Here is a 72,089-nt window from a genome sequence, read left to right on the forward strand (position 1 = left end):
AATTTAAATTGCAATTTGCGGATCACCGAATCGATCGTGGAAACTATGAAATCGGAATTCGGTAACAATTTGGACGAAGGATGATAGATAGGAAAAGAGCTTGGACGAGAAAATTGTAAGCGGAATTTTCCCGAGAAAATAAGACCATGGTTTGAAGAAAGGGTTGATCGAGGAGCGAGGAAGATGGATGAGAGAGAGAGGAAAGAATCGAAGAGAGGAATTTTGAAATTGAAATTGGAATCCCTAACCCTAGATTGATTTTGGTTGAATCAGAAAAATCGCAAGTTTCGCTCAACAAACTCTGATAATGGATTAGATCGCACACAAAAAAATGAAAAAGAGGAGAGGCAAGTTTAAGTGACCCGATTGTGACACATAGGGTATGTGAAAGTCGCGGAGGGAATGACACGTGCCACTTCTTGCCGACTGGCCAAAGGTTTTTTCTTTTTTTCTTTTTTTTTGGTTACGCCCAAAGGTTTGTTTGATTTGCAAAATTGTAACACTTCTTTTTCCTTTTCCATTTTTTATTTTTTACAATTCTTGTGTTATCGAACCCAAAAGATTAAGGACATGATTAATTTTTTTTTAACAAGGACATGATTAATTTTGAGAGTTTATTATTATTGTTTAAGTGAATCAATGTCCAGGACTAGATGGTGTGGAGTGCTGACTCCTTTGGCATGTACCATGCAAGCTCTGGTTATCATTGGTTGCTCCATGCGCGGCGTGATCAGGAGACAACGGTTGCACCTCCTTCTTCCACCCCTGATTGGAAGTGGGTGTGGCGGCTCAAGGGCCCTTTTAAAATTGTCTTCCTGATTTGGTTGAGTTGCCATAGTGCTCTACCCGTGAACCACTTGAGGTTTACCCGTCAAATGGATGCCTCTCCGGTGTGTTCGAGATGCAATATGTACCCCGAGACCGTGTTGCATTTTTTACGCGACTGCTGGCTTGCTCGCCAAGTTTGGATTCACTTGGGATTCTCGCTAAACCATGCCACTTATAACTCAATGGAGCCCCGGGTTTGGTTTCAGCATGTGCTTGGTTAGGACGAAGCATCAGCGTTGTCTGCGATTTGGTTCATCTGGGCAGCGCGCAACAGTGTTGTGTTTGAGCTGGTTGCCATGCCCGAGGACCAACTTCTGTAGGTTATTCGCGACCACAAGACGCTTTTGCTTCATGCTTCGCCCCATCAGCCGCGCACGTCTCAGCCGCATTTGGTGTCCTGGATTGCACCCGGAGTGGGTGAAGTGGCGATTAATTGTGATGGTAGTTCTCTCGGCAGTCCAGTGCGTTCTGGGTTCGGAGGTTGTTTGCGGGATGGTCGCGGGAATTGGATTTCCGGGTTTCTGGGATATGGAGAGCAGAAATCAGTGCTGCGCATGAAGCTTCTTGCAATCTTCCATGGTCTAGAGCTTGGATGGAATCTTGGTTACAGGCAGGTTGCGTGATTTTCAGACTCCCTCCTGGCTATTTCGCTGGTGCAGGACCCTCCGTTCCGCCACCATGCTTTTGCTGTGTTGATCTCTAAAATTTGCGAGCTTCTGCAGCGTGAGTGAACGGTGAGACTCAAGCATCTCTTGCGTGAGGGAAACTCGTGTGTTGACTTTGTTGCCAAAGCCGGGGCTTGTCAAAGCCAAAGCTTTCTCCTCCTTCTGGATCCTCTGCCTGGCATGGAGGAGTTGCTTCTCGCTGACTCCATGGGAACTGTGGTAGTTAGGCAGTAGAGGGTGTTTGTTTGTTTTTCTGTTTTCTGGTTTTCTCTTTGTTATTAAGCATCAAAAAGAATATCGATTAGTTGATTGTGAGATAAACAATTATGCTCTAGTAGTCTATGCTTTTGCACCTCAATGATTTCCAATTCTAAAATCTCTTAGGACTTCATTGTTTGTCTCTTATTTTTAGGTCGAGACATGTGAATTTTTTAGAAGTCTCTCTAAAGTACCCTTATAAGACCTTCATTTTGGGCTCTGTTTAGTGGGTAGCGAGATTCAACAAGACCACAAAAACAATCGAACAACTTCCTAATAAGCACAATCTAGGATGTCGCCTCAGGACAATCGAACAACTTCCTAATATAACAAGCATTTGAAAAAGAAACGTTTACTAGTCTAACATACCTTCCAACTAAAATCACTAAGTTAAACATTTAAAACTTGCATGGTTGTGTTCCTGCCAACTATCGAAGCCTCAAGCCCGGGAATTTAAGTCCACTTAGTTAAATGCTTAGGACTTGGAGAAGTGTGTACTTGCCGACTCAAGAACCTCAGAGAACACAAGGAGTCTTTACAAGGGAGCTCACTCCAACACAACAAGCGTCTTCACTCATACAGATTTTGGGATATAAAACTATGCACTTTCTATGTCTAGTCAAACTCTTATAATTTAGAGAGAACAAAATGAAATGCTCCAATGTAAAGAGGCAGTGGACAAGTGTTATGTAGTGACATTTCACAAGGCACTATTGAGTTAAGAATTTGTGTTTATCTCTCATAATATATATATATATATGTACACACACGTATGTATATATATGGATTGGGCGAGTCCCTAGATATTGGTGGGTTTCACTCAAGAAGCAACTTGATCCATAAGGATACTACAAAGAGCGGACGCGGGGTGTGACTGGTGACCACTCTTGGTGACTGGTAGATGACAAGCTAGCCCCGAGGGGGCGAATCGAGACAACTCAGTTTGAAGACACATCGCGCCTTCATGTTTCAGGTTCGGTGTCTTGTGGACTGGGCGAACCCCTTCGTCATAATAGGGGACCCGCCCAGGAAGCAATTTGATCCCTAAAGACACTATGAGGAGCGGAGGCGAGGCATAACTGACAATCATTACCTTGCGAGTGACCTCCTACTTGGTGTGTGACCCTGTCACCTGGCGAGCGAGTCCCTCTCCGGCGAGTCATCTCATGTATGGCAAGTCATCACGATTCCTTCATCTTATGGCTGCCCCACACCATTTATGTATTTCTCACGCCATGTTGTTGTTCATGTATTGTTTACGTCATGTTAGCCATCTATGCACTTTATAAGCTTAAGCGACCCGCCCCTTTTTGCGCCGGTTATGTTTGTATGGGCCTTTTTAGCATAAGGCTAAAATTCATGTATTTAGGTTTATAGTCCAACATGTACAAAAGGGAGAGAGACATTTTGTAATCTTCATGTTCATCTATATACCAGAGCAGTAAGAGTCTCCCTATTTTCGTTAGGGTCTGATCTAGTTTGCGTTTTATTATTTCTATACCGAAACAATATATGAGTGTTACATAACTGAAATTCTACACAAATTTATGAAAAAAAGACATAAACCTAAATTTTAATCCCCTGACATGTGACTGATGTGAGGATCTACCAAAAGGGGTTATTTCAATGGCATTTGTCTTTATCCGCTCATTTTGATGCATCAAATTAGTAGTGGCGGTGGGGTGGTGTTAATTGCATATGCACAACCTTCCGTTACTTCAGAGCAAAGAACAGTGAAGGGGTAATTTCTAAAGTAAGAAGGAATATCATACAACAGGGCAAGCATTTGATAAAAGTGCCATGTGCAATGTCTTGCTGACATATATCAAGCCGTTTCTCGTCAATTTAGTTTCACAGATATGGACCACACAGTACGCAATAGTTACTATATTAGACTAATGCTAACTTTGTTCCCATTAGAAGCATGATAAAGAAAAGGAATATATGTAAGCAAAGTAAGGTAGCAATATATGCCTGATGTAACACACTTCCTCACAAGAAATTAAAAATTTGAGTTGAAGTAAGGCTAGATGCCTACATCTGCTCTTTATCTAAGATCAACCCACCTTAATTAGTATTAGATTACAACCGCAACTCAAACTTCAGTTCTGTTTTCATATAGTTATATGTGAATATATACTTTTTCGTCGACATTCAATTAACATACACATTAACGGTAGTTTTTAACTGCCGCACGCTAAAGTATATGTTAATTGAATGTTGTCATAAAATGTATATCTATCACTCATTTCCAATGTTCATAATACCATGCCGATGGAGCGGGGAAAATGACAATTGTTTTATATTGTTCTTGCCGCTTTAATATGTATTAGTATAACATGTCGAGGATTATTTATCCACTATTGTTCTAACTTCTAAGCACACTGTATATCAATACAACTTTAACCTTTTCCACCTTAAATATGGATTGAGAAATAATCTCTAAGAGGAAGTCCAAATTGTACAGCTTAACAAGTAATGGGTAAGAGAGGAAGAGAGGAAGAGCATATAACTATGACTTACTGTTCTCTGTTTTCAATATAAATTTTTTCCTTTCTTCTCTCAAAATTTTGTAGCAATATGTTTCACTTAATATTCTGTAGAGTTTTCTTCATTCTGCGGTAAAAAGCATCCAACTCAAGCTCACATATATTCGCAGAATTACAAAATATTCAAACGCAGATGGGTAGGAATCAGATTCATTTCCCACAAGTGTTCCTCTTGCACTCCTCTTATTACATAATCAGATTCACCTTCATAGAAAAGAAAAAGAAAAAGCAAGAAAACGAAGGAATTAGCTCACATATCATTATTTTAATTACCAATATTTCGTTCATCCTTCGTAGCTAAGCAATTTATCTGTTTTGCTACTCCTTTCTCGCAACTATGTATGTGTCTATTTGTATACCATTTGAATGCAATATGAATAAATTTTCATCACTGTCCATAAAAGAAATTTTCATAACATCTATTTGTGCCGTGTCAATAGATATTAAAACGTAACCTTCTTTAATATTAAAGGTTGAAGAACCCCTCATGCTTTCTTTAATTCAATTTTCGGCTTGTGAACACAAAAATTAAAACGTAACCTATATTGTCCTTATCCTTTCCTACTATAAACACAAGAAAGTCACAACCTTAAAGTTTGTTCTGCTATGTATATATCTAGAGGCTGGGCTACAGAGGGTTCCTGGGTCGTAACATTCATTATAAACTCAATCTATTATTTAGTATTTCTCATGTCAAATATCTGTCTCTGGTGGGGTGGTGGTGCGCGGTCTTGGAAGATTTCTTTGGCACCGCGAAGCAGCGTTGATATGACGGGGAGTACTTATCAAATATACTCTGACGCTCAAGTGAGAGCAAAGAGATAATCTCAGAGTCTAAGAAATACTCAAAATTTGCATAATGAGTAAAGAGCATTGCTTGTTGTTACGATAGATGTTTGACAAGAAACACAAAAATTATGTGTTGCACCAATTAAAATTTGTCTCACGAAAAACACGGAGGTTAGCCGTAATATCAAACAATCACAATAAGTCATTTAGTTTCATTAAGGTTTAAATATGATGGAGGTCCCTCAAATTGTAAAGGAAATCAAAATCATTCCTTGGGAATTTTTTTCATGAAATGTTATCCCTGAATTTTTTTTAATCAAATTGGGTCCCTACCCGTGTTTTAGGTTTATGTGGCTCAATTTTTACACAATCATAATTTCCACGTGTATTTGTTCTTTTTCTTTTATTCCAAGTGTGTTAATGATTTATAATTAACAACTAAAACTTAAAATTAATCTCTAACTCTATCAATTCAAATCAGAAGGAACCCTAAACCTAAATTCGACAGAGGGAGAAAGAACGAAGAAGAGAAGAGAAGAAGAGTGACGAAGAACAGAGAGAGAGAGCCATCAAAGGGAAGAATGTTGTTCATCGACGGAGGTTGAAGCTACTCCATTGAAGGGTTTCGTCGAAGGGGAGAGAAAGTTATTCCATCAAAAGCATTTGCTGCAGCCAAGGAAGCATCTTCACAAAGATCTGTTGCAGCAAGATCAATTGCAACTACTAAATCTGGCAAAGGAGGAAGAAAGAGAGTTCGAGACAATGAGGTTGGCCACTGGGTTCTGAATGGTGGACAAGATGCTGGAACTGGATCTGCAAGTGGAGAGGAAAAGCCAAAGTTGTTGGCAGTCAAGTACAGGGCCTCCATCGCCTCCTTCACCTTCATCACTCGGACCACCGTCCACGTCGCCGCCTTTTGTCCACTCAACCTTCACCTCTGTCACCACCGAACATTCTTCTTCCTTCACCGCACCTCTACTTCTTCTTCTCCTTTTTCGACATTCCTCTTCTCCTTTCCCTCTTATCCTCAATATGATATTTGTTAATTAAAATAAAGAAATTGGTTTATTTAATAATTAACACACTTGGAATAAAAGAAAAAAAAGAAATACACGTGGAAATGATGATTGTGTAAAAATTGAGCCACATAAGCCTGAAACACGGGTAGGGACCCAATTTGATTAAAAAAACAATTCTTGGGATAGCATTTCATGAAAAAAAATTCTAGAGACTGATTTGGATTCCCTATACAATTTCAGGAACCTCCAGCATATTTAAACCTTTCATTAATTACCTTTTCACAACATTGAGCATTTTCCAATTAGTGATGCGTAAATAAATGAACGACCAAATCTAAATTTATAAGCTTGGTAACCGCCATATTTGTGACTTGGGGTTCTTTAGGAACCCTTGTCGAAGGTCTGCCGAGATCTTGGCTACCCTTTGGTAACCTTGCGATATGTCATTAAATGCGTCGAAGTTGATTCACTCAGCTTTAACTGAGACGAGATGTTCCTTAACTAAGTCATATCTATAGTATTTGCTTGGTTGTAAGACCTTTTGGGTCGGCTAAAATGTTATTGGACCTTGTGGTCTTTTAGGTCAGCCGGACCCGGAAAAGAAAATGAAATTGATATAATTATAATAAACATGATCTGCAATATCCTATCTGATCTGTCATTCCTCAACTTCTTTGTTCCCTGTCACAAAAAGAAAGATTACTCAAAATATAGAAAAGGAATTGTGCTAGTTATAAAAGTGGTCGACCATTCTAAGTCACCATTTCTGAATCATCTAGCTTTGACATGAAATAAGGACCTAGAAGGCCTAGAACTTTATTGCTCATCACATACATGGGTCAAGATCGCTTAGAATAAATCTCCAATGTGTACATGATTAGACAAAACACTAACTGAGACCAGATTATTCCACCTCCTTTTTCAATTTGAACAACAAGTGTGTTTGTAAAAATCTTTTGCATCCACATTGGTACTTCACTGCGTAACCTTTAAGAGAATCTAACAGAAAATAGGATTTGAAGTATTAGAAAAATGTAGATGATAAAAAAGCATTCCCCTCCACGTTCGAATTTGCCTTTTTCTTCTGTCACATAGTAAATTAAACAACCTCCATCCAAATACAGTTGAAAAGGGGAATCGTGACTAATTCCAACGCTAACCATTTGCACCTTGCATTTTTTTTTCTCATGCTCTTCAATTTTCATCCATATTAATTTGGCAACTATTACTTGATGTTGCTTCTAGCCAGTTCAATTCGATGCGCATGGACCATCTGCATATGTTCCTCTAACTCAGCTTGGAGCCGTGGACTCAGCTCCTTCTCTGTCCCACTAATCAAATTTACATAGAAAAGAACATCAAATGGGGACAGAAGATCTTCATCAACAAACTTGCATATCTAATTTTTAATTGACATTACAAAATCTTATTGGTGAGACGGAGAAATGAAAAACTGGTTTAGGGACTTTTTAACTGTCACCTGAACACCAGTAACTGGCGTAGATCACAAGCTGTCATTTTCCTTTCACACACTACATGTTTAGTTTTATTCGATCAACCTGTAGCACAATTATGGGGAAAAAAGTAGTGATTGATAACCAATTACAAGGCATTTGAGTTGAGAATATAGGTCATCAATGTCTCAACTTTCCACTGTTTCCTTCAAGAAGAGTCTTGAATGAATATAATCTCATTTTAGCTTAGGTGGGTGTGGGTTAATACTTAATAGGATTGCTTATAAAAAATTCAAGCAAGAAGTGTGCACAATTCATAATCTACTTATCTTTACATTGTCAATCTACATAAGGTGAAGTTATTTAACCTTGTAGGGTAAATTAGATAGTCATGCTTACAAATGAAATGTAAAAAAATATTGAACAGATATCTAACTCTGAAGACTATTACTGTTAGCAAGTATTAGTAGCTTCTTGAACATTACTGCAAGCTGTGGATCACTGAACATGTTTAAATTAACACCAGCAAAAGCATCTTATGGCCGAAAGTCCAAAAGCAATTGCAAGAGAGAGAGAGAGAGAGAGAGAGAAAGAAAGAAAGGGTGAAAAGGTAACAACAAGAAGAAATGGAATAAAGGCAAAGGCTACACTTGACATTTTGTCTTCACAGTGTAAGCCAAACAAATGTAAAAAGCTTCAAATTTGCTTCCCATGTCCTTCTTCCCTCTTTGTGCTTTTCCTTAACCTCACATTCCCACAAACATTCTCTGTCTCGTCCCTTATACCCTTTTCTCTGTTCTTCAACAATGGCAGATTCAATCTCCAGCACCAAACCCCCAAAATCAACTTCTGAACAGAACAAAGAAGATCCAAATAAGTTCTACCACCATTTCCTATACAAAGCCGCCATAGTTCTCATTTTCTTCGTTATTCTTCCACTGTTCCCCTCACAAGCTCCTGAGTTCATCAACCAATCTCTTTTCGCCAGAAACTGGGAATTCCTCCACCTTCTCTTCGTCGGTATCGCCATCTCTTACGGCCTCTTCAGCCGTCGCAACAACGAAACTGAGAAAGAGAACAACTCAAAATTTGATAGTGCACAATCACTTGTTTCCAAGTTCCTTCAGGTTTCTTCGTTTTTCGAGGATGATGCTGAAAGTGAAAACCCCTCTGAGTCTGATGAAACCACAAAAATTTATACTTGGAGCAATCAGCACCATAGAAACGAACCTGTGATTGTTGTGGCCAAACAGAGAAATGAAAAGCCTTTGCTTTTACCAGTTAGGAGCTTGAAGTCTCGTTTAGTTGATGACCCTGAAGCTGCTGAATCATGCACTGAACCTTTCTCTGTTAGCAGATCAAACTCTAGAACAGGGTCGAAAAGATTTTCAAGCAATTTGAACAGAGCTAGAAATGCAGAAGTTGAAGGTCCTGGTAGTACAAAAGTGGAGGATAAGGTGAAAGAGAAGGAGAACGTTGTGCTTCCTTCTCCAATTCCATGGAGATCAAGGTCAGGAAAAATGGAACCTAAACAAGAAGTTTTTGATGCCCCTGCCCCTTCCTCTGCATTTGCAGAACTTGCTTCAAAGCCTTCCATGGAGGAATCTGAAATCAACAAGGTGGAATCTCGTTCAGTGAAGTCTCAAACTCAAAATTCACGTTCATTCAGAGCAAGTTCTGTGTCTCCTTCAACAAAGTTCACTCCTATGGCTTCTTCTTCATCAGAATCACTTGCTAAGAATACAGAGGATTTGTTGAGGAAGAAGGGGTTTTACAAGTCTTGTCCTCCTCCACCCCCACCTCCCCCACCAATGGTTTTTCAGAAATCAGTCTCCTTCAAACCAAGGAATGGAAATTCATTTAATGAAGAAGCTTCTTCCATTGATAAGGAGTTGAAGAGAAGCTTCACAAGTGAGAGAAATCGCATGAACCAGAGCAGAGTTGAATCAGGAATACAAGTGAAACCAATAGGGTATGTAAAGAAAGAAGGAATGAATGCAAAGCTGAAGGCAAGTCAAGAAGAGGAAGGAGATGAAGAAGATGAAGAAGAAGAAGATTCCAAGCAAGAGTCAACAAGAAAGAACATGGGATTCAGAAATGACAAATTCATGGGGCATTCAAGTGTCCCTCTTGTGTCAGAGCCAGCTTCAATGGAATTTGCAGAGGAAGGGATCAATGAAAGCTTTCTTGGCAAGTTAATTGAGGAATATGATGATGAAGACACAGAATCTGAGGAAGAAGAAGAAGTTAATGGAGAAGGAAGATTAATCATTCAGAAAGAGAGTGGAGAAGAAAGTTCACAAGCAGAGGGAGCTTCTTTTGGGACCATAGTGGGTGATGAAGGACCTGATGTAGATAAGAAGGCTGATGAGTTCATCGCCAAATTTAGAGAGCAAATCAGGCTTCAGAGAATTGAATCTATCAAGAGAAGTACACGGGTTGCAAGGAACTCTTCAAGGTAATCTTGAAGAATGAAGATCCCTCTGTATTAAAGTGGATGTTTTCTTTTCCACTGTATTTAAGGTTGTAGTTGGATTTGTGCTTTAGCTATTTCCCCCATAAGATTACTGTATAGACATATGGCAAGTTAAGGATTTAAGAGGGAAAATTATTGAATGAGAAATAATTTTTTTTAAAGTTTTAAATGTCATCTTTTTTTCTTAAGTGGCTTCTTATGGAGTAGCTTAGCAAAACCTTGGACATTGACTCATTTTACCTGCAATATGCTACAACTTCAATTTGTTGTTCATGTGCTTAAAAGTTTTTGTGGTTGTTCTGGATGGGAAATTGTGAATCTATTCAAGGACTTTGGTCATGAACAGATTAAAGAGTGGAAGATGAAGTACAACGGCAGATCTCATAATCCCAAAAATACAAACTTTGCAATGCCAACAAACGAAAAAAGAGAGAAGGAGAGGGAGGGATCTTAAGAAATGGCATTCTTAATTTCAGCCCATTTGAGGACGGAGTTGTGGCCGTTGATGCACTCATCTTCCTCGATGGGGTATACCGTGCAGCACACTATTTACTAACACATGCTAGACGCCGCCTCACAATGATAGGACATCCGATCTACAAGATTAAATTATCAGGTTGCTGACCAAAAACAAAAATTATCAGGCAGTGATTAATTCACTAAACTGTTTCTTCAGCTCATTGAATTATCAGGTTAATGCAGCATACAAATACTGCTTGAAAACTGTTTCACATCTAGGGAAATTCAACATATGTATTCACCCAGATTCAGGACATGACCAAATAAAGCCATTGCCATGCTTATCACAAAATATCTACTTTATTCATAGTTACAGAGATAGAAACAATGCATATGATACCCAAAATCATAGCTACCAAAGTACATACTACCCCTTACTCAATTCGAAAGAATGTGTGACAGTTGTGGTGGACATCAACAAATAACAACAAAAACTGCAACTTACACCAGCCATATTGTTTCTGATAACAGCGCAACATTCTCAAAGACCCCTGCTATAGTGCAATAGAATATATCAGTACAAATAGAAGCAAAATACAGGAGAAAACATTTGGGCAAAGGTAATGCAGGAAGCACAAAATCCACAGGATGTCATGATATACAATGAATCCAGAACATGAACAATTATATTCTAACTCTACTTAAGCATTGAAACTTGAAAGAATAAAAACATAGCCAGCCTCCATGAAAGTGGGAACAAGAAGAAACGGTTCCTAGGTAACAAGTTCATATCAAAATAAAGTTATCAAGTACCCAATGTTGTGATAACACCGCAGAATCGATAGTAGTTACATTTTGGATGATGGCACCAACTTGCAACCTCTATTACCAAATGATCTGGAGTTCGATTCCTATTGCCTCTTATTCTAATAAAAAAGTTGAATTTCAGCACAAGATTAGTGGGTCAATGCATTGTCTACACTTCAAACCCAATGAGCTCTTATCTAAAGAGGTGTGTTATGAATATACAATAAAACCATTCATTTATCTTCACCTAACAGCTTAAACTTTTGTAATCATTGGTTCATGAATCATGACACCTTCAATTCAATCCCTAATTATTTTAGTAACCAATGTCATGTCAAGTCAAAAGAGTTATTTCCACAGTTTCCAAAGTTGTTTCCATAGTTTCCAAGATGATGCATCTTCCTGGTAACAAGGTATCATACAGGATAACAATGCTTCCAAAGTTAGAACTGACTAGTGAACAAATCAAAAGACCCAAAAATAATATCTTCTAGGCCCGACATTGCAGGCTAAATGCATAACTAAGACAAGAATTTTCACTTCAGCTAAACATTCATTTTTCACTATGGTCAGAAATTGCAGGGTATAGTAATATCCCAAGCAAAATTATTTCACTTCAGTCTTCAGCTACAAATTCACATTCCACTATGTTCAGAAATTGTAGGCTAGATAGATAGAGAAAATGAACCTACAATGCAAGCACATTTTTGTTTTCTTCATCCTGTTTTCTCCCTCAGAAATTCCTAAAAGACCAAGATATATTTTCTCAAATAACCGAGGCAAAAGGAGAAAATCCTGACACTTACATGGAGTTTTAATTTCAATAACTATAGCAAGGGGAATATTGTTTGCAGTTACAAAGTAATTTTGTCACTTAAAAATATTCACACCACTGCAGGACATTTTTAAAAATTCTGCTAACATCATGTATTTACAAAAGCGATGCAGAATGAAGGAGCATATTTTACAACAATATAAGGGATAAAATTGGTCTTCGATATACAGATATAGGGGCTAATTACCTTACTTTCTTGATTGTAATTGCCTTAAGTTTCTTAACGAAGTGCATATTTTTCTATGTTCAAAGGAAGATATTGGTCTTTGATATAGGCGCTAATTACCTGACTTTCTTGATCATGATAGCCTTAGGCTTCCGGGCAAGGTCCTCGGATCGAAGCCTCCGCTCCAAGTTCTTGCGAGCTAAAACACGCTTTTCAGAGTTTTTGATATGGAATCTCTGTTCACGCTTTATCATCCTCTCGATCCCGCTTGATGTCATCTTACGCTGCATCAGTGCCAATGCTGATTCCAAGTTCCCATTGAAGACCCGCACTCGTATGCCTCTTCATTGCTACAGTTGATGACGCCCACTATTCAAGGGTTCAGCAGTGCAAGCTGACTGCCCAAATAAGGTTGATAAACGCCTTGCAATTGAGTTCATTCCTGAGAACAAGTAAAATAGTGAAAAATGAAAAGCTAGAATTTTAAAAACAGAAGCAATATATCATAAAGGGTGATATTATCTCTTCGAATCTCCATTTGTGAAAGGACTAATTAAGTGCCACTGATTAATTTAATGCTATAATATATCTATATATTCCTTTGGGCTTAAGGAAGGAATTTATTGATGACAATATATCCACTATTTGAGGTTCTGGCAACAAGGCCGAGCAGGAACGGGTAGCATTCCCCCGCCACCCACCCCGTGGGTAGAAATCCGTACTCGTGCGCGCCATGTACTCGCACGGGTATCCTCAGTATCTGCACCAATCAGCAAGTAGTAGCAACTAGCAAGCACTCTCATCATCAACTTCACTTATTCACCCTCCTCTTCTCACACTCAAACCACAAAAACAAAATACACACAACAATACCACCTACAGCAAATAAAACAGGCATTCAGGCTGAGATGGAGAAGGGAAAGAGAAAAAATCACTTGGAAGTTTACAGCCCCAACATAGATTACTACTAAGCACAGTAATTAAAGGATGAACCAACCTAATCCCTCAACCTGAACATCAAGCCATAATCCAAGGGTTTTTCTCTTGTTCAAACACGTCCCAACAATAGCAAGATGTTGATTTCACAAATTGTACAGACAACAAGGAACAAAAAATTTCACAATAAAACCATGTCAGCAGGCTTTGCGAAAGAAATTACCCCGTCAAGAAAGAGGAGGAGGTGGGCAACTAGGGTTGGAAATAGGTCAGGAGAGGTCATGCTTTGCGTGGCCCAAGCCTTGTCTGCATTCTAATTTTGCATCCCAAGCCTGGCCTGTGCCTGTAGTAAGCCAAATTTTAAGGTCTGACCTGACTTTTTAGACGGCTTGGCCTAACCTACTAGCATGTTTACATGCCTATTTAACATACCACTAAATTATGCTTCGGACTGGCATTTCCATTTGAACATAGAGTAAAACACAAATACAAAGTTAGAGTAAAACACAAATACAAAGTTAGAGTAAACACAACTACTGGATTGTCAACCACCTCATTGTTACATATTCTAAGTTGATGATTAAGTTAAAACATGTAACTAGTTGATAATGATAAATTCTGCTCAAGGTATTGTCAAATCGGCAAAGAATGTCCAAAACAAAATAATGTTTTAATTGCCTTCATGGTCTTTCACTTGCCTTTCAATCATAGAACAATGAAAAAAATGCGGAATGCAACCAGAAGACCCAATATTAAAAAAGCAATCTTTTTAACATAAAACTAGCTAACTCCTTCCATTTTCTTGCAATCACATAATGAACATCTCAGAGACAAACAAACCCAACTTAAAAATTCTAGGAAAACACAATCAAAGATATAATACAGAGTTCCAGGAAACCCCACATATAATACAGAAATCCAATACATTTTGGTGATGTTTCAGAGGGAAAAAGGAACCTGCAAAGCGACGTCGATGATGGTGCAAGTGAAGCAGAACGCCAATACTCTCTTCCTTCTCTCACTATCAACTTTATTTTTTAAAATTCGTAGCATATATATAACTTTACAATGAGACTTTTTATTTTTGGCTTAAATAAGTTTTTCGTCCCTAACCTTTTCATAATACCTGGTTTTCGTCCCTCGCCGGAGCAAAGGTGGGGTTTAGTCCCTAACCTTTGCCAAAACGTTTGGATTTAGTCCCTCCGGAGCTCTGGGTCAACGCCGGAGCTCCTGTGGCCCATGTGGCATGGCCACGTCAGTTTAATGAGGCCAGGTGGAAAAAAAAAATTATTTTAAATTCTAAAAAAAATGAACTATTTCTTAACACCATAATTAAATCATCATCTTCAACCATTTCTTAACAGCATAGGCACAAAGCTTTCATTTAAACCCAGAAAAATGAAAATGAAAAGGACTCACGTTGAAAGGAAGGAAAATTAGCAATCCTTCATTCAAGATCTTTGTTAAAGGAGAAACAAAAAAAAAATTAGCAAACTAAATATTTCCAGAAACAAGTAAATTAATACAACCATCTCCAGAATCCAAATTAAAAAATAACCCAAATCTAGGTTTTAACTCACTATCACCAGCCTATATTCTGCAACAATATACATTCCAGCAAACACACCAAAACCCAATCTCACTCCATTGTGTCAGGACTTTCATCACCAACTCTACCAATTCGAGTATACTTTCATATGCTTAAGGACACCAAATCCATGATACAATAGCCACCACAGAACACGCATAAACACATCCACCACCAAGAGCTACCCTTTTCCACAATAACTCTGCTACACAACTTCTATACAGTTCAAATCAATTGAAATATCTCGTCTCCAACAAGCAATCTACACAAGCATGAGGATCCTCGAATCTATCTTCAACAGCGGCATGGTGATCGCACTAGATCTTGCCGCCGCGAGCGCCAGATTCAGAAGAACGACAAGGAGAAGAGGAAACGTAGACCCAGAAACCGAAGACCACTCTCCTTCGAGGCCTTCATCTCCTACCTCATCTGGACCTCAAACAATACCCATAAATTAGGGTTTCAAGACACAACAGAGAAGATCCTTCTCACCTCAAACAATACCCAGAAATTAGGGTTCCAATCTGCTATGTTCAAGTCTCCTTCTCCCTCTGCTCGCGGTCTCTCTCTTTCTCTCTTACTCGATGCTCAGATCCGTGGTGCCATTTTGGGTTGCAATTTCGGATATTCTTCTCTCTTGAATGTTTCCCCCTTTTTTTTCTTTGGGTGTTCATGTGGTGGTGAGGAGTGGTGGCTTGATGCGTGCTGTCTGTGTGGAATGGGAAGGGGCTTGGGGTGTACAACAGATTTGGTTCTGGTCAAGTACAAAACTGAAGATGATAACTCAGTTGAAGAAGAAGATATTGATTAGAATGAAGAGTTTTAATTATGGTGTTAAGAAATAGTTAATTTTTTTTAGAATTTAAAAGAAAAAAAATAACACATGGCCTCATTAATCCACGTGGCCATGCCACATGGGCCACCGGAGCTCCGGCGTTGACCCAGAGCTCCGGAGGGACTAAAACCAAACGTTTTGGCAAAGGTTAGGGACTAAACCCCACCTTTGCTCCGGCGAGGGACGAAAACCAGGTATTATGGAAAGGTTAGGGGCGAAAAACTTATTTAAGCCTTTATTTTTTAAACTAACGGTGTCGTTAAAATGGTGATTTTTATTTTTTCTTTTTTTTGATTATGTTCGGGGCATACACCCAAAGCTAAGCAAGTCTAGGGACCGAAGTCCCCATTACATCATAAGTCAACTTACTGACAAGGAAATGGGGAATATTCCCACTATCAAAATAAAAGTCATGGGAGTTGTGGCCAAATTTTGCCAGGGCATCAGCACAGAAATTCGTCTCACGAAAGATGAGATTGAAAGAAATATTCCGGCTTAAGGAAGAGAGATTGAAAATCTCTTGGATCATAAAACTGCAGGGGTTTTGTCGAGGGCAGTGAATTGTGATGAGCTCAAAAGCTTCCTTAGAGTCCAGCTCCACTTCCACTTCTTTAAGGCCCATGTCAAAAGCAATCTTCAAGCCTTTGATCACTCCCCAAAATTCAGCTCAGAGAGGGGAGCCATGACCAAGTTTGCTAGCGAAGCCACATAGCACCATACCTTTGTTGTCTCTAATCAGACCACCACAGGCTGAGAGGAAGTTGTGGATATGGGAGGAGCCATCTGTATTCAGTTTCCAAATGTCATGTTTTGGTTTCTCCCAAGCTATCTTACGTTCCTGGAAATGGAGGTTAGCAATCTTCTTGGGGTAGGAGAGATTCCTAGAAATCTCATGAGAGTAGAGGGAGATGGCAATGACCAGGTTATTGGGCAAGGTGATATCATTATTGAAAACCAGGTCACAGCGATCTCTCCAGATATACCAAGTAGTGACCCCAAAGAGAATTGCCCAGTTAAAACCAAAATGACTCACCACATTCTTCCGGAGGTTCCAAAGCAACCAAGCATCAATGCCAAGGTCATAGAAGCGACTCCAATCTTTCTCAGGAATGATGAGGTTCCAAACCTCTTGAATAAGAGGACAATCTCTCAGGGCATGCATGACAGTTTCCTCAGAGTCTTGGCATCGGGAGCAGGTTGCAATAGAGGTCATGTGTCTCTTACATCTTTCACGGTTTGTGAGAAGCCGGTTGTGAGAGACCTTCCACAGGAAGTGTTGGATTCTGGGAGGTCCCTTGTGCTTCCAGATCAGATCAAAGGTTTTGCTTTGAGGGGCAGAAACGCTATCAAGGAGAGAATAAACAGTATTTAATTTGAAAGCTCCATCTGGAGTGAGTCTCCACATGAGAGTGTCATTTCCATTGGCCAAAGAGGGGGGAGGGATTTGGGCAATTTTATGCACAATATCAGTAGGGAAGTTCTGATTTATGAATTCTCAGTTCCAATCACCATTAGTAACATAAGCAGAGACATGACAATCTATGGTCCAGTCAGGGACATTATCAGGGAGAAAATCAAGAAGATTCTCATTTGGGGAAATCCAGTTATCACGCCAAAAGAGGACAGTATTTCCATCTTTCAAAGACCATCAGGATCCTTTATCAGCCATGTGCCAATTATCACAAATGCCTTTCCACGTCATAGAGCTTGAGGGTTTAGCATAGGGAGGTTTCCTCAAGTGAGGTTTGAAGCCATATTTGGCTCTAAAGAGAGATGTCCAGAGGCAGGTTTCTTCTCTAGTTACAATCCATGCCAGTTTGATCATATAGGCTTGGTTGATTGCTTGCAAACTTTTGAAGCCTAGACCACCAGCATGCTTGGGTGAGCAGATAGTCTTCCAACCTATCATATGACATTTTCGTTTCTCAGCCGAGGATCCCTAGATAAAATTCTTACATAAACTTTCAATTTCCATGCATATTCTAGCAGGGATAGGAGTGGTTTGCATAATGTAAGTTGGGAGGCTCAGAAGATAAGATTGAGCAAGGGCCACTCTTCTTGCAAAGGAGAGGGAATCAGCTTTCCATCCAGAAAGTTTCTTCTTCACTCTATCAATAAGAAATTGGAAGTTAACTTTAGTCATCGGAGTGTGTAGGAGGCGAACTCCCAAGTACAAACCCAGATCAGAAGTTCTAGCTATGTCTAGTTCAGAGGAGAGATAGTTTGCAATATGATCCTTGGTATTCTTCGAAAAGAACACTCTAGATTTACCAAGACTAACTTTTTTGCCAGAAGCTATGCAGAATTTGTCTAAAGTCTGGTAGATCAGTTGTGCTTGGTCTAGAGAAGCTTCTGCAAGAAGAACAACGTCATCAGCAAATAGGAGGTGTGAAAGTGGGGGACTAGACCTTCCAAAAGTGAAAGGTTTCCATCTTCCATCTTCACAAGCATCCTGAATTAGGTGAGAGAGTCTCTCAATGCATAGAACAAAAAGATAAGGAGAAATGGGATCTCCTTGTCTAATGCCCCTTGTGGGTTTGAAGGAATCTAGGTATTCTCCTCTCCAAGCAATAGCCATAGAGGCAGTAGAGGTGCAGCATTCCACTAGTCGGATGAAAGACTCTCCAAAGCCAAAGAAATTTAGAGTGTTAGAGATGAAAGGCCACTGGATTCTATCATAAGCTTTCTCTAGGTCCAGTTTGATTTCCATGAAGCTCTTTTTACCCTTCAAGGACCTTAGAGAGTGGATAGTTTCCTGGAAGATGAGGATATTATTCATTGTGCTCCTTCCCTTAACAAAACTAGCTTGATGGTGGGAGATAAGCTTAGGTAAAATCTCACTTAACCTTGTAGCAAGGATCTTTGTGATGACCTTGTAGCTAGTATTGCATAGAGCAATTGGCCGAAAGTGTGCAGCTGTTTCTGGCGGGTTGATCTTAGGAATGAGAGTTAAAGCTGTGTTGTTAATTCCTGCTATCAACTGTGGATTTGAGAAAATCTGTCTGACAAAAAGGTAGAGAGAGTCCTTAATCAGGTCCCAATTCCATTTAAAGAAAACAGCATGGTAACCATCAGGCCCTAGAGATTTTAAGTTACCAATGCTGAAAGGGGCTTTTTTAATTTCCTCTTGGGTTACTGGCATATCCAGCAGATCACGGTCTACATGATTCAGAGTTGGAAAATTCATGAAGGTAAGAAGGCCCGCACCTAGGAAACCTTCTGAGGAGTAGAGGGATTGATAGAATGAGGATAGGATTTGTTTTAGTCCCTGATTGTCGAAGGTCCAAACTCCATCCTCATTCAGCAAAGCTTGCACTCTATTTTGTTGTTGCCTGCAAACCGTGTTTCGATGGAAGAAATTAGTATTTCTGTCTCCCAAGTTCAACCAGTTTGCTTTTGCCTGCTGAGCCCAATAACATTCCTCTCTTCTCAAGATAGTGTCATAGTCCCGCCAAAGGGTATTCCTAAGGCTACAGAGGTAAGGATTGAGGTTTTGGGTGAGTCTCTTCTCAATACCCTCCAACCTGGCAAGGATCCTTTTCTTTTCGTTGAAGATATTTCCAAACACAACTTTGTTCCAGTTCTTTAGCTGATCAGTGCATCTGTCTACATTACCCGGCCAAGAATCAGAGGGGCGCCAAGTATTAGAGAGCAAAGAGTTGAACTCAGGGTGTTCTAGCCAAGCAGCTAGGAACTTGAAGGGTTTAGGGCTTCGAAGGTTGGGGAGAAGCCTAATCCATAAAGCACAGTGGTCAGAGAAGGGGAGGGGCAGATTAGTAACTGAGGCTCCTGGGAAAGAAGTTCTCCATGAGGGGTTACTGACAGCTCTGTCCAGCCTTTCCCAAAAATCCCCTCTCTTCCAAGTAAAAGGGCAGCTGTGAGCTCCAAGATCATCAAGGCTGCAAGAGTTTAAGCAGTCCTGAAAACGAGTAGAGGCAGCAACATTGATTGGCCCACCACCTGCTTTCTCAGAATCAAAGATAATGGAGTTGAAATCTCCAGCCACGCACCAAGGTCCCTGAAAAGAAGCACTAGCCAGAGTTAGCTCTTCCCACAAGGTATGTCTCATTCTCTCTTGAGGATGAGCATAAACAATAGTGAAGAACCACCCTCCCTGAATTTGAGGGTTAATGTGAAGGTGAATGCATTGGGGCTTAATATCCAGCACAGTGATTGATACAAAAGCAGAATTCCAGCAGCACCAAATGCCCCCAGAGTAGCCAACAGCTTCAGATCTAACCATGCCATCAAAGCCAAATTTAGAGATAACATTTTTAGCTCTGATTCCACTGATTCGTGGTTCCAGAACAGCTAAAAAGTCCAAACGGTAGAGTTTTTTGCAATCAGTTATGAGTCTAGCAAAGTTACGCTTGCCAGCACCCCTACAATTCCAGATCAAGCTATCCATAAAAAATTAGGGATATGGAAACAGAAACAGAGAGCAACCCTATACAGGGGTTTTCATAGAAGCTTCCCCCATGGGGGTATCCTCCAAAATATAATCACATATGGTTTTAAGAGCATTGTAATCCTTAACACCTTTCTTTTGGAGCAAAAGATGGATAAGTCGTTGTTCCTCTTCTGAAGGAACATAGGGCTCTCCATCATTAACACACTTGTTGGTTTCCTCCTCTTTGAATTTATCCCAAAGATTGGCTTGGGTTTGCTTAAGGTTCTCCACCCAGGTCTTTTCCTCCTCTACTGTTCTCTCCTTGTTGTTGACTATAGTTTCGGTGCTAGTAGCTGCTGGTGCAGGAACTAGTGGTACATTCTCTTTGCTTGGCTTACTTGTTGTGTTACCTTTCAAGACTGGGCCTGATTGCTTCATCTTCAAGTACCATGAAACGGGATCTAGGATCATGTGAGCTATTTCCTCCTTTTGAGTTCTTGGCTGGTTTTTTCCTAGATGATTTCTTGGCCATCATCCATGGCCCAAAGCGAGTAGGATTTTCAACTTCAGCATTCATTGGGGCTTCATTTTCAGTGGGTAGTTCTGGTTGTTCATCTTGTACCATAGGTACATGGGTGCTAGGTTGGGGAGGAGGTGGTGGTGCATGGCCAAAGCTTGGGTCAGAGCAGAACTCACTCTTATGGTCGTATCTGCCACATTTGAAGCATATGGAATGGAGTCCTTCATACTCTAGGTTGAATTCTTGGTCAAGTGCAGTGAAGTAAGGAACCAGCTGTTGGCTAAGATCAATTTCCATGCAAATACGAGCAAACTTTCCCCTTGAGTGGATGGAGGTATGGGTGTCTATCTTGAGCATGATTCCCAGTAAAGAACCTAAACGCCACAAAAAGTTTTCAGTATAGAGTTCAACCGGAAGTTTTGGCAGCCTAATCCACACAGAAATTTTCCTAACAGTATTGTCATCGGCGCAGAACATTGGCCTCCATCTCTGGACCAGAAGGTAATGGTCTGCGATCATCCACGGTCCCCCAAAAAGATCCAGGAGATAATCCTTTTTCTGCAGCAAACTGAACCAAGTAATATTCATCAGTCAGATCGATGACCTTGACATCACCCTCTTTAGCCCACATACGATGTATCCTCTGATTCATCCAGCGAAAGCCAATGTTCTTACCCAGCAATTTGACAACTAGCGTGTATTTCCATGGCCGGCACCATTCATCATACTCTTCCAGTGAGATTGGGACCACAGGGTTAGGGTTGAAAGGCTCTGGGTTCGCCTTTGGGAGGGAAGAATCCGAGAAGCCCACTATGAGCTCTTCTCTAACCAGGTTGATGATTTCTTGGGGGGAGAAAGATGAGTCAGACATCTCTCCAGCAATGAGCTTTTCCTTATAAGACATTTTGGGTGAGTGGGGAGAAACCCCACCAAAGCCAATTTCGATTGTGTCTGAAACGTCTTCAGTTTGATGATCCATCTCTGCATCAGGGTCATCAGCGTCAGCAGAGGTCTTCACCTTCTTGGTGATGCAGTTGTGTGTGTCCGGTTCAGCGGAAGGCGCAGCAAGAGGCCCCCCTCCACTCATAGCAAGGAGGAAAGGGAAGTTCACGGCGGCGTAGAGGCAGCAAAAGGGCAAAGCAGCAGAAAAACTAAAGAGAAGGGAGAGGTTCTCTCACTAACTTATCCATTTTTTGCAAATCTTGTGAATTTTCTTAATTTCTTGTGGGTTTGATAATTTGATGATGTCCTTTAATGGTGTTTGGTTGTAGGGTAGATCATATGAAGATAGATTCTGAGAAGAGAGAAGAAAATAAGAGGAGAGGAAGTGGTGAGGAAAAAAATAGAATTTGAGGTTTTTTTTAACGTGAATTTAAGGTTATTTGTCGTGAGATAAAATGTAGAGAAATAAAGCGGTAATTAATTTCTTCTCCAAAAATATTATCATTTAATACTAAATATATTTTAAATAAATATATTTTTTTCTTCATCGGAAAGGTTTTTAAATAAATATATTAAATGTATATATTATATTTTTTCAAACCAACGATCATCTAGAAATTGAAAAATATATATTTTATATAATATAAGTTAATATTTTATCCATGGACACGAAGCACGTTTCATGGCGAGCCATCAACCGTTAAGGTGTCATTTGACCTAGTTTTTTCTGTCTTAAAAGCTACTTATAAGTTAAAGCTCAAAATACTTTGAGAAAAAAGTAAAAGTTGTTTGAATTATTATTTTTGATAACTCAAATGCTACTTTTAGTTTAAAATTTATTTCTTAGTTTGTAAATTCATGATAGTGGGTGGTCGCACGATGGTGAAGGGGTCAGGTAGCAGAGTTGGTAGAGGTTGAAATATCTAATGACGATGACAGAGGTAGGTGGCAATGGTTACCTAATGGCAAGGGTGGCAGTTGTAATGGTGGAGGTGGTGGCAACGACAATGGTGGTATGCTGCTTGAGGTGGTTGTTCTCCTGTGGCGATGGTGGTTGTGGCAGACTGGCAGCGACGACGACATAGGTGGTAGTGGAAGGTGATGGTGGCGGTGATGGTAAAGATAGTAGAGGGTGGAGGTAACAATGGAAGCGACAATGACGACACTGACAATGGCTGTGGGGGTGGTGGGATGAGGGGTGGAAGGTGGAGGCAGTGTTGGTGGAGGTGGTCGTGACGACAATGGCAGTTGTGGTGGTGGAAGTGGCGATGATGATGACGACGGTGGAGGGTGATGTTGGTGGTGGAGTTCACGGTGGTGGTGGAGATTAATTAGTGTTACATGGTGGCGATAGTGGTTGTGGTTGGCAGCGATGATGTTGATGATGGAGAGCGATGGTTGCAAGTGATGGTAGAAGCAGTGGAGGGTGGTGATGACAATAATGGTGGAGGGTGGTGGTGGTGAAGGCGGTGGTGGTGGTGGCGGCAATGGAAGTGATGAAAGAGAGACCGCATTAATGAAACACGACATTGTAGTCTTCATAAGAAAATAAAAATAAGTTACTTATTTTATAAAGAGTTTTTCATAAATTGTGTTTGACTCAGCTTCTCCTTTCAAGGAGAAGAAAAGTGAAATAAAAAACTTGGCTCAAACGGTAGCGTTGTAAGAGAATTAGTCACGGTTGTTGGTGGTGGATATCAAACAATTTCTAAAAATGATTTCTCTCATTAAGGGGTTGTCTAAATGACCCATGAGAAAGTTTGGGTTAAATAACATATCATCTAATCACATTTGAGATAAGTGAGTTGGAAATAAATTAATAAATAAAATATAAAAATTTCAACTCACGTATTTTCAATGTGATTAAATGATGGGTTATTTAACCCAAACTTTTTCATGGGTCATTTAGACAACCTCTCTCATTGAATACAAATCTTCTTAAAAAACTTTCTCTAAGTCATGTATGCTTTTTCCTTTTCTTCTTTTCACAAAAGTCATTTCTAAGTAAGTGGAAGTTTTAGATTTGTAATTTTTTTTTGTCAAAGCTGGTAAATTTTTGGACTTAATAAAAACACCATTACAACCCATCCTGACCTGGGCCTATAGAAACCCAAGATTATTGAAAATTGACAACTTATTCTTTTTTGTTTTGGTGAAATTGAAAACTTGTTTGATCACATAGATATTGTCATATAAGAACCCACTCTTGATCTTTACAAAAACGAAGAGTAGGGGAGACAAAAATATGTAAACCCACTACCGTAGACAAGGCGTCATTGCCTCCTAATAATGGGGAACACGTTCAAAACCCGCTTCCCTTCCCTCAGCCCCCGGGTACCCAAAAATTTTATATCTTTAAATTATTTTCCATCTCTTATTTTTTTATTTGGTCTAGAGAAGGAATATAGAAGAAGGGTAGATAGAAGAGCTCAATAAGTGAGAAATAGAGTAAATTTATGAGTTGTTTTATATTAGGGGTGTACAAGGGACGAGTTGGGACGGGTTTTAGTTAATCCTAACCTGACCCTAAATATTGACCGAGCCAATTCATAGACTCTAACTCGTCCCTAGACCCGAAGCAACCCGACATTATGCGAGTCCAATTTAGGACGGGTCTATGTAGGACGGGACCGGGTTGGCTCGAGATACATAAGTCTAAAGACTATTTGATACTAATTGTAAAATTTAAAGATAATAACATACTAAAAGAGTTATAAGTTGGAACTATTTTTTAGAAGAAAGAACTCGAAAGGATCCAATTCTTTCATAATCTATTGCACTTGAGAGATTTACATTTTGTTTGATCTATATACACGTGTCACTCATTTTGTTTGATCATTCTTCACTTGTCTCACATGTGCATAACGCACACACATGATTTTCTCTTGTTAGAGCATGAAAATGTCCATAGTTTGACCAACGTTTATTTAATTCATAAGGTAGATGTTAAGCATCCACATGGTAAGATAAAATTGAGCATCATATATAACATTTTAATCATTATAACAAATTAAATTTTATAAAATATATATGTGGGACAGGCCGGGTGACCCGAGTGTCAACCCGAACCCGACCCTAAACGAAGTCGGGTAACTCAACGATCAACCCGAACCCGGTCTCTTTTAATGGTCGGACTGGGTTCAACTCGGCCCTAAAGACTTGGGCCGGGACGGGTTGGCGGGTAGGGTCGGGTCTTGTACAACCCTATTTAATATGATATTTAGAGAAAATCACATTTTTGAAAGAAAAATAATAATTTGTTCAATTTTCTGTAAAAAAAATAACTTACTAACAGTCTTAAATACAGTTTCTGGTTGTTTAAAGGCCGCTAGAATCAGGGTCAGCGGTGAGATAAAGTTATACCCCACCCTTTATTCTCAATTTGGGGAAACCTTCTTAAATGAGGTGGGGTTCGCTTCCGTCCTCCCTTACCAAACAAAGGTGACTCTTTTCTCTCTTCTCTATCTCTTTCCTGCCAAACAATGTCTTATTGCCTATGTTTGGAATGGATTAATAGGGCTGCTCAAAAAAACCGAACCGGACCGGACCTGGTTCAACCGAGCCAAATCTCATGCAACCGGGCGGTCCAAAGCGGGTCCACGGGTCAGCAGGTCTGGTTTTCGGTTCCATATGGGTTAGGACGGGCGGGTTCGGATTTGGAAAACTTAATCCATCGAAACCCAAACCCGCCCAAGAGATACTATAATTTTTTTAATTTAAAACCTACAGCTGTCTCACTCTCACATTAGTACACTGTCACAACTTGCAGCAGCATTGATGACACACGTAAATAGCAGCTTTCCAAAGTCCAAGAGTGCCTCTTCGCAGCATTGTCTTTTCAGATGTCAAATTGACTCTTTTTAAATGATAAAGAAAATTAAAAGTCCCCTATTAATAATTAATATTGTAGCCCAAGCTAAAATCCACCTATTAAGAAACCAAAACCCACTTTGATGCATAGAGTGGCGGTGGCTTTTGTCAGTGGGAGCCAAAAGTTGAATACCCATGAGTTGAAACAAGGAAGACGATGGGGTGTTGTGAGAGAAGTTGAGGTAGATCAAGTGATATTGAAGACCAAGCAGAGGATTGATCATGGAGATGGAATGTTACAACGGAGATTGAGTGTTAGATCTGTGTTGTTGAACTGTTGAAGCTTACCGGAGGTAAACCATAGCATCGTCTAATCTGCCAATAAATTTGAAGCTTACAGGGGTTGAAACATCATGAACCTTGCATCTCAACACCATGGCATCGTCCAATCTGCCATCATCTCCTTCTTCTTTTTTCTTTTTAATTAAAATTTTTCTGGGTAAAGGTCTGAGAAACTTATCTCCTTCCTCCAGATTCGATCGCACCCACCTGACTGACCCATTTATCCGCTTAACCCGAGACCCGCGCGGACCGAAGCTGTGTTTGGGCGGAATCGGTCCACAGTATCATGCACTCGGTTTCGGTCGGTTGGGAGATTTTGAGCCCGAATCCGGCCGTAACCGACCGGTGCTCACCCCTATGGATTAAGATCCTCTCATGTGATCATGTGGAGTTTATGCGTTTATATCTCTTCAAAAAAATTAAATATGTGAGATCCTTTAAATATTTATGAAGGGAGAGATAGACACCATATTTCACTTAACATTATGATCACATTAGAGAATCCAAAATCCTTGGAAATACCACATTCCAAATTCAAAATCAAGCAGCGATTCTTTTGGCATTCTATTGATACTTTATTTTGCAATCAATAATTTCACATCTATTAGGGCTAGAGTCTAGGTTTGATTTAATCGGCACATACTTAAAGAAGTATTGACGACCTAGGTTATCACTAACTTTCGGGCAGTCCAGCCTAGATCATCGTTAACGCACTGAGGACGGTTTCTGTCAGTACGCTACTTACGACTTTAGAAAAAGCCTTCAAAAATAGTTATCGATGAAGTATTATTTACCGATGGTACCAGGTATTGGTAACAAGTTTTTCTATAGTCAACTTTATTTTCCTTTCAAACAAACATAATTTTATGCTTTAATTGGTAGAGGTAAAGTTTGTGAAGGGAGAAAGATGTGGAGAGAGAGTTAGAGAAGAGAAAGAAGAAGGACCCAAGAAGAAGTAACATTGTTTAGGGGAGAAAATAGGGAAGAAATAAAGGTTGTAGGTGGGTCCCACCACACTTTTATGGTCTTCCCAAAACAAAGAAATATGAGAGAGGGTTCCTTTGTCTTAATTGCCATTTTGTAGCGGACTAGCGGTTATTAACTCTTAGAAAAAGTGTTTTTGACGGCCAAAAAATTTAAGAATTTAATGAATATACACTGCCAGTGTAAAATAGTTTTACACTGACATCCAATTGAATTCCGCCAAATTAGTAAATATGTTTTTATTTTAATAAAAATTAAAAATAAATGTAACTCTCTCTTATGTGTAAAACCTTGATTGGATGTCAGTGTAAAACTATTTTACACTGACTGAGTGCATATCCATTAAACTCAAAATTTAAACACGAAAATTTTATTTTTTTTATCTTATATATCTACCTCTTTATTTCTCTTTTATTTATACCATACCACACAATCTATCAATTCACTTTATTTTTCACTTATTTCTCACATATCTCTATTTATCTTCTTTCTTTCTTTTTTCTCTCTTCAGCCAAACAAAGTGTAAATAATGTCTAAACTAGCCTATTGATTTGATATATGTAATTTTTCATCTATCACCATTTATAAGGTATGGTTTAACACAAATTTTTATCTTATGATAAGCTATTTGACTAATAAGCTCAATTTTTTATATAGACTAAACATATTTAAATCTTTTGACTCAATACAAAGTATATAATTTTAAGATATTTTTATAGGAAATTTTAAGATATTAATATTGAAGATAATATAAAATTAATAAAATTATTGTTATACTATTAACATTTATATAAATAGATTAGCTTCTTATGTCTAAAAGACTATTGAATATCAATAAGTTGTTGATCTTTGACTCATTCTGTCAAAATTTTCTTATTTTTCTTTTGTTAATTTTTTTTGTTTATTTCTCTTTTTAATATATGTAATATTAATTATTTATAGGTGTGGCCTTAAAATATTTGTGAATCGAAAAGTAAAAAAAAATATTAACATGAGAAACTGTGAGAACAATTTGATATGCGAGGGTCACTTCCCCTTGGTCGTTCCTTTATTCTCATCTCCCACGATAGTTACATGAATATATGCTTTGACTGTGTTTATTGAGATTTAATTTTAATGATCGTGAATGGTTTACCCGTTATTTTCCAATCTTTTCGATAATCTTCATTTCATTGTACTTTTTTTTTTTTTATGAACAACCGGGGCTAAAAGCCCTTCATTTCATTGTTCTATGGCCTTATCTCAAGGGACCAAACCTATATGGCTATATATAACTAATTAATTAAGTAGACATTTGCACTTTATACGAAAGTAGGCTCTGTTTAGTGGTAAAAAGAAAAGTCAAGTATGAGAAACAAAATATCCCTACTTACTAAATAGGTCATGCCCTTACAAAACAAAAGATGATGGGTCAAAACTGGTACAAAACATTTTAGACCCACCAAATCATGTTTCCTAATCACCATATCTTGGACCATAACGTTCCCTATTTCAACCGTTTTCTCATATTTTTTTCCTCCTATTTTTATCAACTTCTTTTTGGATACTACAATTAACAAAAGGTCAATATTAATAAATTCACATTGACCAAATCACCCTCAAACGCCATGATCAGTGACGGAAAACATCAAAAGGGCGGTGAGTGATAGACGCTGCAGAAGCCCATGGGCCAACAGGCATGGGCCGATGATGGGCTTGGGCCATGGGATGGTGGCGCGTTGCAGCCTCAACGGCAGAGGACGGCACGGCCACGCGCTCACAAGAAGGGCACATGGTGAGGGTCGTTGGTGGGGTCATTTGCATGTAGAATTGAGGGGAAAGTTTCAGTGCTCTCAGCTCCTGAACTTCCTTCTGCAACCTCCTGTTTTCCTCCGTCAGATTCTCACAGCACCTTTTCAACACCTCGCAGTCAACCTCAGTTTGCTTCAGCTTAGTCCTGTAATAATTTCAATCCGTTAGATCAAAGCTTGAGAAATAAAATTATATTTGAATTGGATTTTTAATATTAAATATTATTTATGATCCAAATATTGAGTGAATATCCATATTTGTCACTGAAATCATAAGCATCACACAAGATTTTTTGAAAGTGAGCATCACACAAGGTTGCTTCTAGAAAAAAATGAAATATAATCTGTAACGCAGATATGTGTGTAAAATATTGGTCAAATCAATCTTTATAAATTAACTTGACCGACGTTTTCTGATTAACTTGCTTGATACATGATGTTTCAGGAATAAATTTGACGATTCACTCTTTCAATAAAACATTGAAAATTGAAAAGGGTTGTGACCTAGAACTAACCTTGCTCTTCTGTTCTGGAACCAGACCTCTACTTGTCTAGGTCGAAGGCCTAACCGTTTTGCCAGTGCCAACTTTTGCTTCTGCATAATCAAAAATCACATTGGTCAGCAAAAAAATTTACTATATTCTGTTTGGTTTCCACCCAAAGAAAAAACCATTTTTAAAAAAGGGCTTTTAAGCTTACAGGGTTGAGGGTATTGTGTTCTTTGAAGCTCTCTTCAAGAATAGCTGATTGGTCTTTGGAGAGCCTGAGTTTTTTTCTGGCGGTTTCAGCGTCTTCTTCGTCTCCATCGTGCTCTTCTTCGCCGTTGGTCTCTCTCTCGCTTCGTTTTCCGCTCACGGTGGAGACGGTGCTGTTGGGAGATGAAACCCCTGCTTCCTCCTCACAATCAACGGCGGATGGTAACCGGTTCACGTCGATTCCGAACAGGAACGGTCCCGCTTCGCCTCTGCATGTTTCAGAGTTTCGATCTGTAAACATGAAACAGCATGGAGAAGAAGAACAGTTATTACCAAGAGTGCAGAAGACCCACAAGGCCAAATCAACATGAATGAGAAAATGGAGGAGAAAGAGGAAACAAAAATAGAAACTTGATCAGATCTGGAACATGCAGGGTGAAAGTTAGGGGGGAAACCATCTCAAACAACACATACCTGAGGAAGTGAAGTGTTCATTCCAAGAGGGTTTTTGAGGATTGCAACCAGAGGGAGAAGATGAGTAAGTGGAAGATGACATGAGATTCAGAGGATGAGGATTTGGAGTTTTCTGAGGGAAGTTGAGGCTCAGACTCAAACCCAAATCTTCCTTTGCAACCATCATCTTTCAAGTTTTTGTGAAACAGGATATAAGTTCTTATAAGCACTTTTGGGCTAGAATGAGCTTGAAGAAGGTTTTGGTGAGAAAAAGAGCTTTTTTCTCCACAATATAGAGAAGGATGGGGGAGATATGGAAGATGAGTGTGGTTTGGTTTTGGAGTGTGGGATGAGGTTGATTATATAGAAAGGGGAGTAAATGGGGTTGGGAGTGGTGTGTAGTTTCAATGATGACTTTATGTCAGCAAAGACCAGTTATCTCAATCATGGCATTTGCCCCCCAAATAATACAACCCTGCTTTGTGTCTGTCCTCTCCTCATTTACTTCATCATTATATTGATATCTTACCCTTGCACCTTCTTACCTTTGACCATTTGGTAAATGGACAGCACCTTTTCTTATAAAGAAAACTTTAGTTTTCTTTTGTTTCTTTCATAACTCACTCTCACACGTTTGGTGCCATAGCACTATAGCCCATCTGCACAACTAATACCATTGACTGCTAAATAATATGGGAGTTGGGTTTGGGCCTCCCCTATGGGGCTGCGCGCCCCACCCTTTTTTTTTAAACCCAAAAGTGCCCTACGGAAAGGTACTTTCCGTATTCAATTTAACTGAATACGGAAAGGTACTTTCCGTATTATATTTTGATGAATACGGAAAGGTATTTTCCGTATTTAACTCTGACAGGATTCCCCCTTTTTCCACCATTACTCCTCCCTCACCAACTTTCACCAACCCCTCACCAGCCCCCCTGAACCTCCTCAATGCCTCCAGACCACCCTCTCTCTCACCCTCTCCTACCTCACTTTCATTCCCAAGCTCTCCACCACCATCCACTCCTTCATTTCCCAAGCTCTCCACCACTACAACAAGTGTTGTAGTAGAGGTAAGTCTATGTGTTTATTTGTTGTTATTTTGTAGGATTAAGTAGTGGAAGTAGTTAGATTAAGTAGTTTAAGTAGTTAGATTAAGTAGTTTAAGTAGTTAGAAGGATGGGTTTTTGAATTCTGAGTCGTGATATAATACGGATTGTTATCTTCCGTATTGAATATGGAAAGGTACTTTCCGTATTCAGTATGGAAAGTAACAATCCGTATTCGGTATGGAAAGTATATTTCCGTATTGAGTATGGAATGTAACTTTCCGTATTCTCTTCCAGGAATGACAGATTCATTTTTCTTTGGTGAGTCACAATTGATTGAAGCTGGATTTCACAATGGTCAACCTGAAGAGGCCACTACAGAGGTGCCACCACCAGCATTTGTGCCCCCGTGTATAAGTATAGATGTCTCGCATTTATTTGCAACTGATCAGGTATTCTTTGAACATATTTTTGCATTGTTTTGAGAGTGTAATATATCAATTCTTATTATGTCTTGATCACCCTTGTAATCAATTCTTATTATTATAACAGATTTTCCCTACCCGTGATGATCTTATCAATTGGGTTCATGGAATTGCGATTGAAAATGGATATGTTACGTTGATCACAAAGTCAGATTATGGTGGGAATGGAAGCAGAAAAGCTTATGTCATGTTGGGGTGCGAGAAGCATGGTAAATATGTTCCTTATAGAGACCCTGACCTTGTTGAAGGGACGAGATCACAAAAGACAGGTTGTCCTTTTAGACTAAAAGGACGACCTAGGAAAAATGGCATAGATAGAGATTGGCGGCTAAAGGTGATGGAAGGTATACACAACCATGAACCAGCTAGGTCACTACTTGGGCACAATTTTGTTGGTCGTCTAAAACCCGGAGAGAAGGAGCAAGTGGGAAAAATGACAAGGAGTTGGGTTCCACCGAGAAAGATGTTGTTGACTTTGAAGGAAAACAATCCTTCAAACTTGACTACCATATCTCAGATTTATGGTGTTTGCAAGAGGTTAAGAAAATCCCTCCGCGGGGGATTGACAGAAATGCAACACTTGTTGAAGAAGTTGGATGGTGACAAGTATGTCCACTTTGAAAGACATGAGCCTGGATCGGAAGTCATTAGGGATGTATTTTGGGCTCATCCAAATGCTATCAAACTGTTCAACACATTTCCATATGTAGTGATTATGGATTGCACATACAAGACAAACAAATATGCAATTCCCTTGCTTGAGATTGTTGGACTGACTTCCACAGATAAGACATACTCCATAGCCTTTTGCTACATTGTTAATGAGGGCACATATGACTACGTTTGGGCACTGGAGTGTATGAAGTCTCTATTAGCTGATCAAGCCATGTTGCCTAAGGTGATTGTTACTGACAGGGATCTTGCCTTATTGAGTGTTGCTAAGCAAAGCCTTCCTAACACTACACATTTATTATGCTTGTGGCACATCAACAAGTGTGTTTTGGCAAAGTGAAAACTCTATGTTGGCACAGATGATTTTGCTGAGTTGGTTATGATGAAGTGGGCAGAGGTGGTGGATGCTGCAACAGTTGAAGAATTTGAAGTGAAATGGATGCAATTGTTTAATATGTGCAAGGCAAAATACAGCAACTTTACCTCCTATTGTTCTACTACATGGTTGGTTCACAAGGAGAAATTCGCCAAGGCATGGACAAATCATGTGATGCACTTTGGAACAACAACAAGTAACAGGTAAAAAAATTACATGAGCTTAATTTATGCGTTGTTTGTTCATTTGATAGATTGTTGTTAATAAGATATCTATTTGTTGTTTGCAGGGCTGAGGGTGCACATGCCAGTTTGAAGAAGATGTTACGGGATTGCAAGGGTGACCTGGCCACTTCATGGGATGCGTCGCATAGTTTGACATGTAATCGACATACTGAAATATTAGCATCGTTTGAGCGCAGTATTCACAGAATTGATCACATTTTCATGTTCCCATTTTACACAAATATTAGAGGATTTGTGTCAAACAAATTCCTGCAGCTCATCGACGATGAACATATAAGAATGAAGTCCTACGGCGGATGCGATTGCTTGTTGAGAGAGACTCATGGACTACCTTGCAGTTGTGAACTTGCAGGTCACCGGTCAACCACTCTCTTGTCAATTAATTCTATTTGTTATTGAAAGTGACACTTTTGTGAACTTGCAGGTTATGAAAGAATTCCATATGAGTCAATTCATCCATTCTGGAAGAGACTGAGTTGGGAGCATGTACCTGAACCTGTTGCAGATACTACCAGCAACCATATTTGCGGCATGAACCATGGAGATATGCAACCAGAAGTTGAGGCATTGACACATTATTTCAGTTCTTTGGATACTGGAGGGCAGAGTATGGTAAGGAGGAAGCTTCAAGCGATCTATTGTCCTGAAAGCAGTTCACTTTGTACTCCTGCGGTTAAGATAAGGTCCAAGCGCACTCTTAAGGCGAATGAGAAAATACCACCTAAGAATAAAGCAATAGGATCCTTGACTCGTGATCTTTCAGGTTTTGAACATGTTGATAGGGAGATCAGAGAGGCAAAGAAGGTTTCACAACCACCAAAGAAGAAGAAGCGTGTGAAGAAGTCTGATACAAGCTATTTCATGGGTCATTTTCCAGCCTTTTTCCACCCATATATACAAACAGTTCAGAATGTTGAGGATGATGGTAACTGTGGCTATAGAGCCGTTGCTGCATTACTCGGACTACCATCAGGTGAGGAAAGTTGGTCATGGGTTAGGGCAGCGTTGATAGAAGAACTTGAACGACACAGAGGGTTGTATGATGAAATGTGGTCCAGACATGTGGTTAATGCCTTACATTCCCGACTCACTCTTCCTCCTGGTGATCCGGCTACCGAGGATAAATGGATGCAACTTCCAGAGATGGGATACCTTGTAGCAACCAGGTTCCAAGTGGTTTTCATATCCATCTCCTCTACGGGTTGTTGGTCATACCTTCCACTAAGAGGAGAAGGTCCACCGGATGTACATCCTGTTATAGCTGTTGGTCATGTGATTAATCACTTTGTACAGGTATTTTTTGATTGAGTACACTAATATCCAATTGGTGAATTGATTTGTTGTATTTGCAAGTTATCTAATTTTATTGTTATTCTCTATAATGTAGCTCCATCTAACTCCTGGACATTCTATGCCGCCAATTGCTCTCCAGTGGGAACGGTATGTTGATCCTACATCAGTAAGCTGGTGCGCCCCATATGGTACACGTTTAGGAAGATTCACATCAGAATATGAAGCTTGGCTTGTTACTTTTGGTGTTCCTCTTATTCACCAAAGCTATGTAGACATCACCTCAGATTGACACCACACTTTTGTGTGATATTCATTTGTAAACGCTCTGTAATATTAATCTGATGGGCCTTGCCTTTATGATGTTCATTTGTTGCTTTTAATAATATTAATTTGATGGTCATTGTTATATTGATGGGCCTTATTATTTTGAATCAGCATCAGGGATAATTAACATAGACAACCACTCTGTCATCAGAGTCCTGTCATTTTCATCCACCCCATCATCAGAGTCCTGTCATTTACAACCACCCCATCATCAGAGTCCTGTCATTTCCAACCACCCCATCATCAGAGTCTTGTCATTTTCATCCACTAAATGACGAACTTGAAACCTGACATTACTATCTACCACCAACCAACCCCAACCACACTTGTATTATCCACCAAACACCATAAATCTTTTGACCATTCTGCTATAAATCTCTCTGGGTTCTTTATTCTTCTTCATCCTTTTCTTCATGTCTTGCTTTCGAAGATAAAAAAAAACAATGGAACAAGACTGGGATGCATTAGTCCGCCGTTGCAAACGTCAAGGCAGCACTTCTAGCAGCTCTCGTCCTCTCATTCCTGGGCCAGCTGGCGCCGTCCAGGCTGCCATGTATGGGCGTAGATCCAACCCTAACACACTACTCATTCCGACCCAAGAATTTGTGAGGCGTGCGCTCGAAGACAGATCAACCGAAACCGATCCTGATTTCAATTCAAATGCTTGGCTTACAGCCCTGCAATTGGTGGAATCTGCCACTCCGCTGGGCACAATCACAACGAATGTTGAGAGAGTAGAGAGTGTTGTTGCTGTTATTAAATCATGCACTCCCAATGGTTTCGGAGATGCCAAAGTTACCCTCAAGGTATTTGCTCGCTTTTGTCCAGCTTCTTTAACCGTCAATTTGTTGTCTCATTTTCTCTCACGATTGCATTGATTTAGGACCCTACGGGCACCGTTGACGCTAGCGTCCATCGCAAGGCCTTCACTGACGGGGAATTTAGGAATGTCATAACTGTTGGATCTGTTCTTGTTCTCCAAAAGGTCTATTACCTTAAACATTAATCTTGCTTCCTTTGAACAAGTACGCATTAATCTTTTAAATTTGCAATTTACTTGCAGGTTGCTGTGTTTGCACCGAGTAAATCTGTTCGTTATCTGAATATAACGTTGCCCAACATAGTCAAAGTATTTCCACAGGATAGCGGACCCCACGACTTCATCGATATCACTGAGGATTAATTTTGTTTTCGTGTTGCTTCTGAATAATTTCGTGTACCCTTTAAACTGTTTGCCATGAATTATTTATGTTACTTATCCTGCCTTTGATTATTTACGGTGTAGTTATACGGGTTTTTTTCAATACAAGAGTCGGCATATAATGAGTGAAAATAGAAAGCATGATTAATATAAAGAGAGTCCTAATACAAAGAGTCACATGTCATAATATAAAAATACAAAAAAAATATACAAATATATAGTCAATCACTCGCCCCGACCCCTACCGGCCCCTCTACGACCTCTAGGTCCACGGGCTCTGCCTCCACGGCCTCTGCCTCCACGCGCACCCTCTGCAGGAGCACCCTCTCCACGGGCTCTGCCTCCACGGCCTCTGCCTCCACGCGCTCTGTCTCCACGACCTCTGCCTCCTGCAGCTCTAGCTCCTCGGACAGCAGCAAAGGCTACCCCCTGGGTACCAATGAAGGCATTGGATCTAATAAGATCCAGCGCCCTCTCAGTGAGGGATCGGGAATGCGTGCCCTCTGCAGGAGCATCTGGCACCTCGAGTGACTGCTCCAACAAGTCCACGGCCCGACGCATAACAGTCTGCAAAAATAATGTAGATACATTAGATACAAATAAAATATCATGAACAAAAAATCACAATTGAATGGAAAATAAAATTCAAACTTACCACTGCACTGAACTCCTCCCTCCTATCATCAGGGATGATGAACCGATGGGACACAGCGCTGTACCACCTCATGTAATCCTCCACAGCCTCTCCCGGATATGTAGCGGGGATCCCCTGAGGGCGGAGGTGCGGCGCAAACTCAGCAAAGGCAGCATCTGCGGTCTCAGCAAGGGACCCAGACGTCTGGATCTCAGAGGGGTGTCGAGGGACATCCTGTATGAAGCCAAACTGGCGCAGAACCCTCTCTGGTAGATGCCGTCGAACAACACGGCCAAATGGCGACCGGATGTAGCCAGAATACATGGCCCTCGGATCCCGTGGTCGATGAGCCCGATGGTCCTCAAATGGGGTCCATATAACGTCATCCACCGTCAGCTCATCGAGCATGACTCGCCTCTCATCAAGGCCTGCATGCCCGACCCGGGACATAGCCCACCGCCGCGCCCTAGGCTGGTCCTGCGAGTACTCCGGATCCGCCCTACGGATAATGACGCGGTCAGAAAGGTACTCGTAGACCCATCCTAGCAGGAGCGAGGTAAAACCTCCCATCTGGGCCGTCCCCCTCCTGGACGCTCGACTAAGCTGGTCGTATAGCGTAGCGAGCGCAATCGCGCCCCACGCGTACTCGCACACTCGACCAAGATCCTCCAACATCCCTATCCAGTAGACGGTCGTATGGTAGCCTCCGCTCTTGCTAGCAAAGAGCGTGGCGCCTAGCTGGTTCACCAGCCAAATCCGTGCAGCGTCCTCATATCGGTGCTCTACAATGAAGTGAATTAAGTTAATAGTTTATAACAATACAATAATAATAGATACAAAGACAATACAATAATAATTAAGACATACCCGCCAACGCAGCCTCATACCGGGTCTGCAAGACCCCAAAGCGAATAGTCTGGGACCTATTCGTATCAAACTCAGCCTCATAAATACCAACAGATCCTCCCATCAACTGAGCACAGAGCGCTGCACACTCGTCCCTCTCCCCCCTCCCAGGCGTATAGAACCTCGACCCCATGGGGAGATGGAGAAGAGCCGACACGTCGTCCAAGGTGATAGTCATCTCCCCGAACGACATGTGGAAGCTACTAGTCTCCTCATGCCATCGCTCCACAAGGGCCAAAATAAGGCCTGCATCTGTCACCGGGTAGCTGCAATATGGTAGCTGATGAAGACCCGTCTGCTCAATCAACTCTCGAACCCGCCTGTGACTGTCTGAATCACCATCACAAGCAAGGTTCCAAACCTTCCCCCCAGCTGTGGCCACCTTCAACTGTCGACGGTCCACATACCGCTCGTCTGTGCGTAGGAGTGCATGCCACGCCCAGGGAGCCTTGTGATCAGCATAATGGGTGAGGAGCGATAGCTCAACAGGCCCCCCCGGAAACGGCGGCAACCTCTGGATCAGGTCCTCCTCGCCACCCTGTGCCCCCTGCTCTGGCGGCAGGACATCAGCATCAACAGTAGGCGGAGGAATACTATCCTCGTCAGATCCTCCCATGCCGGATGAGGCCTCGCCTGATGACTCCTCGCCGGAAGACTCCTCGCCTGAGGACTCCTCGCCTGAGGACTCCTCGCCTGATGACTCAACCATGGGAGAGGGCGGAGAAACAACTGTAGGTATCTCAACCGTGGGAGACGGCGGATAATCAACCAGAGGAACCTCAATCATGGGAGACGGCGGAGAAACAACTGGAGCTGAAGCCTCCACCGCCTGAGAGGTTGCAGCATGATCGCCGCGCCGGCTAGAAGCATGTAACCGCCGGTGTCTATCCTCAGTAGCCCCGACATCCTCACTAGAAGCATGAGACCTCTTTCTGTTCTTCATTCTCACTATATATTCAGAGCAAACATTCACTATATATACCATTTCAGCCATAGACAGAAACATGATGCAAGCAAATGGAAAATTCCTAGAATTTTATAAGTACATAGATGATAATCGGATCTTCTGTGGATTATGCATGCTTGGATCAACTTTTATTTTCCTAATAATCAATTATGGCATCTAGAAACTACTCACAAATGCTTTGGAAACCTTCTATAATTGATTCTGAACCCAGAATCAATTATAAGTGTTGGTTTTGGTTCTGAGATGAATACGGAAAACGTTTTTCCGTATTCAATACGGAAAACCATGTTCCATACTGAATACGGAAAACCATTTTCCATATTCAATACGGAAACCTGTGATCCGTATTTACCCAGAAACGCCATTAACGACAATGAGCTATCGGCCCTAAACCCAAACCACATTCAAGACATTTCAGCCAACAATACCTCTACACAAGCAACAATCGACTACCCTAGGGTTCAATGATTAACATAATTTCAAGTTAAATGGGGAAAATCCAAAAATCCTTACCTCTAGGTTTCAATTCTGAGAATGGGGTTGTGAAGAGCTTTGATGGAGATGATGGAACCTTTCAAGTACACGGTTCAAGCAAGGGGAGCGACAGAGATCGAAGGTTGAAGAGGGGAGAAGAGCTTGGCAAAATACGGAAATGGGTTTGAAATGGGTTTGAATAAACCCTTGCCGGTTTACATACTAATATAATACGGATATTAAACTTCCGTATTCAATACGGAAATGTGTCTTCCGTATTCTATTAAAGGGGGGCGTTCCAGTAATTTCCCCACTTTAAGTGGGGCGGGGAGCCCCATAGGGGGGGCCCCAAACCCAACTCCCAAATAATATGCATATTCTAAAAATATATTTAGTTTGAAAGAGTAATGTTTTTTTTTTAAAATAGTTTTGGTCGGTTCAGTTCAATCACCACTACGAGTTAGATCATGGATTCAGGATTAGAACTATAGGTCGCTTACATAATAAGTATTAATAGACTCACAATGTTCTCATATCAACAAAAGTAATTGACTAATGACTATATAACTTTTTTTTTGAAAGAAAGTAATTTGTGTTTACCACCTGAGTATTAAATATAAATGTTTTCAATATATAAATGTTCTTAATTTTTTGAATGTTCTTGTTGTGTTACTAGTAGGATTTAAATTTTGAACTTGAAAAAATTTGTAACATCAAGTTCGAGTTAGGCTATCCATACCATACCAATAATATAAAAATGTTCTAACTAACACGTACTATTTTATACATATGTTTACATTCAATAATGTAAAAATTATACAAGTACAAATAAAATAGTAATTTTTTAAAGAAAATAAAATAGTAATTAAACATTGTTTTGTATTGTTTAGACATTCAACATATTAAGAAATTAAAATGTTAACTTATATTTCCAGAAGTGGAATACAACCAATAATTGGGAAATATGAAAATGATGGCACCTTTAAATTTACACGAAATTAAAGAGTGTTATTTCACATCCATAAGCCATCATCAATAAAATGGAGAAGACATGTAAAAGGCTTTCTGATAAGACGATAACTATATACATCACATCATTGCTCATGTTACATTATTTTTCGCTGATGAGATTGGTTTTCGTTTTCAAAATTCCTGCTACCAGGATGATAAGACTAGTTATTAACTTATTATTGTGGAATCTCTTGCATTTCGTCTAGATTTTTTTTATAGTGATGATAATAAGATTTAAATGTATGAACTTAAATAAATTATTCAACTTCTTCATAAGTAGTACATGTTTAAAATTTTGCCAAAATTAATTCTATTAAAGTTCAAAAAAAAATTCTATTAATTCTATAGAAAGTTCTTTCAAAAAAATAAATTCTATATAAATTTAAAATCAATTATAAAGATAAGTTTATGGGATAAGTTTCTGTATGACAAAATTCATTTGTAAAACAAATCCAAAAATGAAATTAATGTATATTTGACTAAAGTATTTCCTTTTTCTTTTTCTTTTTCTTTTTTAAAAGTTAATATTGGAAATACAAGCACGTACTCAATTTCAGAGTTATCAGACTCGGGCGGAACCGACCGGTTTGACCGGTTGAATTGGGAACCAATCCCTAGATTGGTTCGGTCTGAAGATCGGATCGGCCATGCAATATGCCCGTTGTGAACGTCTGGCCGAGTCGGTTAAGAAACCGGTGACCGACCCTTAGGGTTGGACCGGTTCGTTAATTAAAAAAACTCCAAAAAGCAAAACGACGTTGTTTCAGCCAGGATAGGGTTTTTCTTTAGTTTTCTTCCAAGCTTATCTCGAGTTCTTCATATTCAGACCTCAGCAAAACCATCGTTCTTCATAGGCTTCTGCCGCCCGTCACCGCTCCAGCACTCCACCGCCACACTTTGTCCTTCTTCTCCTTTCAATTATTTTCCATTATTCAGAACATTTAAGCAAAATAGTGTATGGAATATATATGATTTGGGTCACAAAATAGAAGTAGAGCTTTCACTCTCTGTAATCTTTGTATGAGCTAATTTCATTCTCTCTTAAATACAATTGATACAAAACTAATCTCTTTCGATCACTTTCTCCTCATCGTTATAGAACTGATACATTTACGATCAAACTTATAGCAGATTCAAACGAGTGGCATGATAGTTGCACAAACCATATAAAAAGAAAAATTGTTGATTACAGAATACATTATGGCATTGTGTGATAGTGAAATAGATACATAGAATTGTTTGTATAAGGAAATAGATTGTCAACCATATCTGTTCAGATACATAGAATCGGTAGTATAGTGAAATAAATTTCCTTGTGTGATAGTAAGATAAGGAAATAGATAGTATAAAGTTCCTTGTGTGATTGTTACTATTTTTTTTGGATAAATAAATTTCCTTGGATGAAACTTTGCCTTCCTTTACTACTTGGACATGAAGAAACTTGACATTGTTATTACTATATTTATCATTTGTTAGCTTATGATGTAACAAGACCTTAGTTGTTGAATTTTGTTTTAAATTTGTTTATGCGCTTTTTGTTGTGATTAATTAAAGCGCAAAACTGATGTTGTTTGATGATGTTCAAAACTTATTTCAGTTATTTGTGAGTTGTGACACTTTTTTGTGGTAAAACATTCCTTGTTTATGTATGGTATTTCATATTTGTGACATCTAGTTATGGTACTATGAATTTTTTAATTTTTTTAGTGTCAACCGAGTCAAACGATTCAACCAGTGACCCAATGGTCAGACCAGTGACCCATTGACCCAGTGCCCTGACCAAGTCGATCTCTGGATCGAGTCTGATAACACGATAACACTGCTTAATTTCATTTATCATTTAAGATTGTCAATGCTCATTATTTTGAAAGAATCTACAACAATTAAATCATGATTTTATTAGGAATTTTAAGGGGTCAAACCACAGTAAGTTAAGTTTTGCACTAACTTTGATTAACAAGGTAGTATAATTGGTAGATAGTTGATCTCTTTAAACATTTAGTCGAAGATTCTATCAATGAGCAGTGCCTATAGTAAATGATTTGTTGGGAAAGATATATCTATTTAATGTAATATCCGAGTCTCGAGAGGATAATAAGTCTCACAGTTGTCAGTTGTGAGATCGTCGCCTCATTCCATCGACCTCCATCTCTAATATCTCTTTGAAACCCTCCCTTCCTATTTGAACTTGCTCACTCTCCTTGTTGGCCAGCTCCTAACATGGTTTTCCTTCCACCTCTCTTGACAAAACCTTTAACTAAGTGATAAAAACTGGAAGATAAATAGATTTTTTATAAAGACAATAGAGAATAATTCTCTTAGTAATTACGACTCAGGTTTTCGAGAATTTATCTCTTAACAATAATAATTTCCTTAATATTTTGAATGCTCTTTGTAATCAGATTCACAAGAGAATTCACAATGGCTATAAAATTAAGGATGAGGGACTCTAATGGTTCTAATCACCAATTTTTTTTTTGTACATCAGAAAGATCTAATTACCGATTCGATCTTATTCTTTGTTTTTCTTTTCTTATTTCAATTTTTTTTTTGTTTATGGTAGGGTTCCGGTGCAACTGCGACTTTGTTCCGTCGCATAGGAATAGAGTTCAATTTAAATCACAATTACACAAATTAATGAATTAAATTTTAAATTTACTTTTTTTCTTTCTTTCTAGAAAGTAATTTTTGGTGGAAGCCACCAAATGAAAATGTTGATTCTAGATGCCAAAATTGTAGTACTCTCAACTACCCAAAAAATAAATGGACCTTAGGACAAGGAGTAGGGGCCATAGCATAGGGCAATGCAAATCGCAGGAAATCTTGAGCATTTAACCGAGTGGGCCAGAACGCACCTGAAGACTTCCATTGTTGAGAATCAGGTCCCTACATCAACGGTTGAGGTCAGTGTCACATTGAAGAAGGAACGGCCATGATCACCAGCATCCCTCGACACCCATCAAAATCAGCACAGCCAATGGTCATGATTGGCACCAAACAGATAACCTTTTCATTTCATCTGGGTGGGTCCCTATTATCCCTTACCCAATGCGAGGGACACTCAAATCTTCACCCATGCGACCATCACGAGGGTCTTCCCCCCAAGCAACAACGTCGCTTTCTTCACCTTTTTCTTTTCTTCCACTATGCTGCTATATTTCTTTTCCTAGTGATTGTGGTAAAGAAGAAAAATAAAACAACTTCGTTTGTTTCTTGTTGCTCGTGTCCTGTGAAGATCCGCGCGTGAGAGAAGTAAATAGGATCTGCTTTACAAGATTTTGAGCGTTAATTAGAGGAGTGTTAGCAAACTAGCACTCCCTATTAGACTCTCTTGTCAACTTATTTAGTTAAAATCCATGCATGTTCTAAAATAAGAGCGAGACTTATACTCCCTCCGTTTCTAAATAACTGATACTAATTTGGTTCTTTTTTTTGTTCCTATTTAACTGATACTTTTACAATTTCAAGAGAGCATTAATGCTACTTTATCAATTGTGTCCTTCATTTATTGTTGGTAGGAAAATTGAAAAGTTAGTGTTAGAGATACATAGCCATAATATCCTACAGGATATTCCTCTGTTATTATTTGTTCTATTTTGTAATATGCCTCAGAATATTCCTTAGCATATTCTGTAATTTTCTATTATAAATAATATTGTCTACCTCACACACAATTTGTGGTGAGAGTATCCAATCTTACATGGTATCAGGTTTTCGGTTCTAACCCTATCCCCCAAACCTGCCGTCATTTTCTCTCTTTTTTCTCAAGCTGTAGCTGTAGCCTTGCTTTCCGTGCAAGTGCTTTCCTTTCCGTGCCAGCCGCCACCCGTCCTGCAGCTTTTTCCGTCCTGAACTCTGCGTTGCTGACGTCATTTCTGTCCTTGTGCAGTCAACATCAACTGCGTGTCCTGCTTCGTGTTCCGCGCCTCCAGCCATCTTTTTCCGCGCCGACAGAGACGTCAGCACCTTTTTCAGCGCCTCTGTCTCCTGCTGAGCCGCCAGACAGCCCGCTGTCAGCGTCTGTTTTTGCAGCGCCGCCAGACCGCCCTTCTGTCCCTCCTGCACGTGGCTCGGCCTCGTGTTTTGTGCGGTTTCTTTTTCCAACATCAACCGCCAGCCGTCAGTTCTCGGGATCCACGCTGGTTTTTCTTTTAAATTAATTTTCTCTTCAGCTTTCCCGTTTGTCCAGGTTGATTTTTTTTTTTTTTTTCTTGACTAGAGTTGATTTTTTGGCTGGAAGTTTATTTCTATCTTTTGGGACTGTTGTTTTCACATGGCTTCCGATGCTACACCTCCGACTTTTTCCTTCAACACTTTGGTGCATATGCTTACCGTGAAACTTAAGCCGGATAATTTTCTTCTCTGGCGTAAACAGGTTACTGCTCTTCTTCAGAATCAGAACTTGTATGACATTGTTGATCCTACAGTTGACCCTCCCCCAGAATTTATTCAACAAACTTATGCACAAACTGTTACTCACCCATTACGTAATGGTGATCTTTCTCCAAATCCTGTTTATGCTCAGTGGCAGGCTCGAGATCGTAATGTCAACAGTCTGCTTCTTTCCTCCCTGACTGAGGATGCCCTCTCTGAGACCCTAAGCGCAACCACTGCTCGTGATGTTTGGGTTGCTTTACACTCTGCTTATGCCTCACGCAGCAAGGCACGTGAACTACGTCTCCGTGATGAACTTCAACTCATGCGTCGTGGTTCTCTATCCGTTTCTGAGTACGGGCGGAAATTTCGCACTATCTGTGATCAGCTGGCTGCTATTGGCGCACCTGTTCCTAATGATGATAAAGTTCACTGGTTCCTTCGTGGTCTTGGCCCGTCATATGCAAATTTTTCCACGGGTCAGCTTGATCAGGTACCCCTACCTCTTTTTACTGACATTCTTTGTAAGGTCGAGAGCCATGCTATTTTTCAGGCTTCTCTTGAGGAATCAGTGACTGCTCCGCCTGCTGCCTTCCATGCGAGCAATCAGCCTCGCCCTTCTGGTACTCAGTCTTCCACTAGTGGCAACCGTGGAAATTCCGGTGGCAGTTCTCGTGGTGGAAATCGTGGAAACTCTAATGGTGGGCCTCGCCAGCGTCGCAACAATGGCGGCTCTGGTCGCCGTGGCTCCTACACTCCCCGCTGTCAAATTTGTCGTGAGCAGGGTCACTATGCTGATAAGTGTCCGGTTCGCTGGGATCGTTCTGCAGAGTCTGCAAATTTGGCACAATCCTTTGCTGCGGGTTGTTCATTGGACAACTCAAACCGTTCCGACTGGTACATGGATACAGGTGCCACTTCTCATATGACTCCTTCTCTATCTCAGCTGACGGACTCTCAGGACTACTCTGGTAATGATCGTGTTCTTGTTGGTAATGGTGCTGGTTTACATATTACTCATATTGGTTCTCGTTCTGTTTCACACTCTGTTCCTTTATCTAATGTTTTGGTTGTGCCCCAGTTAACTAAAAATCTTGTCTCTGTTAGCAAATTGACTCGTCACCATAATGCTAAAGCTATTTTTCTGGATGATTCTTTTGTTATTCAGAACCGACAGACAGGCGCCGTTCTGGGAAAGGGCCGATGTGATAAAGGACTTTATGTGCTTGACCAAGGATCACAGGCGCTGCTTACTACCAGTTCTCCATTACCTCGTGCCTCTTTTGAATTGTGGCACTCCCGATTAGGACATGTTAATTTTGATATTATTCAACAATTGCATAAACTTGGTTGTTTCAATGTTTCCTCCATTTTGCCTAAGCCTATCTGTTGTACTTCTTGTCAGATGGCTAAAAGTAAACGTCTAGTCTTTTATGATAATAATAAAAGAGCTTCTGCAGTTTTAGACCTTATCCATTGTGATTTGTGGGGACCATCTCCTGTTGCTTCTGCTGATGATTTTTCGTACTTTGTTATTTTTGTGGATGATTTTTCCCGGTTTACTTGGTTTTATCCATTGAAGCGCAAATCTGATTTTTATGACGTTCTTGTTCGCTTCAAAGCGTTTGTGGAAAATCAATTCTCCCGGTTGATCAAAGTTTTTCAAAGTGATAATGGCACTGAGTTCACTAATCACAAAGTTCAGACTTTATTTGCTGCCTCAGGTGTGCTTCATCGTTTTTCCTGTCCTCATACTCAGGCACAGAATGGGCGGGTCGAACGTAAACACAGACATGTTCTTGAGCTTGGTCTTGCTATGTTGTATCACTCTCATGTCCCTACTATCTATTGGGTTGCTGCTTTCAGTACTGCGGTATATATTATTAACCGTGTCCCTTCTAAGGTGCTCGCTAATCAGATTCCATTTCAGCTTCTATTTCATGTTGCGCCTACGTATGCTAATTTTCATCCTTTTGGATGTCGGGTGTTCCCGTGCTTGCGTCCATACATGAAAAATAAATTTAGCCCTCGGAGTACTCCTTGCATATTTTTGGGATATAGCAGTCACCACAAGGGATTTAAATGCTTCGATCCGGCCATTTCTCGGACTTATGTGTCTCGTCATGCTCAATTTGATGAATTTTGCTTCCCTTTTGCAGGTTCTCACTCTTCACCTCATGATTTGGTGGTCTCTACGTTTTATGAACCGACTGCAGGTTCTCCTCCATCTCCACCACCTGTTCCTCCTGTTGTTTCGGAGAGTTCACCGCCTGCTGGTTCTCTGTCTTGTCCATCTTGTGATGACTCAGATGCCCTACCTGCTCTGCCGGTTCCTCTTGGTGATGAACCACCTTCGCCGGCTCCTACTTCCCCAGTACAGCCGAACACCCCTCCTGTTGGGCCTCCGGCTTCGCCTGCTTCACCGCCGGCTACTTCCCCTGTTGTGGCTCAGGTTCCCCTTGCTCCTCTTGCTGCTCGTCCGCGGACTCGTTCTCAGAACGGTATTTTTAAGCCGAATCCGCGATATGCCTTGGTTCATGCTCAGCCTACTGGTCTTCTCACTGCTTTGCATACTATTACTGAGCCTAAGGGATTCAAATCAGCTATGAAGCATCCTCAGTGGTTGGCAGCCATGGAGGATGAACTTTCTGCCCTTCATAACAATTGTACTTGGACTTTGGTTCCTCGCCCTTCCACTACAAATGTTGTTGGAAGTAAATGGGTCTTTCGCACTAAATTCCACAGTGACGGCACTGTTGAGCGCTTAAAAGCGCGTTTGGTGGCTCAGGGTTTCACGCAGATTCCAGGGTTCGATTACTCTCTTACTTTCAGTCCTGTTGTCAAAGCTACTACTGTACGCCTTATTTTATCTCTTGCCGTGGTTAATGATTGGCAACTTCATCAGTTGGATGTCAAAAATGCTTTCCTTCATGGTCATCTTACTGAAACTGTTTATATGGAACAGCCTCCTGGCTTTGTTGATCCTCGTTTCCCGACTCATGTGTGTCGGTTGAACAAGGCTCTCTACGGCCTCAAACAGGCGCCTCGTGCTTGGTTTCAGCGCTTAAGCTCTTTTCTGCTGCGTAATGGTTTTTCGTGTAGTCGGGCTGATCCATCCTTGTTCTTTTTCTACAAAGGCCATACTACGCTTTATCTTCTTGTGTATGTGGATGACATCATTCTTACTGGTAGTGATCCCTCTCTTCTGACTCAGTTTATTGCTCGCCTTCATGCTGAGTTCGCCATTAAATATCTGGGTAAGCTTGGCTACTTCCTTGGTCTTGAGATCACTTATACTCCTGATGGTTTGTTCTTGGGACAAGCCAAATATGCAAATGATTTGCTTTCTCGTGCTATGATGCTTGAAGCCAGTCCTGTTTCGACGCCCTTGGCTGCTGGTTCCCATCTTGTCAGTTCTGGTGAGGCTTACTCAGATCCTACGCATTATCGCTCTTTGGTTGGGGCCTTGCAGTACTTGACTATTACTCGTCCTGACTTGTCATATGCTGTTAACACGGTTAATCAGTTCCTTCAGGCTCCTAATGTGGAACATTTTCAGGCTGTCAAACGCATTCTGCGTTATGTCTGTGGCACGCAACATTTTGGTCTTACATTTCGTCGTACCTCATCCCCCGCTGTTCTTGGTTATAGTGATGCTGATTGGGCTCGCTGCACGGACACTCGCCGCTCTACTTATGGCTACGCTATTTTTCTTGGTGATAATCTATTGTCTTGGAGTGCCAAGAAACAACCCACTGTTGCTCGCTCTAGTTGTGAATCTGAGTACCGAGCCATGGCTAATACTGCTTCCGAGCTCGTTTGGTTGCTTAATCTTCTCCATGAGCTTCGTGTTCGGTTATCTGCAACTCCTCTTCTACTCAGTGACAACCAAAGCGCCTTGTTTATGGCTCAGAATCCTGTTGCTCATAAGCATGCCAAACACATTGACTTGGATTGTCACTTCGTTCGTGAGCTGGTTGCTTCTGGCCGTTTAGCTGTTCGTCATGTGTCTACTTCTCTCCAGCTTGCTGATATTTTCACTAAGGCATTGCCTCGTCCGTTGTTTGAGCTTTTTCGATCCAAGCTTCGAGTTGGTCTCAATCCAACGCTAAGCTTGAAGGGGGGTGTTAGAGATACATAGCCATAATATCCTACAGGATATTCCTCTGTTATTATTTGTTCTATTTTGTAATATGCCTCAGAATATTCCTTAGCATATTCTGTAATTTTCTATTATAAATAATATTGTCTACCTCACACACAATTTGTGGTGAGAGTATCCAATCTTACAGTTAGAATTGATAAGAGAGATAAAGGGTATAATAGGAAGTTAGATAGTAATTTTAGTAAAATAAGAATATTAATTGCTACTTCTTAATATTTGTGCCACAACCTTAAAGTATCAGTTATATAGGAACGGAGGGAGTATAGTTTAGTTGACTCTGCATGCGTTTTCGGGAATTGAAGATAAATTATTAGAGCATCATTAATGGGATTGATTAATTCAATTTGAGCATTTAAACAACATTGATTAATTTGGAGCACCATTATAGTAACATGACATGACACTTCTTATTTTTCTTGCTTCGACGGAAAACAAACAAAAAAAAACTAACGAACAAAGAAAGAGTCCCTGAACGAGCGAAAGCCCAGCAACCAGGATCCATCCGCATTGCGAAACACACCGCCACCCCCTATACAACTATGATCAAGAAGGAAACTGTCGTCTATATTGAGCTTAATCTTACCCACCGGCGGTGGCAACCACACATCCCCCAGAAACCTCCTGCCATTGACCAGGTCCTGCGAATCCATTAACAACACATTCTCACCGTGTTTGTGACAAAGACGCCGCCTCGCTTCCCGTAACGACCACGGAGAGGCCTCGAAAACACAATTGTTTCGCCATTTCCAAATACTCCATAAAGTTGCAATGAACCGAATCTCGTTTCTGCTCCACGATTGTTCCTTCACCCACATTGACACATCCTGGTGCATGAACCTTGGTCCGGAGAGAGCACCAACCCTCATCCAGACCTCCAACGAGTGAGGGAAATCTCGAAGATAATGCACTATTGTCTCCATCTCTGCCGACATCCTGGTGCAATGACACTTCTTATTGTTTAAATTTTAGCAACGTTACTTAATTATTTAAGCAACAGTTGCTTATTCTCTTTCTACTTGCTTTTTAATTAAAAAATTATATTTTATCTTTTCATTCATCACTTTGAATAGTGTCATGATAACTTTGAAATAATATAAATATATGAGGTATAATGCGACCCAACTAAAATTAAAATAAGCATATGTGGCTGGAGTGAATTCTACATGGGTTGCCTAAATCCTATATGGCAGTTAGGGCCCACGAGAATAATGTTTAAGCAACTCAACTAGAAACTTTGCATTGAAGATGCTCTAAGTGTAGCTAGCAATTGAGAGAATTGCTAATGTAACTCCCCAATTTCTCAACTGAGGAATCACATTAGTAACCTAACAAAGTCTAAGGACTATTCTGCAATCCCTAAAATCCAAGGGTTTTTTTTTTGAAAGTGACTAAATAGCATAGGGTTGGAAACATATCTTAACTTTATTTAAATAACATGTTTCCCGATATACTGTAATAATAGTTTACAATACCATAAGTAAGGTTCAGAATAAGCATGCGCACTTTAACAGTGGCGGAAGCAAGGCTTTAATAACAGAGTTCTCATATAGAAAAGGAGACTCAAACATAGTTCACAAGAAGAGAAGCAAAGCTGCTTCTTACACCTCTACTCCACCGCCTACAACCCGATCTCCAACTCGAGCAGCTAAGCTTCGGCGGAAGGATCTCCATCGCCTAATAGCGTTAAGCGCCCAAACATCAAGTAGCAAACAGAAAGAGTTAACTTCATGCAATTACCACGTATAAAAGGGAAAAACATGCTATTCAGATTTAAGTGCATATCATGGCACATAAACTAGCAACTTATTTCAAGATAGATGACGACATATATCCAACAACATGAAATCAAATCAGATATCAAGAACCTCAACCATATAACATCAAATCAAATACCAACAACTTAAACTTAATCAGATATCAACAGCGTAATAACATAGATTGAAATCAGATAACAATAACCTCAACAAGTCAGATCAGATATCGACAAGATCAAATGTTAGTGCTCTACAATGCAACTATATGCTGCTATCAAAATGGATCGATCAATATCGTCTCTCAAGACGGGACAATGATAGGACCACACCTCCTCATCGCCTCTTATAGCGTCTCACAAGACGGGACAATCATAGGACCACACCTCCTGATCGCCACTTAGCGTCACAATGGACGGAACAATGATAGGACCACACCTCCTCATCGCCTCTTATATCACCACACAGGGCGGGACAATGATAGGACCACACCTCCTCATCGCCTCTTATATCACCACACAGGGTGGGACAATGATAGGACCACACCTCCTCATCGCCACTTTCACCTTAAGCCTTATATGCCAAGTCAGACAACAACTCCCAATCCAATAGTAAATTCAGAGTAACCACATGTTATTCGTAATCACAACATTCGCACAAATACATCAAGCTCTACTGAGCGATGAAATAATAATTCAGTGCGATAAAAGCAGGCAAGACTCAAGGACGCTCTAAAACTGAGTTACCCTTACCTTCGTGAGTAGAAGTTGTGCATGGAAATTGCGAACCTAGAACAAGGAAACACAATCGTCAACACAAGCCCCACTAGAAACAACACTATCTAATAACACTAATCGAAACCGGAAAGAAAGCTTTTAAAGCTTCAGAGTTCCTATTTAGGCACGAATTGACAACAGAACTTCGTTTGCTAAAACGCACATAACTTGAGCTACAGAACTCGGAATGACACGAAACCAAAGCCAAAATTTCGACAATCAAAAGAGCTACGCTATAGCTCAGGCCATACAGACCCAAAAATTATTTTTGGACAAGGTACCATAACACAGTTTCGGCCACTTCTCAAAATAGGGTTTCCCGAACTTTTTCTTCGATCTAAATTAATTCCTAGGTATTCTTAGGCGATATCTAGGCCAGGGAAACTCTCAGAAAAATTTTAGAATTCGAAATACGACTAGGGGTATTTTGGTCAAGATTTTTAGCTCAGAAACTCAATGTCGGAATTTCGAAAAATAAATTGGATGAGGTTGATACCCACGACGTTTATGACAACTAATCCTACTGACGCTAAGCTCAGTCGAGAGTTTTTGATTCAAAAAGTGGAACCTCAGCATAAAAATGGGTATTTGAGCAGAATTGAAGTTCTGCGGCGATTCGGTGAGATTCGGCGAAATGTAATCCGCTAAACATGCTCTTGGGCATGCAGGGAATAAGTTTAGACAGAGAAATCAAGTTATTCGGACAGTCTTACAAAAAGCTCAAAACTTTGAGCACAGAAAGACATAGAGAAAAGCGACATAATTTACGATCAGAGGTAGGGAAAAGCATCAGTACCTCGAGGCCTACGTATAGCAACTGTCAGTGCGACGATCAGGCAAGAATCGGAGAAAAGCTCTCCTCCCTTTTTCTCCTCCTTGGTCGCGGGTTTGGTGCTTGAATGGTGAGGATTTTTGAGTTTTTCTCCTATTTATAGGAGATGGAAAACGCGGGAAAATGAAAATTTTGCGATTCCGATTTTTCCTGCACATTCCTCTGTGAATTATAAGATAGAATCCGACGCCAGAATTCTAGAACTCGAAACAGGTTTCTCAGAATTTAAGCAAACGATTCACTAACGGTGTTAATCGATTTAACCCGAAAAGTTACTTTTTACAGTTGATGTCGGATGAGAAAACTTCCTTCAGAAGAAAGATTGGAAACATCGAAAGAAATGGATGTGCGCGTGTGGAATCTTCGTTTGAAGCTCCGAATAGAAAAAGTCTTCATCAACAGTTTACTTTAAGGTTCTTGAGCTATTAGGGATAAAGTTTCGGCAAACTTCCGAGGATTGAAATCGATCGTTCGTACAATCTAGGGTTTCGTGTAGAAACACTCGTCATGGAAAGGAATAAGAGAAATTCTTATATTCCTCTAATTATTTTTGAATTCGTTTCTACATTGCTTTAAGAGCAGGTTAGCCCTTTACTAACGTTTTCGCCCTAAGGTGGAAGTGAATGAAACTTGTGCTATAACCTATAACGACTATAGAACTATTCTTAACAATTTCCTGAACTTTCTTCTTCATAACGCTAATCCAAACATTAAACACAAGTCAAGTTTCCCTCACGCTAACACAGAATCCTATGCGTGAGTTGGAAATTAATTAATTATTTAATTATAAAATCTTGGGTCTTACAGCTAACAAAAATAACCTTGAGCACGTTTGATATGTTGTATAATATAGAGTTTGATTGTATTAGGTCTGATAGAATAAGACCTGTTAAAAATTTAATATTATACAACGTTTTGTGGTACATTGTCTAACTTATATTGTTTAAATCGATACAATCATATGTTTGGTGGATATCAGCTGCCGACGAATTTACTGATGGTTAAAGTCGTTGATAATTTCCAAAATTGAAATTTCCACCCGCAAAAAATTGGATATCAATTACCGATGAATTTACTAATGATCAAAACTCTTGGTAACCTATATGCAGGTATTTGTGTAACATTTTATCTACACATGCCTCCTCCTCCTCCTCCTCCTCCTCCTCCTCCTCCTCCTCGGGCATTTGGATGAAATTGGGAATGAGCTATTTGTCAATGTCCAAGGATAAAAGATTCAAATAAGGCTAATGGAATCCTAAGTTTAAGTTCAAAGAAGACATAAGTGCACATAGAGGCCTTTAGTGCACTCACAATAGGCCCTGGAGTTTGTCTTTTGAATTGAGTGGATTTACTTCCCAGATGACCTATCTTTCAAAACTATGAGTCTATGACTGCACCCTCACCATATCTTAAACTTTTCCATCAATACAAATTTCCTCCTTCAAGGAATTAGGGATTTAAAATAGTTTTCACCTTGCATATGCCCCGTGAGTAAGAAATCTAGAAGATTGAGGGTGAGAATCGAGGTCAGTAGAATCTTCAAAGGAGCCAACACTCGAATTGCTACTCAAATCCACTCCTTCATAATATCTGATTATCTTCAGTAATTCCTAATCTAAAAAAGGATAAGGTCTCACAGATTGTAAAGGGATGGAGGCGGCTTCGATTGTGCTCTTTAAGGTAGTTTGGATTAGCAACACTACTCTCCTTAGTCTCATATTCCCTTAATAAGCATTAAATAGGAATTAAAAAAGGAGCAATGGAGTAGAAGGAGGAAGTGTATCTGAGGGAGATAATCTCTTAGGCTTTGAGTGAAAATAGTCAAGAGCTGAACGATTCACCAATGGACGAGAACTAATTTACTTCTGAAGGTGCGAAAAACACTAGAAATGGGGGGTTTGAATAGAGTTTTTAAATAAAAGTTTTCCCCCTTTTAAGTTTTGACAAACTTAAAGATAAGAACTAGGTGCTGAAGAATATGAAGTAGAGCACACAAGTATTTTATCCTGGTTCACTTGAGATAAAAGCTCAAGTTAATCCAGTCCACCCGTAAAGGTGATTTCTTCCTTCTTCTGATGAATGCAATTCACTAAAATCAATGAATGTTACAACTGCACTTGCAACCTGCAAAGTGACTAACAGTACACTGATTTTCTCACTAGTATACTCTCAAGAAGCTGATCAACCGATCCTCTCAAGACTAGCTAAACACTGAACCAAACTTGATTCAGTCCTCTCAAGATCCGACCAAACTTGGTCTCTTAGGGAACTTTACAAAGTGTTTGTAAAAGGTTTTGGGTTTACAAGAAATGCTTCTGAAAAGCTAATAGTAAACTCAGATGTTCAAGAACAATGAAGAAATATTGCTAAGAGATCGGTTAGAATGGATTCAAGAATATCAGCAAAGTTTCTTAGCTTCTTTCTTCTATGTTCAGCCCTTATATACTCCAAGGCATATGGTGTAGCCGTTGCTAGGGTTTTGTCCGTTGGAGTGGCAATCTTGTAATATCAGACTGCTAGGCTGAACGAGGTAGGTGGCGGACAGGCTATGACAGTACGATGTGTACTATGACAGCGACTTGTCCTTTCACCAGCTGACTTGAGTGCTTCAGATGGACGTTGGTGAAGCTTCTGATCAGAGTCAGACTGAAGATTGGATCCTCTGACCTTGCAACTTCTGCTTCTGGGCATGTTCCTCAGAACTTCTGAATGCCAGAGCTAGAATAGCTTGGGTCTTCAGAGCCAACTTCTTACAGGTCTTCAGAACTTGAGTCTTCCACTTCAGGACCGTTCCTTCTGAAACATCTGGTCTTCAGAACTTCTGACTCCGATTCTTCAGTACCTCTTGAGAGCTTCTATCTTCAAAACTTCTGAAGGATTTGCCACTGTTCTGAACGAACATGGTGAGCTTTAGAACTCTCTTTTGGTTACCCTTGGGTCTTCATCTTCTGATGGAATCAGCTTGGCTAGAATCAGAACCTGTTTGTCACAACTATAAAGGACAAACGTTAGAGTACCATAATTGTTCATACTCAAAAACCTTAACTGTAATCATCAAAATATAGAGATGCAACTACTGATCAAATCTTGATCTTACAACTTCTAGTCGTGGACAATGGGAAGAGATTGAATGTGCAAACCAATTGTGTGTGAAAATGGTGTCTTTAGGCACAACATTTATGGGGGGGATATGGGAAATCTATCAGAGTTCTTTTTCCTCCAATTTGGAAATTTGAATAGTAAAATGAAAAGAGAAAATGAGTGATTATGAAACGAAGAATGAAGAACAAACTTCGAAAAAACAACATTATCAAGAGTCGTGACTTTACTACACACTCTTATGATTGAAATCATAACAGCTAAAGTGTGGTTATTCATTAATTACAACGTTTCAAGTTCATAAGGTTCAATCAGAAGTGGGAAGAACTTGAAGGATTTATATCGATTGGAGAAAAATAACTATATTTGTCCAAGAAAAATGGGCATTTTAAACTTGTCCCAGATTTCTTACGGTACATTCAAAATAAATGCACTATCTTTTTATCGCTACATTTATAATTAACGTAAGTTTATCATAACTTGACATTGCATTGCATTGCATTACATGCCAAGCAGGGGACTCTTGTTTCGACATCCCAAATGGCCACAAGAACCAATAGCATCTTAGTCAACCCAAAAGTCTCACAACTATTTAGTGAACATCATGTTGGTTGGGCGGTGTGACTTAATTAGACAAGGAACGCCCCGTCTAGAGAGTAGATGAGCTTATGCAACTAGCTTGATTAAATAAGACATCACAATGTTATCCGGAGATAATTACCGTCTCAAATTTATTTCATATACTTCATGATGGCACTTATTCGCATGAATAACGATAACCATTTTTATAAATACAAGTTTTGTTGTTCATTTACACCCGAATTTCTCATTTTGCGAACTTATTCTTCTTTTGTTGTTTTCGATTCTCTCTTTGTGCTTTCATACTAACTAGAACATCAACGTATTTTTGTAAGTACCTCATCTTCCATGTCAACAGTACTATTCTGCCATATTAGAAAATCATTCTAAGACTGTGCGCCACCACCGTATACAGAGAATTTATGCAAATTCACACTCGGGAAGAACATGTATGGTATGTGATGTCCAATAAAATAAGAGAAACATATTTTAGAAATGTTTTCTTCTCTCACGTTTGGTTAGAAATCTCATTGGCTAGAGATATGATGTGAATAATTTTTATAAATGATAGAACAATCGTCAACTCTTCAGTTAATTTTTTAATTGAGTTAAGTCTCTCAAGTTCTTTATTTTTTTAATAGGCAAACGTTAATTGTTAGTAATGTTAGTAAGTCAGTTCCTTTACTAGGGCTTGAACCTTGATCCCTTCACACTTTATGCCCCTCACTCTTAATATTTCATAGCTTTTACCACTTAAGGTAACACTTGGTGACAAACATCTCAAATTCTAAGACCATTTACAATGGTTAAACCACTTTTTCTCTTCCCAACACTCCACATCATTTTCTCTCTCCAATTCAATACTCATTCAACTTTTACCCACTCCAATGGTTTTTCATTCAACACCCTACCCACCACTTTTTTATTTCATATTTTTATTTAATTTTATATTTTTGTTTTTATGATTTACATAAAATTACAATTCTCGATTTAAATTAAATTAAAACAATAAATACTTAACAATTTAATTTTTTTGTCCTGAATATAGACAATATTTTATTTTATTTCCTTAACTTAAAATGCAAGACAACAAACTAAGCACACAATAATTTATTTTATTTTCTTAACTTAAAATGCAAGACAACAAACTAAGCACACAACACACAAATAACGTAATTAGTACGATACAAATCATCTTCAATCACGACACATTCCAAACTTTGCCCATATGTGCTTCACTAGATCTGCTTGCAGTTCGTGATGAACATTTGGATCACGCAACTCGGATCTAGCACGCACATGATTTGCAAAAGCGGGTAACACCTCGGTCGAGTATGGTTGCGGTGTACTAGATCCACTTTCCCCAGGTTGCTCAAAATCGGTCCAACGTTGAGAATATAAATCTCGTTCATCCTCAACAATCATATTATGTAATATGATGCATGACCTCATGATGATATCCAAATCAGCTATGTCCCACAAGCGAGCTGGTTCACGGATGATTTTAAAACGAGCTTGAAGCACTCCAAATGTACGTTCGATGTCTTTCCGACATCCCTCCTGATATTTTGCAAATAACTTATCGGTTCACTTTGAGGAAGTCTAATCAATTTGACGAAAGTTGAATAAGAAGGGTAGATACCATCAGCTAGATAGTATGCCATATTATAGGGACGTTGATTCACAAAGAAATTCACACTTGGAGCCTTTCCCTGTTCCACGTCATCAAACACCGGTGACCGGTCTAGAACGTTTATATCGTTCATATTCAAACACAATAACCCTTACATTAAAGCCAAACACTACAGACTTGACACCACTTGAAAATTATTAAAGCAAACACTACAGACTCGACACCACATGAAAATTATTAAAGCAAACACTACAGACTTGACACCACTGACAAATTATTAAAGCAAACACTACAGACCTGACACCACTTGAAAATTATTAAAGCAAACACTACAGACTTGACACCACTGACAAATTATTAAACCAAACACTACCGACTTGACACCACTTGAAAATTATTAAAGCAAACACCGACAGACTTGACACCACTGACAAGTTTGACCGAATACAGACAAATACTCGATTGAAATTAATTTCCAAATAGCTCTTGGGACAACTGCTTCAACAATTCTTTCTTACGGTCATCGAGATGCTCTTCGGAACTTAGCTTTAGATACAATTTCATTTTCTTAGTCTGAGTCTTGTCTTTCATCAATTGGTTAGCCTCTTATTGCATCAAGGCTATCTTGTCCAATCGTTCAAGCTCTTTCTCCTTGAATTGTTTGTATTCAGCCCACTCTTTGTCCACCACCTCCAAGGCAGCTTCTCTGCTTTTCTTGTTACCCTTTTTTTTAGCAGCCTCCCTACCCATTGGACGAGCAATTGATCCTATAGAGTTTGAGCCACATGCATCACTCTCGTGAGATCTCTTAGATCCACTACTTCTTGAGCCACCATTTCCTCCTACTTGACTACAAAAATGTGGTTGATCACGGAGAGCGTGTCATTCTGCCATCAAAGTAAATTGAACATTCTTCCCACTTGCGTATAATTACTGCGCTTTTACCAAAATATCATTCTCCGACCAACCGTTTCCTTGCAAACGCTTAGCGCCATCATAAGCGCCAATCCATTTATCCAGTATTTTGTTCATATAATTAAAACGGTTTCGGCATGCAACTTCATCGCGCGGAGGATCGAATGAGCAATGCTCATTACAATACTCAGCAATTTGACCTCAATATGTTTCTCCTTTCTGGTTTCTCGCGACAACACTGCTTGTTCCATATTTAATCCACCCACTAATTAGCACCAAATTTTGTTCAGTGTTCCATGCTGGTGATTGGGTTTTCTTGCTCTTAGGAGTTGAATCCTCTTGATTTGGAGTGACTTCATTAGCAGTTGTCATGCCGCCAAGAGTTATTTGTGTTGAAAATTCAGGAAATTCAGGTGCACCAACACTCGGAAAATTTTCATTCACCATTGATATATAACCATTAAACGAGAGTGTTTGAGATGGATATCTCATCATAGATCCATGATGTGGATGAAAGTTTCGAACAAAGGATGACTGGTTGAAATTTGGTGCCAAAACAAAATTATGTATGCTTTGAGGACGTTGGTTGGAAAATTGATTTGGATCTTGATAATTGTTGGGATTTTAGTAGTTGGAAACTTGATTTGGAAACTTGATTTAGATCTTGATAATTGTTGGGATTTTGGTAGTTGGAAAATTGATTTGAATCTTGATAATTGTTGGGATTTTGGTATCTAACTGGGTATTGAGAAGAATTCTGAGTGTTGAAATGAGAATTGTTGGGTTCCATTTCAAAACAAAGGCTAATAGAAAGATAATAATAATAGTGAAAAACTTGATTTTTTTTCTGTGTCCAAATCAAACGAACCAAGTCTCTATTTATAGGGGAAAAAAAATCTTGAGTTTTGGTTAAAAAAAAATTTCCAGAATTTTTTTTTTCAATGAAATAATTGAGTTCAAAAGATTAAGATGATAAAAATTCAAACAGCCAATCAGAAACTGACACGCGTCCCTATCCATTTCTGATCAGATTTTTCTCTCTCCCATTTCTGGCCCTCACGCGTTTGTCTGCGCGTTTAACACACGCGCCTGACGCAGACAATAAAACCACGCCACATGGCGATCCGGAATCAGTTTCAACATGTTGAGCTCTCTTAACATTTCTCTCCTCCACATCATCTTCAACAAAACTCTCAACACCACTACACTATCTCAACAAAACTCAACCCCCTCTCAACACCACTATTGTAAATGGTGTAATATGTTTTCAAGAGTGAATCACTCAAAACAAGTTGATTTTAATATGTGAGGAGGCTAGGGACATGTGATTAGTGGCACTTAAATGGCAGTGAGAGACAAGATGTCGGGTGATGATTGGAGGTGTCCCCACGAGTGCGTGGTAGCTGTCCCACGTGTTCCCCTGAACTGGACTTGGTCTTTCCCACAAACCCCAATAATGGATCTCTCTCTAACTTATGAAATCATTAATGTAACACCCCACTACCCGACAAACCAACCTATCATCATTCTCATTCATACCTTCCTCTTCCTCTTTTTCGGTTCCTCAAATCCTCTTCCCCGTACTAGAGAGAGAGAGAGACAGACCCTTATTCCCCATGTGGTTTGCACGTGAACTTAGGTACCTTTCCACTTCTCTTTCATGCTTCCTTCCACTTTCCCTGCCTGCCTGGTCCAACCATCTCTGTAAAATATATATTATTCTTTATAGATACCCCAAACAATAGTTTGTTTTGTTGCTATTCGAACTCCAACTTTCTTTATAGTATCCAAAGAACAAAATAACTTTTCAAATAGTAATAATATATACCTACTTCTTATTTATACACTTCATTTTCACCTATTTTTATTTCTATCTCTCCCATTTTATTATCTATCACATTAATATTTTCTCTCTCTTAATTTTTTTTTTCTATTTCTCTCCTCATTCACCTCTTTCCACCTCATTTAGAGGTGTGAACAAATAATTATTGCTTTTCAAAATATATATTTTTATATCCCAATAAAATCGGGGTTTTGGTTTTGTTCCTATTTTTTTTTATGAGCAGTGCTATATAACATGACAGAATACAGAATCTGTCATGTCATGCACGAAATGCATTTCCTTGCGGTTTCAAACCGCCAGAAACGCATATAAATTGCAAAAATCTAACTCAAAATTTCTAGTGATTTTAACATTATAAGGCATTTGTAACCGCCACAAAATGACTTCGTGCATTACAAGACAGATGTGTCTCGTGCACTATAACATTTTCCTTTTTTTATTTCATTAGTTTTATTATTAAGTGTAAAGTAATAGTGCGGTTAGTCTCTAATGTCAATTATGTTATAAACAATTGACATATCCATTAAAATCTAATCTTTCTAATTGCTTTCACCCCCTCAAATTTCACTCTTCCGGCTTGTTTGTTTGAGCAGAGTTTAACGAGAGAGAAATGGCATAGATGGAGTTAGAGGAGATTGTGCACTACCACCCGCGTTTGGTTTGGAGATAGTTGGGAGAGAGATCTGAAATTGTGGGGTCCACCCACTTTTATCAATCTTCTCAATTTGAGAAGAGAAACCGTGAGACCCAACACAATGTCAAGCCATACCCTTTATGCATTAATTGATTGTAATATAATAAATAGAATAAAAATATATGTAATGGGTTTAAATGTCAATTCACATAAAATTAATCTTCTCTCTTTTCACTCTCTATTCAACCAAACGAAAGGAGAGAAATGCCACATCATTATTTTTCTTCTCTTTCATTTATCTCTACCATAACAAACAACGTCTAAATCTACTCTATTTCTCACTTATTTCTCTCTACTCAACTTCTCTTTTATCTACTCTCTCTTCTCTATCTCTCTCTTCTCTACGAAACAAAGACTTCATCTTTCTAAACAGACACCATCATTCTTCATCTTTATCTTTTCACTTCATCTTCTTCGATCTATATTATAATTTACAAGGGACTAGACTTTTAAAATAATAAACCAGGGAAGAAAAAGACGCATGAAAAGAGAGAAGACCTAGATAACTCATCATTTTAGAAGCAAAGTCAAAACCCAAAAATAAATATATTTGGGAAGAAGAAGACGAAGATCCAACCCTCCGGCCTCCTCCACTCCCTCAACCCCTCCTCCACCACCACTATCACCGGTCCACCACCATAACCCCCAAACTCTCTCTCCCCACCCCCATTGACCTCTACCCAAACAAAACCCATTCCCCCTTTCACGTGATGAATGCAATTCTAAAATGGATTAAATTGAATTTTTTTCAAGGATTATTTTACTTATTTATTTATGTAGTTGAGTGACTGAATAGGATGAGTAATTACTTTCAATTTAAAGGATTCTTGTAATAAATTTATTAAAAAGAAAGAATTTCCGATTGAAATACCTAGTCATGTGAGGCACCCAATAATTGGAACTATCGAGTACACAAAACAACCCAAAAAAGGGCCCGGTCTTAATTTCTCCTGTCCGTACGATGTTCCTTCGCATGTGATCCTCACGTGAAATCTGGTCCAGTGTGTCTTTCATTTCACTCATAGGCAATGTTGCTATTTCAATATAGATAAAATGACCATGTTGCCCCTCTTTTGGATTGCTCCCTCATCAATGATTGGCGCTGGACAAAAAATATTACAATTGTCAAATGTGAGAAGACCAGTTCTTCCATATTGAATTATTGATAATCTTTTATAAACGAATAATCATATAACTAATTAAAACTTATGATCATAATTATATAGTTATGATTATTAAATGAGTTTAGCAATCTTAATGTTACATTCTCATCCAATTATATATCAAAAATAAAAGATAATATTATTATAAACCGAAGGCTTAATTATCGTTTTGGTTCCTGAAATAGTAAATGGAATCAAATTGAGTCTCTAAAAAAATTTCGCATTAAATTGGATCCCTAGAATTTTTTTTAACCAAATTGGATCCAAAGTGTGTTTGAGTCTGATTTGTTATGTTTTTTTTTATTCGGTCAGCTTTTCCACAAGACTTTTTTCACAACAAAATTAATCCATAATTAATCATCTCAGCCCCAATTTGAACCCTAGATTTGTGGAAGAAGATAGAACTCATAGAGAGAGAGAGAGAGAGAGAGAGAGAGAGAGAGAGAGAGAGAGAGAGAGAGAGAGAGAGAGAGAGAGAGAGAGAGAGAGAGAGACGTCAAGGAACCTAGAGGGAGAGCGAGAGAGAGCCATCGAGAAATAGCGACGAAGAGAAGACGATCCATTCATATGTAGCTGAAGAATCAATTGAAGGTGGTAGGTGGTGTTGTATCTAGAAACATCAAACCTCATCCTCTTCAAACCAGGTATGACACTAGTGTATTACGACATTTGTGGGTGATTGAGAAATCATAATAGGGTTAGGGTTGATTACTTGATGTATTTGGGGTTGATTACTTGATGTATTTAGGGTTGATTACTTGATGTATTTGGGGCTGATATTTTGTTGTACGACGAAGTTGATTGATTGTTGTTCTCGCAGGAATGGCAGAAAGTCTGTTCACAATCAGATTCTACCACAAGGGTCGTTTCAGAGCTGTCCTATGAGATATGATAGGGGAGAGACCTTTGACCTTGATCGTGTTGATGTGGACAGGTTCTCATACTTTTCGATCAAATATCTTGTGAGGGGATTTCTGGAATATCTTAATGATGGTTACAGTTTGTGGTGGAAAAGGTTAGAAGAATGTTTTGATCTAGGATTGAAGGAGATATTGCTGGACAAGTATGCAATGGAAGTAGCTAGCTATGGAATTGCTTCTAGGGGTGGTTGATATTTACCTGGAACGTATTGTGTCTTAGTTGCCTGATAAACACTCTACTGCAATGGAATTGACTAAGAAAGACTCTACTGGTGTATTGCTTGAAGGGAGAAGTCAACATAGGGAGGAACTACTGAATGAAAGGGAAGATCATGTGTTTCCTGTGTCAGTTACTCCACCTACTGGGTTGTCACGTCAAGACTCTACTACTGTGTTGCCTAATGGGAGAAGCCATGGTAGGAAGGAGCTGCTGAATGAAAGGGAAGTACCTGATAAAGGAAAAGGAAAACATATTGATGAGAGTGACTCTTATGAGATTGAGATAACATCATCAAGTGATAGGGACAGTCATAGTGATGTTATCATTGACAGTGAGGTTGAGATCTGCAGAGACTTGCCCAATGATAGCTTTGATAATGACAATGAAACAACTTAGAATGGGGAACAAGGTGGAGAAACAAGGAGGAACATGGATAAGACACTGATACTTCAAAGTCAGAGCTAGAAGGGTGAAGGTAGTGAGGATGTTAACTTTGAAATTCCTCTTGAAGCTGCAGCCCAACATATCATTGAGGATGAGTATCATAGTGATGAGCTGATGGGTGATCTCTTTATTGGTGAAGAAGATTCTGGAACCAAGGTCAGGTATGTGAGGTTCAAGAAAGAGCTGCTATCCAAAGATTATAAGTTCAAACTTGGAATGAAGTTTGCCAATACAAATGAGTTCAAGGAAGTTATCCTTAAACACTCAGTATTGAATGGGAAGTGTGTAAAGTACAAGAAGAATGATAAGTTGAGACTGATGTTTGTATGCAAATAGGAAGGATGTGGATTTTTTGCATATCTTGCCAAGATGTCAGGGACTTCAACATATAGGATTAAGACACTGTATCCTAACCACACTTGTGGAAAAACCTTCAATAATAAGAATGCAACAACTAAGTGGATTAAAAAGGTTGTTGAAGACAGATTGAAAAATATTAGTGCTGAGGTGCAAGTGAAGGACATTATTCATGAGATGAGGATAAAATATAGTACAGGTGTTAGTTGAGGAACAACTTGAAATTCAAGAAAAATAGGCAAGGAAGCTGTTGAGGGAGATGCCCTAAGACAGTACACCATGCTGAAGTCTTATGCTGCTAAACTAATGAGGGTGAATCATCAAAATTCAACAGCTCTAGTTTTGAGATATGTTCCCATCACACTTCAGCCAAGATTTAGTTCTTTCTATATGTGCTTGGAGGCATGCAATCAGCCTTTAAGCTTTCCTGCAAACCATTCATTGAAATTGATGATTGTCACCTCAAAACCAAGTATGGTGGCATCCTTCTCATTACTGTTGGCAGGGGGACCCAAAACTAATATTTGTAGTGGTTTAGTCTGAATGCAAGGAATCTTGGAAATGATTTTTGAACCACTTGCTCCGGGATATTGGTGACAAAAGATGAGTTTTCATCAGTGATAAGAAAAAGGTAACTTAAGAAAAACTTGTAATTCAATTAGTTACATTAGTACACTGCATACTTACATTAGAATTTTATTTTTGCAGGGGTTTCTACAAGTATCTGATGAGGATCTTCCTGGTGTAGAGCATTGCTTATGTGTGAGGCTTTTGTATACAAACATCAAGAAGAAGTTTGGTGGAGACACTGAGATAAGGGATATGTTTATCATGCTTGCATCCAAAACAACATACAAGGAGTTGTGGGAAGAGAAAATGAAAGAACTCAAAGAAATGAATGAAGATGCATACAAGTGGCTTTTAGCCATCCCCATAATTCATTGGTGTAAGCATGCATTTTCTTTTTACTCTAAGCGTGATGTAATTATGAACAACTTAGATGAGACATTCAATTGTACCATTTTAGTTGCTAGGGACAAACCCATTATTACAATGTTTGAATGGATTAGGAAGTACTTGATAACTGAGTTTTCTACCTTGAAAGAAAAAAGTAAAAGATAGATGGGTGATGTGATGCCCAAACCTAGCAATAGATTGATGGGAAGATAAAGTATAGTGGGAAGCGGGTAGCATTCTAGGTTGGTCAAGGTCTATTTGAGGTTGAACATTCAAATTTTTAAGACAAGTTCATATTTGATATAAACAAACAGACTTGTACATGTAACTATTGGGAATTAGTTGGAATTCCCTGCAGGCAAGTTGTACCTTGTCTTTGTGAGAATGAACTGAGTTCTGAGAAATATGTGCATATGTATTACCTCAGGAAGTCATATAACACTTGCTATGAGCATATCATCTCCCTAATTAATGGTGAGAATAAATGGCCAAACCAGAGTCAGGAGGAAGTTCTGCCTCCTGAATTTAAAAGACAACCTAGAAGGCCTACAATGTTAAGGAGAAGGGAACCAAATGAAGAGGCACAACCCAAAAAACTGAGGAGAGGAGGAAATACTTACACGTGTAGTGGGTGCAATTAACAAGGAAGGTCACAACAAGAGAAAGTGCCATGTGCCTCCACCACCACCACCACCTGAGCCAGAGCCCACTAATGATCAGAATCCATCACAAACAGAGGATCTTACACAAGTAAATTACTACTGCCACCTAATATGTTTTATGCCATATGTTTTACATCATGGCTAACCTCATCTTCTCTACAGGTTTTTGGACTGAGCACGCAGGAAACTAGATTTGTATCTGCAACTCCTTCAAGATATCTGGCTACTGCTCCTTCAACCCAACCACAAGAAGTTGCATCCTCGCAGCTAACACCTACTACCAGAACTATATTAGCATCCTCACTGCCAGCAACAGTTCCACAACCAACTGCTCCACAACTACTAGAGGAAGACAAGGTGCACCACAACTGCTAGAGGAAGACAAGTTGCACCACAACCAACTGTTGTTGCCAGAGGAAGACAAACTGCACCACTAGCAACAGCTCCACAACCAAGTACTAGATCTGCTTCTGTTGCTGCTGCTTTACAACCCAAAAAAAGTCGCATCACATCCCAAAAAACATGCTTCACAATCCAAAAAATCTGTTGTTGCTGTCTCTAGTTAAAGGGTTAAAAAAGGGGTCCAGACAATGAGATAGGTCATTGGGTTATGAATCCTGGACAAGATGGTGCAAGTGGAACTGCTGGACTTGCTGCAAGAGAGGAAATAGCCAAGGAACCTGTGTAAGAAAGAGATGGCTTTAAAGAAAAAGGGAATCACATGGTACTTTAGAACAACTTTGGATGCTATTTTTTTTTTCGAAAGTGAAAGATAATATTAGATAAATAGAAAGGACCAAGCAATACAAACCCTCCCAAACTTCCTATACCAAAAAATCAGTTTCGAGCAACAGCTCTAGCGAAAATCACTATACAAACCCTCCCAAACTCCCTATACCACCAAAGAAATGCCCCAAACCAAACCCCTAAAAGGCCGCATACATCAACAAAACCCCTCAAGACCCCTCAAAAACCCATAAGAGAACCAAGCAACATAACCACACTAGCGAAACAAGCAACTCCTATAAAAAAAAGAAGGCCACCCTAAGAAGCTATGCGCGCCGAAATCTGGGCCGCTAACTGGTTCAAGGCAACGACATCAGAGCAAGAGTACTCTAGGCCCAACCGTTTTCCCATAAAAAGGGCACTCATTGCCCTCATCAAAACACCCCGTGGTTATGAGAATTCGACCGGCAAAAGCATCAATTCCCGCCCGATTGAAGAGACCTCTGCTTGCGAACTGGAAGAGATTGAGTGGCTCAACTGTTTGTCTCTGTTTTCACCCTTCCTAGGCCGACCTCGGCGTCGTCGAGCGCTCGTCTCCAGTCCTTGATCCGTAACTGCACATCAAGCAATCTCCTTGAGTTGGGCATTACACACCTGTTCCCTGGGCAGCAAATCCGACCCCTCTTGTCCTCCTTCAAATCCACCATCCACGCTGCCAGCTACAACAGAAGGTAAGAACACTGCAACAGAGAAGTAGTTGCAGGCGATTCCTTCCTCTCCGAGCCAAGAGGCCATGACACAATCTCCGGAAAAAGGAACTCCACATGCATTTGATCCCCTGAAGAGCCTTCCAACCCGCCACCTCTGAACATGGCTGGCTCGACCACCTTCGCCGGCAAAGACTTCCAGAGGGTACCCTAAGAAACAGAGCAAACCCTTGGAAACCTAGCCGGTGGCACTGAAAGGGCCGCTCCACCAACTCTGAGGCCGTCAAGCACAGACGTTGCAGAAGCACCTTGCTCCTAGGAGAATAATCAGACGAATCTGAAGCGAAAACGTCTCCCTAACTTACGTTTCCTTTGGACAAACACATTCGAGATCCTCCCGAAAAGAGCAAACAGACCTCGAATGTGGTGGTATCCCACTGCTTCCTCAATGCCATCCACGAGCATAGTAGGTTTCCGTCGCCGTTCTCCGCCGTTGTTGTGATTCAGAGCGTTGTTCTCTGCCTCCCCTATGTCTGCATCATCATCCTCGCCATCCAAAGCCTATATCGGGCCTCCCAATGGACCCTTTGACTCGTCTTCATCCTTCCCATCGCCGTCCTCCGCCGCGCCTTGCTACGCTTCACTCTCAGAGACCCAAGTTTTTAAGCTTAGAATAAATTAATTAAATTCATATTCACGATTAGGTTTCGAGGTATCGTGAAGGAAACCTGAACAAGTGGTTATCAAATGGAATAAATTTATGAAGGAGAAAGTTCAGGAAAAGGCTAAGGATAGTATTAAAGTCGATATAAGTTATAGCGCAAATAGTATTCGCTTATACCTAGGACGAGAGCGATAGTAAACGATTAATTTACACTTAAAGACACGATGGAAACTAATTCTAAAAAAATTTTCAGAGAAATGTTAGAACTTATCTTAATCTTTCCATGACGAGCATTTCGATACGAAACCCTGAAATGTACGAACGTCCGATTCTAATTCTTGGAGGTTTGCCGAAACTAAATCCCTGATAACTTAAGAAACTTAAAATAAACGGTCGATGAAGACTTTTTCTATTCGGAGCTTCAAACGAAGATTCCACACACGTATACCTATTTCTTTCGATGTTTCTAATCTTTCTTCAGAAAGAAGTTTCCTGATCCGACATCAACTACAAAAAGTAGTTTTTTGGGTAAAATCGATTTACACCGACTTTGGATCGTTTGCTTTAATTCCAAGAAACCTGTTTCGAGTTCTGAAATTCTGTCGCCAGAATCTATCTTAGAATTAACAGAGGAACGCGCAGGAAAAATCCGAATCGCGAAATTTTCATTTTTCCGCATTTTCCATAAACTAAAAATAGCCTGAAAAAAATCAAAAAAATTCCCAACACCATAGCCATCGAACCCGCGAGCTTGGAGGAGGAGGAGGAAGAAAAGATTTTCGCCGTTTCTTGCCTGATCGCTGCACCGTTCGTTGCTACGCGTAGACCTCGAGGTATAGAAGCTATTCCTTACTTCTGATCGTCAATTCTGTCGCTTTTCTCTATGTCTTTCTGTGCTCAAAGTTTTGAGCTTTTTGTAAAACTGTCCAAATAACTTGATTTCAGTATCTAAACTTATTACCTACATGCCCAAGAGCATGAATATCCGGTTGTTTTCTGCTGAATCTCGCCGAATTGCCGCCGAGTTTCAATTCTGCTCGAAAAACCCATTTTTGGCCAAAGCTTCGTTCTTTGGATTAAAAACTTTCGACTGAGCTTCGTGTCAGTAGGATTAGTTGTTATAAATGTCGTTAGGAACACGCTCATCAAATTTATTTCTCAAAATTCCGACTTTGAGTTTTCAGGCTAAAAACACTGACAAAAATACCCCTGTGTTAGTTTTCGACCTGATAATTTTTCTGAGAGTTTCCCTGGCCTAGATATCGCCTAAGAATACCTAGGAATTAAATTAGATCGAAGAAAAAGTTCGGGAAACCCTATTTTGATAGTGGCCGAAACTTATTTGGTAGGGTACCGTGTCCAAAAATAATTTTTGGGTCTGTATGACCTGAGTTATAGCGTAGCTCTCTCCGTTGTCGAAATTTTGGCTTAGGTCTCGTGTCATTCTGAATTCTGTAGCTCGAGTTATGGATGTTTTAGCGAATAAAGTGTTTTTGTACAAAACTTGAATCGAGTCAAAACTCATCCATTCGGGGAAAGCCCTTCCATTCGTGCCTAAATGTTGTACTCTGAAGCTTCTTGAGTTTTGTGTAACGTTAGTTAGTATTGTTTCGATTGTACCGACTTATTTTGATTGATTTTTGCTTTGTTTGCTCTAAGGTTCGTTTGTGGAAACCTTGGACTTGACTGAGCAAGCTTGTGAGCGTGACTTACACCGTGATTCTGAAGGAACTAGAGGTGAGGGCAACTTACCTTGCTAGCTAATGTTTTAGGCGTCGATGAATTCGACTTGATTTATTGTTTATGCACTTGATTGTGATTGACTAGGAAAATGTTTTCTGAGGCTACGACTGACAATGATAATCATTTATCGCTGGAATTGTTTTTGATATTGATTCACATGCTATGTGCTAAATGGTTAATCTAGGATGTGTTGATATATGTGTCTTGACTTTCGGGTTGTGCTAATTTGATTATGCAAATTTATGCCAAATTTATCATGAGATTTTGGGAAAGTTTGACGGGACGAACGGAGGTTCGGGCCTTGTTATTGTGTTAATGGATCGAGACCTTCTCTGGGAATTACTGGGATGATGGGATCTTTTAAACTTATAAGATTAGAGATAAACCTAAATGGAATCTATTTTACAAGGAAAATTCATAATACACTAAACAACCTCTGAATGTCAGATGAAAGCTTAGAGCTCGGATGTTAGTTTTGGAAAATGAGAAGTGTCGCCGAATCCAAGTTTTAGGGTAACTAATGAGTTTCTGAGTATGTTGGTACTCTTCACTCGATGAGCAGTTTGTTGTTTGACTATCTAAAGGATAAGCAGGGGAACTATAAGTTTCCAAGTACATTGGTACTCCTTCGCTCTTTGAGCAGTTTATTTAGCCATCCAAATGATGAGCCGGGAAGCTTCACTGAGGCGTGAGACTTCGTGAAAGCATGGAACTTCACTGAAGCGTGAGACTTCGTGAAAGGGTGCAAATTCACTGAAGCGTGAGACTTCGTGAAAGCAGAAACTTCACTAAGGCGGGAGACCTTGTGGAGACGGGAACCTTCGCTGAAGTGGGAGACTTTGCGGAGGCGTGAAACTTCACTAAAGCGTGAGACTTCGTGAAGGCGTGAGACTTCATTGAAGCGGGAGACTTCATGAAGGCGCGAAACTTCATTGAAGCGTGAGACTTCGTGAATGCGTGAAACTTCACTGAAGCTTGAGACTTCGTGAATGTGTGAGATTTCACTGAAGCGTGAGACTTCGTGAAAGCGTAAGACTCCATTGAAGCGTGAGACTTCATGGAAGCGTGAGATTTCATCGTCGTTTACCCTAGGGCAAACGACAGGGAACATTTGTTTAGTTAGACACTTGTGCGTTGGGAGGACGATACATTGTTTGACTAACCTTATCACCTAACTTCATATGTTGAGATTTTGATGATTTGATATTGGTGAACATCCTTATGTTATTTGTTGAATTGTTGAGATATTAAATATTGTGTTGTTACTAGAGATTCGATAACATGTCATGTATATACCTTAGGGTAGGCAATGCAGAATTTATATGTATATATACAACATATATATATATACCCCCTTATTCTTCACATGTTGCTTGTATTATCTATCATATTCTGTGAGTTGACCCTCGCGCCTTGGCTTTGTGTTCATGTTTGTGTTTGGGCGGTCGGCCTGCTGCCAGACGTTCAACAGCTGATTTGTGATGGTTCGTCATTCGGGGAGGACCCGGAGTGAAATGACTACTACTGAGCCTTCGACGTGGACCCGAACTTCATGCAGGATCGGATGAGGGTCAATGTTAGGGGTGTAGTATATCGGGTTTCGTTATCGTAGCTCTGATTTTCATTTCTTATTTTGGGGCAGGGTCGGTCCCCGACTATTAGCTTTTTGTGTGGTTCTCTTCCATGAGGATCACAGGGAGTTGTCGGACGTAGGAGGTCCTTTGGAGGCCGTTTTGGGCTGACTTACTTTCTTGGAGGACTGTATTTATAAAACTTATGACTCTGGCTATTGTAACACCCCGATTTCGGTGGCGTCACTTTAGTAACCAAAAGTAAACTTAATGCGGAAAACGTGAATATTTTTTTTTTTGATAATAACTAAGACAAGACTGAATTAAATAAAACCCAAATGCGAAAAGTAATAAAACTAATATACAATATATAAACAGCCCCCGCTGTAGTAGTAACCTCGTCACGAGTAAACCTCCAGTGACGGTAATAGAAGAGTAGCGCCCGTAGGCAATATATACAAACCAAATGAAAAGGGTGAAGTGCCCGCAACACCATCCCTCAAAACTGAGAATCAGCTGACCCAATGGCCTGAAAATAAGACCTCCTAAGTCCAACCAACTCTCTGTGATCCCCGTAAGGAAACCACACAAAAAGCTATAGGCGGATCTACCCTGTCCCCTAAGTAACAAAAGAAGCAAGACTGTCAGAGCTAAAACTCTACTCCTACACTAATCCTAACTCGAGGAGCTCATACCAACACTCAGAACTATGTGCTAGCATGATCGTCGTCTGAATCAGAATCCAGAACGACCAAGTCTATCGACCCTATCCGTCCTCCCCTCGCTCCTGCAACGCCCTCCGATGCTGGACTCACGGGCTTAGGGCCCGAACCCTGATCATCAATGATCGCAACGGAGGGTGCACTAGACCCTGCCGAGGGCACTCCCACTGGAATCTCCTCTGAGGGATCCTCCTCCTCTGAAGATGACGGTGGCGGCGGTGCTCCTCCAAGACCTGGTCCACAGTGAACGCCCGGTGGCAAGTTGAAGCTGATAGAGCATCGCCTCAACACTCCTGACCTCAAGAGTCCTCCACTATCCACGTGGTCCTCCATGATACGCCCCGAATACGTCGCTCGGTGGCTCGCGGGGTCAACCACCCACGACCCGGGGTCGTCCTGATCTATCATCTCATACCTAATCCCCCCGAAGGGTGGACCATGGTGTACCAGTCCGCAATATTCATCTAACAAAAGGCGTTGTCCGCCAAAACACACACAGAAGACGCGAGGGTCAACTCTAAAGAACTATGTAGATAATAAACCCAATAGGTACAAGTAATAGATAGCCACTTAGGCTTATAACTAGAGATATCATTCCTAGGGTTGCATGTTCCACAAAATCATAACGACAATACTAACAATTAGCATGTTCCAAGTAAGTTTATCAAATAGCAACCACACTCATCAACTAAGTCAGTATGCATGTTGCGTGATATGTATGCAGGTTAACCCAGTCAACCAATATGCAATCCGGAAACGGATGGACATCATCGGATCAGCCCTTCACCAGCCACGGTGGTGCCATTTCGGCCCGTGATGTCTCTTACTCCCACTGGGTATTCAGATCAGCAGTAAACCCGTAGGTCTGCCATTTCGGTCTGCTACAAGAGACGTCTACAAACGCTCTTTCACGGCATTCCGGGTCTTATGACCATTTTGGAAACCGACGAGGTCCAGAGTACGTCCTGTGTTAATACCTCATTAATGTTGCATGAATGCAAGATGATTAGTCAATCAACGTCTCCGTCCTCACTCGACACGTCGCCACGTGTTCTAGGTAAATTAAAGTCTCTAAAATCTTACCCTAAGGCAAAGTCGATTCTGCGACAAAAGACACACTTCACAACACACATCGCTGCTCCAACAGCACTAGAGTATCACATACTCGGGAACTAAAGGTTCCCCGGACTTATCCCCAGGATAGCCCCACAACATAGCTGCTCCAACAGCACAACAACCAACGCTGCCCAACAGCACAACAACAACAGACTCAACACTTGGATCCGACGACACTTCTCGTTTTCCAAACTATGATTTTCATCCAAAGCCTCCTTTCGAGATTATTACC

The 72,089-nt window shown here is 40.0% G+C and overlaps 4 protein-coding genes and 1 pseudogene across 6 annotated transcripts in view; 2 read left to right on the forward strand and 3 right to left on the reverse strand.

Moving 5' to 3' along the window:
* Positions 1-336, reverse strand: part of LOC130711365 (phosphatidylglycerophosphate phosphatase PTPMT2) — a 3,932-nt gene extending 3,596 nt beyond the window's left edge. Inside the window, exon 1 of the mRNA XM_057560947.1 lies at positions 1-336. This exon is cut by the window's left edge and continues 374 nt beyond it. The gene's annotated coding sequence lies outside the window, so the exon portion shown is untranslated.
* Positions 337-7,894: 7,558 nt separating this feature from the next.
* On the forward strand, positions 7,895-10,294 carry LOC130710867 (uncharacterized). The gene has a single exon (XM_057560252.1). It carries the CDS (start codon positions 8,369-8,371, stop codon positions 10,022-10,024), a length of 1,656 nt encoding a protein of 551 aa, XP_057416235.1. The 5' UTR covers positions 7,895-8,368; the 3' UTR covers positions 10,025-10,294.
* A 17,704-nt stretch (positions 10,295-27,998) lies between these two features.
* Positions 27,999-30,047, reverse strand: LOC130710801 (homeobox-leucine zipper protein HAT4-like; annotated as a pseudogene).
* A 2,724-nt stretch (positions 30,048-32,771) lies between these two features.
* LOC130710800 (uncharacterized) lies at positions 32,772-35,269 on the forward strand. 2 transcript variants are annotated; one of them, XR_009010483.1, is made up of 3 exons: positions 32,772-33,707; positions 33,802-35,016; positions 35,095-35,269. XR_009010483.1 is itself a non-coding variant. In XM_057560165.1 (2 exons), the coding sequence occupies exons 1-2, from the start codon at positions 32,946-32,948 to the stop codon at positions 33,994-33,996; spliced, it is 957 nt and encodes a 318-aa protein (XP_057416148.1). In that variant the 5' UTR covers positions 32,772-32,945; the 3' UTR covers positions 33,997-35,205. The 2 variants fall into 2 exon arrangements, 1 of the variants encoding a protein (XP_057416148.1); XM_057560165.1 differs by having other exon boundaries at positions 33,802-35,205.
* Positions 35,270-35,348: 79 nt separating this feature from the next.
* Positions 35,349-38,559, reverse strand: LOC130710798 (protein MAIN-LIKE 2-like). Of its 2 annotated transcripts, XM_057560163.1 has the most exons (4): positions 38,253-38,559; positions 36,734-37,720; positions 35,888-36,648; positions 35,349-35,799 (listed from the first exon to the last, which is right to left on the reverse strand). In XM_057560163.1, exons 2-4 carry the CDS (start codon positions 37,713-37,715, stop codon positions 35,458-35,460), a joined length of 2,085 nt encoding a protein of 694 aa, XP_057416146.1. In that variant the 5' UTR covers positions 37,716-37,720; positions 38,253-38,559; the 3' UTR covers positions 35,349-35,457. The 2 variants fall into 2 exon arrangements, with proteins under 2 accessions (XP_057416146.1, XP_057416145.1); XM_057560162.1 differs by lacking the exon at positions 38,253-38,559 and having other exon boundaries at positions 36,734-37,911.
* Between the last annotated feature and the right edge of the window lie 33,530 nt (positions 38,560-72,089).

Source organism: Lotus japonicus, chromosome 4, assembly GCF_012489685.1.
Source record: "Lotus japonicus ecotype B-129 chromosome 4, LjGifu_v1.2".
In the NCBI taxonomy this organism is placed as follows: domain Eukaryota; kingdom Viridiplantae; phylum Streptophyta; class Magnoliopsida; order Fabales; family Fabaceae; genus Lotus; species Lotus japonicus.

What these genes read in the sequence shown, in the direction of transcription:
- LOC130710798 (XM_057560162.1), bottom strand. Translation starts at nt 37,778, where the DNA reads ATGTTTCTGTCTATGGCTGAAATGGTATATATAGTGAATGTTTGCTCT. An exon ending in GTATGAGGCTGCGTTGGCGG is followed by an intron (nt 36,649 to 36,733) that starts GTATGTCTTAAT and finishes ACTTCATTGTAG; the next exon opens with AGCACCGATATGAGGACGCT. An exon ending in GGGAGGAGTTCAGTGCAGTG is followed by an intron (nt 35,800 to 35,887) that starts GTAAGTTTGAAT and finishes TTATTTTTGCAG; the next exon opens with ACTGTTATGCGTCGGGCCGT.
- LOC130710867 (XM_057560252.1), top strand. Translation starts at nt 8,369, where the DNA reads ATGGCAGATTCAATCTCCAGCACCAAACCCCCAAAATCAACTTCTGAA.
- LOC130710800 (XM_057560165.1), top strand. Translation starts at nt 32,946, where the DNA reads ATGAACCATGGAGATATGCAACCAGAAGTTGAGGCATTGACACATTAT. An exon ending in TGATTAATCACTTTGTACAG is followed by an intron (nt 33,708 to 33,801) that starts GTATTTTTTGAT and finishes TCTATAATGTAG; the next exon opens with CTCCATCTAACTCCTGGACA.